At 35.0% G+C, this 72,089-nt stretch overlaps 9 protein-coding genes across 9 annotated transcripts; 6 read left to right on the top strand and 3 right to left on the bottom strand.

Annotated features, from left to right (window-relative positions):
* Positions 1 to 19,574: 19,574 nt before the first annotated feature.
* On the bottom strand, positions 19,575 to 20,115 carry BDCG_17149 (uncharacterized protein; the record flags this gene model as incomplete). Its single annotated transcript, XM_045426299.1, has 2 exons — positions 19,575 to 19,913; positions 20,110 to 20,115. 2 exons carry the CDS (start codon positions 20,113 to 20,115, stop codon positions 19,575 to 19,577), a joined length of 345 nt encoding a protein of 114 aa, XP_045281316.1.
* Positions 20,116 to 26,913: 6,798 nt separating this feature from the next.
* On the top strand, positions 26,914 to 27,114 carry BDCG_17150 (uncharacterized protein; the record flags this gene model as incomplete). The annotated part of the gene is made up of 1 exon (XM_045426300.1): positions 26,914 to 27,114. One exon carries the CDS (start codon positions 26,914 to 26,916, stop codon positions 27,112 to 27,114), a length of 201 nt encoding a protein of 66 aa, XP_045281317.1.
* A 38-nt stretch (positions 27,115 to 27,152) lies between these two features.
* BDCG_17151 (uncharacterized protein) lies at positions 27,153 to 27,803 on the top strand (the record flags this gene model as incomplete). The annotated part of the gene is made up of 3 exons (XM_045426301.1): positions 27,153 to 27,296; positions 27,352 to 27,425; positions 27,533 to 27,803. 3 exons carry the CDS (start codon positions 27,153 to 27,155, stop codon positions 27,801 to 27,803), a joined length of 489 nt encoding a protein of 162 aa, XP_045281318.1.
* Positions 27,804 to 28,945: 1,142 nt separating this feature from the next.
* On the bottom strand, positions 28,946 to 31,953 carry BDCG_05600 (uncharacterized protein; the record flags this gene model as incomplete). Its single annotated transcript, XM_045421289.1, has 2 exons — positions 28,946 to 31,695; positions 31,821 to 31,953. The coding sequence occupies 2 exons, from the start codon at positions 31,951 to 31,953 to the stop codon at positions 29,981 to 29,983; spliced, it is 1,848 nt and encodes a 615-aa protein (XP_045277207.1). The 3' UTR covers positions 28,946 to 29,980.
* A 2,273-nt stretch (positions 31,954 to 34,226) lies between these two features.
* On the top strand, positions 34,227 to 37,181 carry BDCG_05601 (uncharacterized protein; the record flags this gene model as incomplete). The annotated part of the gene is made up of 6 exons (XM_045421290.1): positions 34,227 to 34,329; positions 35,088 to 35,182; positions 35,239 to 35,426; positions 35,596 to 35,767; positions 35,898 to 36,030; positions 36,084 to 37,181. The coding sequence occupies 6 exons, from the start codon at positions 34,227 to 34,229 to the stop codon at positions 36,290 to 36,292; spliced, it is 900 nt and encodes a 299-aa protein (XP_045277208.1). The 3' UTR covers positions 36,293 to 37,181.
* Positions 37,182 to 37,595: 414 nt separating this feature from the next.
* Positions 37,596 to 38,116, top strand: BDCG_05602 (F-type H+-transporting ATPase subunit epsilon; the record flags this gene model as incomplete). Its single annotated transcript, XM_045421291.1, has 3 exons — positions 37,596 to 37,627; positions 37,768 to 37,882; positions 38,030 to 38,116. The coding sequence occupies 3 exons, from the start codon at positions 37,596 to 37,598 to the stop codon at positions 38,114 to 38,116; spliced, it is 234 nt and encodes a 77-aa protein (XP_045277209.1).
* A 729-nt stretch (positions 38,117 to 38,845) lies between these two features.
* On the top strand, positions 38,846 to 42,298 carry BDCG_05603 (amino-acid N-acetyltransferase subunit Mak10; the record flags this gene model as incomplete). The annotated part of the gene is made up of 8 exons (XM_045421292.1): positions 38,846 to 38,945; positions 39,058 to 39,125; positions 39,337 to 39,465; positions 39,605 to 39,901; positions 40,020 to 40,490; positions 40,622 to 40,879; positions 40,971 to 41,069; positions 41,141 to 42,298. 8 exons carry the CDS (start codon positions 38,846 to 38,848, stop codon positions 42,296 to 42,298), a joined length of 2,580 nt encoding a protein of 859 aa, XP_045277210.1.
* A 19,150-nt stretch (positions 42,299 to 61,448) lies between these two features.
* Positions 61,449 to 61,749, bottom strand: BDCG_17152 (uncharacterized protein; the record flags this gene model as incomplete). The annotated part of the gene is made up of 1 exon (XM_045426302.1): positions 61,449 to 61,749. The coding sequence occupies one exon, from the start codon at positions 61,747 to 61,749 to the stop codon at positions 61,549 to 61,551; it is 201 nt and encodes a 66-aa protein (XP_045281319.1). The 3' UTR covers positions 61,449 to 61,548.
* A 1,006-nt stretch (positions 61,750 to 62,755) lies between these two features.
* BDCG_17153 (uncharacterized protein) lies at positions 62,756 to 64,643 on the top strand (the record flags this gene model as incomplete). The annotated part of the gene is made up of 3 exons (XM_045426303.1): positions 62,756 to 62,909; positions 63,287 to 63,346; positions 64,072 to 64,643. The coding sequence occupies 3 exons, from the start codon at positions 62,756 to 62,758 to the stop codon at positions 64,641 to 64,643; spliced, it is 786 nt and encodes a 261-aa protein (XP_045281320.1).
* Between the last annotated feature and the right edge of the window lie 7,446 nt (positions 64,644 to 72,089).

A 72,089-nucleotide genomic window follows, 5' to 3' on the forward strand; every position in this document is an offset into this window, starting at 1 on the left:
TATATGAACAGATGAGGTGTGAGAAAAGAAATGAGAGTAGTGAACCAGATTCAAAGAAGTCTGCTCTCTATTCAAAAGAAGAATAAAAGAGAGAGTGATCATCATTGAAGTCATATGATGATAACAGAATAATATAGCAATATAACAATACAGTGATATAACAATAGACATTGTACAATTAATGAAAAATCACTGAAATGAATATCTTTTCTAACTGATACAAACAACATCCTTCTCTGCTATTTGAACTGAAAGATATGCAGAATCTTTCAGAGAGTTTACTCAAAGCAGTAAGAAAAGCAGCTGAAACTGCTGAACTGAAATTGAAGCTTTATATATATACAAGAATTCTAAATGAGATCAAGGCCTTGTGTATACAGTGACAGACTGAGACAGAAGTTAAACAATAATTGACATTCACTGTGAATCAAGTATTTACTATGAAGAGCTTTGCTGATGCAATCATCATCATCAATAAGAATAGAGAAAACCAGATCTTAGACCTGCAGCAGAAGATTGAATATTTATACAGATAGACAACTATACTGAATCTGAAGATCTCATTATAATCATTTACAATCTCTTCAGAAGTGTACACATCATCAGAGATCACTGCACAGAATGAGAATCTGAGCATGAGATATATCAAGTCAGAAGATCTGCTGAAGTTATTAAGCTTTAATAACAACTGAAAAAATAATGCTGCAATCAGCTGACTAAGTCAGATGTAATTATATTATCAGATTAAATGCAAACTCATAGACAGACAGTTAATAAAATTTTAATAAGTCTTAAGATCTGCTGTGTTTCTATATGAAAAAGTGAAGTCATTATAAATAACTGATGAAAAGATGAATCTTACAGACTCAGAGTAATATTCATTCTTATAAACATGAAATGAGTTTTTCAAATAAATCTTACACAACTTTGAGAAAGTGAATATGTGAGATAAGTGTTATAAATACTTTACTAAGTATAGATAAGTGAGTAATCTTATATTATACTTCATACACTTCAGCTTACACTATCTTATATTAAATAAAGAGCTTTTAACATCTTTCTGTTTACAGATCTTCATTTATGATCTTATATCTGAGTTAAGAGTGAAATGAAAATGCTTAATCTCACAGTCAGACACAGTGAAGAAAGCATATAATATTCTCATTGTATAGAAATAAGTGAGTCAATTGCAACAGAAAATACTGCAATTGAGTATATCTCAGTGAAGAATGAGTAATCAGACTTCTATAACACAAGTCACACACTCAGATGTGATGAATCTAGATCTGAATATCATTGCTAAAGTACTAAATTCTCTGAAAAAGAGATTCTCTGAGTGAAAATCTTGATATTATAAGTATTGAGCTTGCTTCAACTGTGAATGCTAAAATCATGATGTAAAAGATTGCATTCAGTGTGCACAGTCAAGAGAAGTAAGAAAGTTAAAAAACTAGCAGAATCAGTGAGCTTGAAGACACTCACTGATATTCTATGAAAAGTCTTCAAAGTGAAAGAGATATCTGTGTTAGATGATTCTCTGAATTCTGTGAATATAAAGAGAAAGCAGGCTTCTGACTGAGATATGAGTGAGGAAGTAAATACTCATCTCAATGCCTTGAGACCTGAAATGTTAATGTATAAGAGGCACTTGAATAAGAATTGAGAGATGACTGTAAAAGTGTTAGTGAACATAGAAGCTTCAATACAATATATTGATAATTATATAATTTAAAGATTGAAAGAGATCTACTGAGTGAAGAATTCTTGATACATAAGATTATCTGATAACTGATATTTGATATCACCTGTAAAAGTAAGAGTTCTCTTGCACTTTGAAGAATGATCTTGCTATATTTGAGTGTGAGAGCTGTAGAATGTGAAATACAATCTTATTCTCAGACTTAATTGATTTCAAAGGTTCAATCTGCAGATTCAATGACATACATATCATATACAGTTGACTGATAGGAAGAAAATGATTCATACAATTCTATTAACTGATATGAGAAGAACATTTCATGTCTCTGATATAGAAGAGTTAAATCTGCTTATACATTAACAAGTAAAGAGAATGATTCACAAGACCTCATCTGAAAGCATTCTGTATGTTATACAGAATCTGAAAGCAGAGGAAATCAAGATAAAGAATATATGAAAGAACAAGTATATGAAGAAGCTTCTGAAGAAGTATGAAAAGATCTTCTGAACAGATCTTTCACTGAAATTGTCACTGAAATGAGAATTCATATATGAGATTGACATGAGAGATGCAAAACCAGTCAATCAGAATATGTATTCTCTGTCACAAATGCATCTCAAAGAACAGAAGTATCAGATCACAGATCTTCTAGAACATGATCTTATATAACTCTCATCAAGTGTGTGAGGCTTTTCAGTTCTATTTATAAAAAAGATAAGTGAAGAGTGATGAATGTATATTGATTATTAAGCACTTAATAAGCTTATAATCAAGAATGAATATTCACTGTCATGAATTCAATAACAGTTGAATACAGTCAGAAACATCTGATATCTATCAAAGATTGATCTTCTCTCAGAATACTAGCAGATCTGTGTAGACAAACTGTCAGTTCTGTGAACTATATTTAATACACAATGAGAGAAGTTCAAATTTCTGACAATGTCATTCAGTCTGATAAATGCACCCATCATCTTTCAAATGATGATGAATATAATTCTTTATAAACAGAATAAAACCTCATATCTTGTATATCTTGATAACATTCTAGTCTTTTCAAACTCATATGATGAATATCTGAAGCATCTTAATGAAGTGCTTATAACTCTGACAGAGTATAAGCTCTACATCAAATTAATCAAGTATGTGTTTGAAATGAAAGAGTTGAAGTTTGTAGAACATGTAGTGAGTGATGACTGTATATACCTTATTTCAGAGAAATTGAATGTCATAGTGAATTGACTGCAGCTGAGAAACATACATTATATATAACAGTTTCTTGAGTTAATCTTATACTACTGCAGATTTATCAAGGATTTTACATGAATATCTACATCACTCTCAGATCTCTTAAGAGAAATGAATACAAATCTATGAAAGAAGAAGTTTTGTTCAATCATCTGAAATACTGTGTGTGAAGAGGCTTTTCTCACACTGAGAAAATGTATAATAATATTCTCAGTGCTTATTCAATCAGATTATGATAAACCTTTCTACATTGAGACAGATGCATCTGAATAAGCTATTGAAGACACTCTTCTACAGATGAGTAAGAACAGTAAGCTGCACTCAGTGATATACAATGATAGAAAACTATCAGATACTGAGCTTAATTACTCAGTGCATGAAAAGGAATTGCTAGTGATTAAGCATATACTGGTGTTATAAAATAGATATATTAACAACAGACATACAACAATGATGATCATGAATCATGAAAGTCTTATCTATCTATAATTAATAACAAAACCTTTCAAATGCTTAGTATATTGAATCTCAGAGTTTCAAGTGTACAATCTTCATATCAAATACTGAAAGAAATTGAATACTATGATATCTGATACAATCAGTTGCAGATCTGATTTTATAAGTGAGAGTTCTATGAATCAGACACAAGGAATGTTTGTGTTAAATACACTGAGAGAATGCAAGGAATCAGAATGAGCAAACATCATGATCTCTTACTTAGAGAATGACAAGATGTTGAATAATAAGTGTCTTATGAAAGTAGTAGAAGAGATGCTTCTGAACTTCAAGCTGAGAAAATTGAAAAATAATGTTGTGTTTTACTGCAATCTAGAATATGCAGAAGCTCTCTATCTAGAATCTTCATTTTAATATGACTTAATGACTCACATGTACAAAGAATTCAGTCACTTAGAAAGCTCTGAACTCATGAGTGTACTTGAATCAAGAGTATACTGATTAAGCATGGCTGAGAACATCCAGGCATATACTCACAAGTGCTTGAATTGTCAGGTTATGAAAGAATCTAAGAAAGAGTTAGAATGTAAGAAAGTGTAATATCAGATGAAGTGTATAATACAACTGTTTAAATAATGAGAGATAAATCTCATCAGCATATTACTGTGAATGCTAAATGAAAATCAATGAATAATCACTGCTATTGATTATACTACTGACTGACTAGTTGCAAAAGCAGTTTCAGAGATGACAGAGAAGATGATAATGAAGTTTCTATATAATAAGATCTATGTCAACTATGAAATGCTGCACAAGATTCTAACTGATAACAGTGCAAATCTTGTAGAAGAAGCAGTGAGGCATTTCATAAGTCAGTTACAGACAAGATATTGTAGAACAACACTATATCATCTACAGACAAACAGAAAGATGAAACACTTGAATGAAATCTTAGACAATATGCTAATGAAATATCTAGTGAGTAAGTCTATGAGATTATAAAATGAATATCTCAGTCAGATGCTATTAGTCACATGAATTCAGCAGTATGCAGTCTTCAAGTATTCACCATTCTATCTGTTGTATGAATTGCATCCGCGCATCTCAGAGAATGCTTTAGAAAAGGTGAGAAAGAGAGCAGTTACAGATACAGCAGAAATAGCAGTTACAGATACAACAGTCACAGACACAGAACTAAGATTGAAAGAGATCAGTCACATATATATAAAAGCTAATAAGTTACTTCTGAACTGAGCAATTCAATTAAAAAGAATATAAGACTCACTAGTTAAGAAATTGAGTCTCAAGATAAGAATATAAGTTTTTATATATAATGAGAATTCTGAGAAGTTTCAATCTAGATAATTTAAGTTATATAAAATACTTAAATCACATTCTCTGAGAATGTATGCATTGAAAGAATCAGAGGAACAGATCTTATACAACTTAATCAATAATTCATAACTTATAAAAGCAAAGATGCAAGATCTGAGTGAATTATAGTCATTCACAGCACTATCATCAGCATTGAAAAAGAAGAGACTTATAATTAAAAAGTCTCACAAAGTAAGAGAAATCATAGACACTTATGAATCAGATAATCTCACTTATTTCAATCTTTTCACAATTATAAGAAAAGAATGAGAAGAAATAAAGAAATCAGACAAACATCACACTTCAATAAGTGATGAGACTGTAGCTGATTGTATGATAATACACTGCAGACAGCAGGTGTAACATGACAAAGAATAGTCTCAAAGCAGCAGACTTGTACATGAGTCAGATCACAGAAGAAAAAGAAATTCAGAGTTGAATTCAACTATTTACACCAGTTCAATCACAGAGATCACAGAGGATGAACTATCTGAAATATTCACAGATATGTGAAATCAAGTCATCTCAATCTCTGAAAATGCTCAGAGATCAGATGAGATTAGTTTCAATAAACTGTTTACTATAGTGATCTGAGCAGGTGAAGAGAGATAGTATAATATATGAGACAGAATTATAAAAGATGAAAGCTGCTGAATCTAGTCACTGAACACTGTATTATATAGAGATTGTGTAAGAATAGTGACTAGCAGATAAAGAAAAAGTGTAAGAAAAGAGATGATGAATTGATCATCAACTGTAAGAATCAGCTGTAAAAGACAAATATTATTATACATATCTCATTCATTTTCATATGCTACATGTTAATCTATTTTCAACATCACATCATCTGAAAAATGTCAAAAAAACAAAGAAAATCTCAAAACTTGAGATCTGTAAGAGATTTAAGAGCTGCAAGCTGCTCTTATAATAACACTGTGTATATCTCTGATTTCTCTATCACTCTGCATATGACATTAATGTCATTTATCACAAGATTGACTGGAATGCCAATATAGAAATGCATACATGTATATGTAGAGAAATTGAAGAAGAGTATGAGACCTGCAGAATCAGAAGTTAGAGCAGAAGAAGCAGAGATGAAAGAAACAGAAGAAAAAGAAGACACAGAACTGAATGAATGACAGTGAGAGTTATCTGAGACTGAACACTTACAACTCAGTGTGTACACAACCTTCTCTGCAGAGAAGGAAGAGAAAGTGACAGAAGAAGCTTGAGAGTGAAAGAGAGTAGTCTCAGCAGTATTATCATCTTTGATTAAAATGGCCTCTGGCATCAGAGCAACTAAGAACTATTGTTAGCATACAAAACTGTAAAAGCAGAGATAATAATTACTGAATGAACACTCACTGATCTTAGAATTGTATGTGTAATTACAACATGCATGAGACTTCTCAGAAAGAGAGAGAGAGATATGAGAAAATGCAGAAAGCAGAACACAGCATGTGAACAGCTCATTCTCATAATAACATCTCAGATAAGATGTATGAGCCTCACATCTGCAGATGTAAAAGAGTACAATATTCATATTCTCATTTCTGAAAACATGAATATCTTTCACCTGCATCATGAAGTTAGATAATAGATGCTAGAGAATAGACTGATACAGATCTATCATTCTGAAGAAATTCATTAGAGTAGATATCTCTGTAATATTAAACTTTACAGTTGTGAAAAGCTTCTTAATATCTATGAATATTACAACTTCATACACAGTAAAACTCATAACAATTTTTTCTAAGAATAGAAAAATCAGTATTAGAAGAAAAAGATGAAAAAGAAAAAGACTTACAATCTCAATACTGTTAAGAGAGAGAGTGATTCTCTGATATAAATAAATAATTATCTTATCATGAATATTTAAAATAAATGTAATAATCAGCATCTATAACTGAGCTTCAGATAATCATGTTATACACAGTCTTTATATAATAAATTATTCTAGAAGTTGATAAGAAAAGCAGAAGTGTATATACTGAGAGAGATGATTTATTAAGTCTATATAACATCTTCTTGAAATGAGGAGAGCTGATAATGAAAGCAGAGATAGTAAAACCAGAAGTAGCAGAAGTGAGAATCACAGAAACAGAGATAGTGAAAGAGAAATCAGACACAGAGACAGATGTAGAAGATTAAGAGAGAGCAGCAGAGAAAGAAATAGAGAAGACAGAGAGAAACACAGAAGATCTGATTACATATGATATAAGTAATTTCTTTATTATTACATTCTTCAAGTTCTTAATCAATAATTTAATACTGAGTTCACTATCATCAGCAGATACAGATCTGTCAACACATGAAGATTCTATATAAATAAAAATAAATATATCAGCATCTGCATTCATGTAAAATTATATCAGAAAACATGATCAGAAACCTGCTGAGAAGAAAATGATTAAGAGTGTATAAGAAGATGAAGAAGATGTGTTATCATTTATAATAATATATTGTTCTGATAATTATTAGAAGATAAACAAGTTCTGATTACATTTCATAACATATTATACTTACTGCTAATGAACTGCTCAGTATAAGCACTACAATGACACTTGTTATGAAAATGAGAGATCATTGTCAGAAATGTATATAATGTGATAGATGAACAGATAGAAAGAGTTGAACAGAAGAAGAGATAAAAATCTTGAATGATAATAGTATTCAATGATGATGAAATGAAAAAGATGATTGAAAAATGAGAAAAGTTAGTGAATGAGTAATGTAATATAGTGAAAGTTTCTTTGTAAGAGCATATGCAGAATGCTAGTCAAATCAGAAATAGGTCACATAATTGTGAAATGCTAGTGACAAGCTAATTCACATGAAGCTAGGGTGTACAACATGATCATGTGAGTGTGACTGAATCTGGTGAGAGAGAATGTGATTCAGAAGAATGTACAACTGTTGAATAATAACACAGCCGCTTCTGAACTACTAGCATACACATACAAGTGTAAAGAGGCCATAGCGGCCGCTAATTAAATTAGCGTACGATATTACAATATATAAGGAGCCGGCGTACGCCTGTAATCATACACTGGCTCAAGCAACCTTTGAATCACAGTACTACATGATTGAACACTTCATTAAGTGAATATAGTGATAATATATCTTCATAAGCATCTTACTAAGAAGGTCTATATAAAATAATTCACTGAATTTAAAACAGATTCACTGAAAACACTTATCTATATAATTGAGAATAGTTTATACAGTCTGAACTCTGTGATGAAGATCTAATATAATTACTTAACAGCTCTGTTAAGTAATCTTGAATTTACAGTTAGTATCTATAATTCAGTACTCTGATATTATACATTCAGATGTTATCTCTATATAATAATCTATATTAATGATCTTAACATTATATCTGAAGTTTCTGAGAATGCTGATTAACTAGTGAGTATACTTAGTGAGAAATTGAAAGTCAAGAATCTATATCAGTCAATTAAGTATTTAAGTATGAAGATTAATTATTCAGACAAGGAAATTGATTTGATATATTATTAATATATTAAATATCTTATTAAAGATTTCTATCTTGATAATACAGCTATTATCAGAATATCAATGAAGAATGAATTCTATATTAATAATTTCTCTATATCTGAAAAAGAGACTGATTTCACAATTCAGTGATATTAATATGATGTGAGTTATTTAGAATATCTTACAGTTAAAACACATTCTGATATCACTCACACTGTCTTACTACTCACTCAATAAAACATTGATTTAACATCTTAATGTTGAAAGACTCTATTATATGTTATACATTATTTGAAAGAAATCATGAATCTGAGCATTTTCTACAGATGCAGTCTGTATAAGAGATTCATTTCTATCAATCTTTTCATTATTTCTGATTTCTGTGATTCAAAGGTTGCTTAAGCCAGCGTACGATTACAGGCGTACGCCGGCTTCTTATATTGTAATCTCATACACTAAATTAATTAGCGTACGCTATGGCCCCTTTACACTCATACATGTACACTAGTAGTTCGGAAGTGACTACATACACTAGTAGTTCGGAAGTGGCCGCATACACTAGTAGTTCAGAAGCGGCCGCGTTATTATCTGACAGTTGTACATTCTTCTGAACCACATTCTCTCTCACCAGATTCAGTCACACTCACATGATCATGTCATACACTCTAGCTTCATGTGGATTAGCTCATCACTAGTGTTTTGCAATTATATAATCTATTCCTGATTCAGCTAGCATTCTGTGTACATTCTCACAAAGAAACTTTCACTATATTATATCACTCATTCACTAACTTTTCTCATTCTTCAATCATCATCTTCATCATTGTCATCATCAAATGTTATCATTTTATTCAAGATTTCTATCTCTTCTTCTGTTCAACTCTTTTCATCTGTTCATCTATTATATTATACATGTTTCTGACAATGACTCTCTGTTTTCATAACAAGCATTATCATAGTACTCATATCAGGCAGTTCATTAGCAGTAAGTGTAACACATTGTGAAATGTGATCAGAACTTGTTTATCTTCTAATAATTATCAGAATAATATATTATTATGAATGATAACATATCTTCTTTATCTTCTTATACATTCTTAATTATTTCTCTTCTCAGCAGGTTTCTGATCATGTTTTCTGACATGATTTTGCATAAATGCAGATGCTGATATGTTGTTTTTATTCATATAGAATCTTCACATGTTGACAGATTCACATTCACTGATGATAGTGAACTCAGTATTAAATCATTGATTAAGAACTTGAAGAATGTGATAATAAAGAAATTATCTGTGTTATATATGACTAAGTCTTCTGCATCTCTCTTTACTCTCTCTATTTCTTTCTCTACTGCTTCTCTTCAATCTTCTACATCTGTCTCTATACCTGGTTTCTCTCTCACTATCTCTGTTTCTGCAATTCTCACTTCTGCTACTTCTGGTTTTACTGTCTCTGCTTTTATTATCAACTCTCCCTGTTTCAAGAAGATATTGTATAGACTTAATGAATCATCTCTCTTAGTATGTACACTTTCACTCTTCTTATCAACTCTTAGAATAATTTATTGTATAAAGACAGTGTACAATATGACTATCTGAAGCTCAGTCACAGATATCAATTATTACATTTATTTTAAATATTCATGATGAGAGAATTATTTATTTATATCAGAGAATCATCTCTCTTCTTAACAGTATTAAAATCATAAGTTTTTTTCTTTTCATCTTTTCTTTCTGACACTGATTTTTCTGTTCTTAGAGAAAATTATTATGAGTTTTACTATGCATAAAGTCATAGTATTTACAGATATCAAGAAACTTTTCATAACTGTTAAATTCAATATTACAGGTATATTCACTCTGATAAATATCTTCAGAATAATTGACTCATATCAGCCTATTCTCTGATATTTGTCATCTGACTTTGTGATGCAGGTGAAGAATATCTATATTTTCAGAAACAGAAACATGAATGTCATACTCTTTTACACTCATGAGTGTGAGACTTGTATATCTTGTCTGAGATGTTGTTGTGAGAATGAGCTGTTTGCATGCTGTGTTCTACTTTCTGCATTCTTTTATATTCTTCTCTCTCTTTCTGAGAAGCCTCATGTGTGTTGTAATTGCATGTACAATTCTAAGATCAGTAGGTGTTTATTCAGTAATTGTTATCTCTGCTTTTACAATTTTTATACACTAATAATAATTCTTAGTTACTTCAGTGTCAGAGATCATTCTGATTGAAGATGATAACACTGCTGAGACTATTCTCTTCTGCTCTTAAGCTTCTTTCATCACTTTCTCTCTCTCTTCCTTCTCTGCAGAGAAGGTTGTGTGCATATCAGATTGTAAGTATTCAGCTCTGAGTGACTCTCACTATCATTCATTCAGTTCTGTGCCTTCTTCTTCTTCTGTTTCTTTCACCTCTGTCTTCTCTGCTCTGACTTCTGATTCTATGAGTTTCATACTCTTCTTCAATTTCTCTATACATACATATATGCATTCCTATATTAGTATTCCAGTCAATCTTGTGATAAATGACATTAATATCATACACAGAGTGATAGAGAAATCAGAGATATGCACAGCATTGTTGTAAGAGCAGCTTGCAGCTCTTAAATTTCTTATGAATCTTGAGTTTTGAGATTTCCTTTGTTTTTGATGTTTTTCAGATGATGTGGTGTTGAAAATAGATTAAACATATAACATATGAAAATGAATGAGATGTATATGATAATATTTGTCTTTTATAGCTGACTCTTACAGTTGATGATCAATTCATTATTTCTTTTCTTACATTTTTTCTTTATCTGCTAGTCACTACTCTTACATGATCTCTATATAATACAGTGTTCAGTGACTAGATTCAGCAGCTTTTATCTTTTGTAATTCTGTCTTACACATTATACTGTCTCTCTTCACTCACTCAGATCACTACAGTAAACAGCTCATTAAAACTAACCTCACTCAATCTCTGAGTGTTCTTAGAGATTGAGATGACTTAGTCTCACATATTCACAGATGTTTCAGATAGTTTATCCTCTGTGATCTTCATAATTGAACTGATGTAAACAGTTGAATTCAACTCTGAATTTCTTTTTCTTCTATAATCTGACTCATGTGCAAGTCTGCTGCTTTGAGATCACTCTTTACTGCATTGCATCTGCTGTCTGCAGCATGTTATTGTATGATCAGCTACAGTCTCATCACTTATTAAAGTGTGATATTCATCTGATTTCTTCATTTCTTCTCATTCTTTTCTTATAATTATGAAAAGATCAGAATAAGTGAGATCATCTGATTTGTAAGTGTCTATGATTTCTCTTACTTTGTGAGACTTTTCAATTATAAGTCTCTTCTTTTTCAACACTGATAATAGTGCTGTAGATAATTATAATTCACTTGAGTCTTATATCTTTGCTTTTATAAGTTATGAATTATTGATTAAGTTATATAAGATCTGTCTCTCTGATTCTTTCAATGCATATGTTTTCAGAGAGTATGATTTGAGTATTTTATATGACTCAAATCATCTAGATTGAAACTTCTCAGAACTCTTGTTATATATAAGAACTCATATTCTCATCTTGAGACTTGATTTCTTAACAAGTGAGTCTTATATTCTTTTCAATTGAATTGCTCAGTTCAGGAGTAACTTGTTAGCTTTTGCATATGTGTGGCTGATCTCTTTCAATCTTGATTCTGTGTCTGCAACTGTTGCATCTGTGACTGCTGTATTTATAACTGCTATTTTCTTCCTCATCTTTTTCAAAGCATTCTTCAGGATGTGCAGATGCAATTCATACAACAGGTAGAATGATGAATGCTTAGTGACTGCATGCTGTCAGATTTGTGTGACTAATAGCACCTGTCTGAGATATTCATCTCATAATCTTGTAGGCTTGCTCACTAGATATTTTATCAGTATGTTATTCAAGATTTCATTCAAGTGTTTCATCTTCTCATTTGTCTGTGAGTGATATGATGTTGTTCTACAATGTCTTATCTGTAACTGGCTTATAAAATGCCTCACTGCTCCTTCTATGAGATTCACACTGTTATTAGTTAGAATCTCATGCAGCATTTCATAGTTGACATAGATCTCATTATGTAGAAACTTTATTATCATCTTCTTCATCATCTCTGAAACTGCTTTCATGACTGATCAGTCAGTAGTGTAATTAATAGCAGTGATTATTCATTGATTTTCATTTGATATTCATGGTAATATGTCTATGAGATTCATCTCTCATTGTTTGAACAGTTGTATTATACACTTCATCTGATATTGTACTTTCTCATGTTCTAACTCTTTCTTAGATTCTTTCATGACCTGATAATTCAAGTACTCATGAGCATACATCTGAATGTTCTCAGCTATGCTTGGCCAGTATGCTCTTGATTTGAGTACACTTATGAGTTCAGAGCTTTCTAAGTGACTGAATTCCTTGTACATATAAGTCATCAAGTCGCGTCTAAATAAAGATTCTAGATAGAGAGCTTCTGTGTATTCTAGATTATGATAAAGTATAACATCATTTTTCAATTTCCTCAGCTTGAAGTTCAGAAGCATCTCTTCTACTACTTTTACAAGATACTTGTTATCTGACATCTTGTCATTCTTTAAGCAAGAGATCATGGCATTCACTTATTCTGATTTCTTGTATTTTCTCAGTATGTTTAACATGAACATCTCTTATATTTAGTTCACAGAATTCTCACTTATGAAATTGAGTCTGTGACTGATTGTGTCAGGCATCACAGTGTTCAATCTCTTTTGATATTTAATATGAAGATTATACACTTGAAACTCTGAGATTCAATGTACTAAGTGTTTGAAAGGTTTTATTATCAATTGTAGATAGATGAGACTTTCATGATTCATAATCACTGTTATTATATGTCTGTTGTTAATATATCTATTTTATAATACCAGTGTGTGCTTGATTGCTAGTAATTTCTTTTCATATACTGAGTAATTGAGCTCAGCATCTGATAGTTTTCTATCATTGTATATCACTAAGTGCAGCTTGCTATTCTTACTCATCTGTAGAAGAGTATATTCAATAGCTTATTTAAATACATCTATCTTAATGTAGAAAGGTTTATCATAATCTGATTGAATAAGTACTGAGAATGTTGTTATATATTCTCTCAGTGTGAGAAAAGCCTCTTTATACACAGTATTTCAGATAATTGAACAAAACTTCTTCTTTCACAGATTCACATTCATTTCTCTTAAGAGATCTAAGAGTGATGCAGATATTCATGTGAAATTCTTGATAAACCTGCAGTAGTATGAGATTAACTTAAGAAACTGTTGTACATAATGTATATTTCTCAGTCACAGTCATTTCACTATAACATTCAATTTCTCTGAGATAAAGTGTATACAGTCATCACTTACTACATATTCTATGAACTTCAACTCTTTTATTTCAAACACACACTTGATTGATTTGATGTAGAGCTTATACTCTGTCAGAGTTATAAACACTTCATTGAGATACTTCAGATATTTGTTGTATAAGTTTGAAAAGACTAGAATGTCATTGAGATATATGAGACATGAGGTTTCATTCTGTTTATAAAGAATTATATTCATCATCATTTGAAAGATGACAGGCATATTTATCAGATTAAATGATATTGTCAGGAATTTGAACTTCTTTCATTGCATATTAAACACAGTTCATAAGACTGACAGTTCATCTACATAGATCTGTCAGTATTCTGAGAGAAGATCAATCTTCAATAGATATCAGGCATTTTCAACTGTATTCAACTGTTGTTGAATCTGTGACAGTGAATATTCATTCTTGATCATAAGCTTATTGAGTGTTTGATAATCAATACACATTCATCACTTCTCACCTGTCTTTTTCATAAATAGAACTGAAAAGCCTCATGCACTTGATAAGAGTTGTATAAGATCACATTCTAGAAGGTCAGTGATCTGATGCTTCTGTTCTTCAAGATATATTTGTAACAGAGAATACACATTCTGATTGACTGGTTTTGCATTCTCTATGTCAATCTCATGTATGAATCCTCATTTCAGTGACAATTCTGATGAAAGATCTGTTCAGAAGATCTTCTCATACTTCTTCAGAAGCTTCTTCATACACTTGTTCTTCTGTATATTCTTTATCTTGATTTTCTCTGCTTCTGAGTTTCATATGACATACAGAATGCTTTCAGATGAGGTCTTGTGAATTGTTCTCTTTGCTTGTTGATGTATAAGCAGATTTAATTCTTCTATATCAGAGACATGAAATGTCCTTCTCATATCAGTTGATAGAATTGTATGAATCATTTTCTTTCTATTGATTAACTGTATATAGCATGTACATCATTGAATCTGTGAATTAAACCTTTGAAATCAATTAAGTCTGAGAATAAGATCATATTCTATGTTCTGCAGCTCTTGTGCTTAAATATAGCAAGATCATTCTCTGAAGTGCAAGAGAACTCTTACTTTTACAGGTAATATTAAATATCAGTTATCAGATAATCTTATATATCAGAGATTCTTCACTCAGCAGACTTCTTTCAATCTTCAAATCATATAATTATCAATATATTGTGTAGAAGCTTCTGTGTTCACTAACACTTTTACAGTTATCTCTCAATTCTTATTCAAGTATCTCTTATACATTAACATTTCAGGTCTTAAGACATTGAGATGAGTGTTCACTTTCTCATCTGTATCTCAGTCAGAAGCCTGCTTTCTCTTAATATTCACAGAATTCAGAGAGTCATCTAACATGAGCATCTCTTTCACTTTGAAGACTTTTCATAGAATATCAGTAAGTGTCTTCAAGCTCACTGATTCTGCTAGTTTTTTAACTCTCTTACTTCTCTTGACTGTGCACACTGAGTGTAATCTTTTACATTATGATTTTAGCATCTGCAGTTGAAGCAAGCTTAATGCTCATGATATCAAGATTTTCACTCAGAGAATTTCTTTTTCAGAGAATTCAGTACTTTAATAATGACATTCAGATCTAGATTCATTGCATTCAGATATATAACTTGTATTATAGAAGTCTGATTATCTGTTCTTCACTGAGATATACTCAATTATAGTATTTTCTGTCACAATTGACTCACTTGTTTCTGTACAATGAGAATATTATATACTTTCTTCACTGTGCCTGACTGTGAGATTAAGCATTTTCATTCTGCTCTTAACTCAGATGTAAGATCATGAATGAAGATCTGTAAACAGAAAGATATTGAAAGCTCTTTATTTAATACAAGATAGTGTAAGCTGAAGTGTGTGAAGTATAATATAAGATCACTCACTTATCTACACTCAGTGAAGTGTTCATAATACTTATCTCATATATTCACTTTCTCAAAGTTGTGCAAGATTCACTTGAAAAACTTATTTTATATTTGTGAAAATGAATATCACTTCAGATCTGTGAGATTCATCTTTTCATCAGTTATTTATAATAACTTTGCTTTTTCATGTAGAAACACAGCAGATCTTAAGACTTGTTGAAATTTCATTGACTGTCTGTCTGTGAATTCATATTCAATTCAATAATATGATTATATCTGACTTAGTCAGCTGATTGCAGCATCATTTTTTCAGTCACTATTAAAGCTTAATAACTTCAGCAGATCTTTCAGCTTAATGTATTTCATACTTGAATTCTCATTCTGTACAGTGATCTCTGATAATATGTATACTTCTGAAGAGATTGTGAATAATTATAGTAAGATCTTCAGATTCAGTGTAGTTATCTATCTGTGTAAATGTTCAATCTTCTACTGCAGGTCTAAGATCTGATTTTCTCTATTCTTATTAATAATAATAATTATATTGATGAAGCTCTTCATAGTGAATGCTTAATTCACAGTGAATGTTAATTATTGTTTAACTTCTGTCTTGATCTGTCACTGTTTACACAAGGCCTCAATTTCATTTAGAATCCTTGTACATATACAAAGCTTCAATTCTGATTCAGTAATCTCAGCTGTTTTTCTTACTGCTTTGAGTAAATTCTCTGAAAGGTTCTATATATCTTTCAGTTCAGATAGTAGAGAAGAATGTTATTTGTATTAGCTAGAAGAGGTATTCATTTCAGTGATTTCTTATTAATTGTACAATGTCTATTGTTATATCACTGTGTTATTATATTAATATATCATTCTATCACTATATCATTATATTGCTATATTGTTATATGATTTCTGTTATTATTATATAACTTCAGTAGTGATCACCTCTCTCTTTTTATTCTTCTTTTAAGTAGGGAGCAGACTTCTTTGAATCTGGTTCACTGCTCTTATTCTCTTTCTCACATCTCATCTGTTCATGTCTCATATATGGCATTCATCTGAGTGTGAAGTTTTTCCTTAATAAGTGAAGTAGTATCAATCAGATGCTCTTCTACTCATCACTCTTTATACACTATCTTTTGAGGCATTTCTAGGATCACACTGACATGATAACTACAAATTGCTTTATAGGCAGAATTATCATGCTCTGAAGAAGCCTGTGCTTCTTACTGATTTTTTTAGACATGCTATCAGATATGATTCAAAGGTTGCTTAAGTCAGTGTATGATTACAGGTGTACACTGGCTTCTTATATTGTAATCTCATACACTAAATTAATTAGCGTATGCTATGGCCTCTTTACACTCATACACATACGCTAGTAGTTCGGAAGCGGCTGTGTACACTAGTAGTTCGGAAGCGGCCGCGTACGCTAGTAGTTCGGAAGCAGCCGCGTTATTATCCGACAGTCATACGTTCTTCCGAACTACATTTCTCTGATGATTTCTATCTATTCTTCAGTTACTCAGATTCTGATTGAGCTAATCTCTTGAATAATAATAGAAAATTAACATTCAGCTATGTTTTTAAACTTGTAGATAGTCTGATTTCATAACATTCAGTGAAGTAATCTTATATATCTCTAAGTTTCAATGAGACTGAATATATAACTCTTAGTGAGACAGTTCATGAAGTAATATGAATTCAGAATTTCATAATTGAGCTTGACTTTATTACTACATCTTCAATACAGATTCTCACTGATAATAAGAGTGTTATAGATCTTATAAAGATGATAGTCATTACAGTCTGAAGTAAGCATATTAACACACATTTTCATTTTTTATATTAATAGTTGAATTAGAGAGTTATTAATTTAAAATACATTCTCATTACTCAGATAATAGCAGATGAACTCACTAAATCTCTAGACACTGTGATATTTATACAATTCATGATTTTACTAGATCTTACAAATGTAAAAGTTGAAAATGTTTAATTTTACATTTGTATTTAGTTTTGACAGACTATCTTAATAATTTGAGTGTTTTTGTATATAATTCTTATTATCTTAAGAGAAGATGTTAACTCTTACAGCTATTGCAGTTAGTAATCTCACTAGATTATATAACTCATCATTATATTATGTTCTTGTAAATAGATCTATTAATATAATCTTCAACTATTCTACAGCTTCTTCAGATATTCATTACTGTTTTAATACTGAATTGATAATTATGTCATGAGCTAATTTTAAATAGTAAAATCAGGTCATGTAAGTATTGAAGGTCTTATAGTTGATCGGCTCTTCTACTAGCAGTGTACTGATGATGATTGAGCTCTTTTACCTCAGTAGTCTATAGTAAGTGATGATATTTTACAAAGTATCTGAGAAGAAACAGTTTCTGATTATTAGTTATTATTATTATTATTATTATTCTTCCATTATACTCATATGCAAGCGGAGCTTATGATGAGTCCTTGTGTGATGTTAAATACAGGTCAAGTGTTGGTTATACAGGAGGAAATACAGGTGTTGAGACCATGCCAAGATAACAAGAACATAGGAAATACAAAGAAGTGACAATTAGATACATGCGATAATAACTTCCCAGCCCAGGAACATAGAGCGATTCATTGAAGCGATTTGTACACCTCTGTATTTATTAGGAACCTGAGGTGCTTGAGTTCCGGATTTAATGTATCCCCTGCGGGTTTCGAACCCACGCGTCTTGGTTTCCCATGCCAAGGTGCTACCAGGTGGCTGCATTAACCATTCAGCCACCGGGGCTCTGATTATTAGTAACATAGAAATAATTTACTCAGTACTCTACTACTCTGAGTATAAAAGAGAATTTCAACTCAACTTCATAGATTCATTATTTCTATATTATCTTAAAATCTTAGAATAATAATATTCTCACAATGTATCTGATTTTTATATTCATATCTCAAGTTTTTAGAATAGAAGTATTGTAACGTGGCGGGACCGAAGCGGTGGCTAGTTGGCGGTGTCACATAGGGGTAGTTGTTTGAGAAGCTGTATGAGTGAGCTTGACTATCTTGCTTGAATAGTGAGCTTGTAGGCTACAGGGTTATTGCAAGAATATCACAGATATGATACTTAGTATACTAAGAAGATTGTATGAGGCACACAGTAACTCTTGTATATATTATTCCTCTAGAAGAAAAGAAATGAATCACTGACTTCTTTGATGAGGAGTCAGCATCTAGCTATTCTATATAGACAATGAGTGAATACTCTTCTTTCATTTCATAGATGAGAATAGCCAGAGTAATACCTCAGCAGCATCTCATTGTCAAGAAAGAGTAATCTGCTGATCTTGTATAGAAGCAGGGTTCTCATATTCATCAATTGAATCTTTCTATAATATATTCAAATGATGTCATAGAGTGGTTGGAAACCAGTTCAGATGACCTGTGAAATGGATGAAATTATTCACATGAAAGCAATGAACCATGTGAAACTGCAACAGGGCCTTGGCATGACTGGGAGTGTAACAATGCCCTCCTCTTTAAGAGCATAGTTTCTATGCTCTCAAGATTACTGGATTAGAAATTATCTTTGTTGTATAGCAACAGTTATCAACTGATTGACAGCATATGTACTGTGTGTGATACAAAGGAATAGATGAGTTTTTCTGCTGACTGTGTAGATCTTTCTTTTCCCATCATCATTCAAACCAAACATGTGGTAAGTGAGTTCCTTATATATTGATTTGAAATGTGAAAAACATAGTTAACAAGTGACTTACAGATCTCTCAATATATTTCATTCTATATATGAAATTCTCTACAAAAGTGATATGTTTTAGAGACAAAGCTAACAGTAGTAGCAGGATTTTTCAAAAAGATTCTCTCTCTCATGAAACATTTTTCTTTTCCTCTCTCTCAATTGCAACAGTGAGTGCATGAGAGTATCATTCTTGAAGAACAATCAAGGACTTATTCTGATGTTTTCTAGTGAGTAACAAACATCTTCATGGTGCAGCGGCAGCCTTCATGGCCGCCAAGAAAGCCAGGTTGGAGGTGGAGACAGCAGTGTCAATGAGCTGTGAAAGCATCACTCTCATTGTCACATCTCCTTCTTCTCCTGCTTCTTTTACAGCTGCAGTGATAGTCACCATGCCTTGCAGTGAGATGTCATCCCTTCTGCTGATTAGTTCATCCATATCCAGTCTGTTCTCTGCCCCCCTCACCACTATTGCAACACTGCCTCCCCCCCCGGCCAATACAGTAGCATATGACCCTGTGTGGTCATTCAGAGAGGAGCCTGAGAAGAGCTTGGTTTCAGAGACAGTGACTTCAAGAAGCTCAATCTGTAGTTCCCCTTCTACAGCACACCTGAGCCCTGCTCAGAATGCTGCTGAGTTGAGTTCACAGAGTTCTGCAGTTTCTTCATCTTCTCTCTGTGAGAAGGCTTTAGTGCAGTCTCTGATCAGCACTGCTACTTGTCTGCACTGCATTAAGCAGCTGAAGAAGAGGAGGATTTTATACACTCATCTCTTCTCTCACTTTCATTGTTTCTGTTGTGTCTGTAATAACAACTCCTGTCTTCCTGTAAGTATCACTTCACAGAAAGACATTATGTCAGTTCTGACAAGAAGTCTAGATACTCAAGCAGTACAGAGTGAGAATCTCAGAGCTTTAAGTGTTGATAGATTCTGTCAAGGCTGAGAAGGTCTCTCTTGCTCATCTGCAAAAGGAGACAAAAGCATGAATCTTCAAGATGAAAAAACACCTCAGAATGACTGATCTCAAGAAGAGGTCAGCCAGCATTACTGTTGAAAGTGCCACAGAGATCAATCACTGATTGAAGAGAATCTTGCTTCAGTTGAAGCAGATGACTGAGATGCTTTGTAAGTTAATAAGTTAATACTTTCAGCATCTCTCATGCTCTTCTGCAGTATGCTTCTCTGCAGCACTGCAGTGCTAACTTCTCAGCAGACAAAGATATCAGTGCCAGAGACTTTAACAGTGAAGAATGAGTTTGATGAGAATGTGATTATTGATGAGTAGACTCTGATCCCTCTTTTTACTTTTTCAGCAGACTGTAGCTCTATTAGAATAGCAGCAGTCTGCAGATCAATAATATTAATCTTTTTATTAGTTTTCAATATTCCTTTTCTCTAACTGCTTCAGGAATTTTACACTTGTGTAGTCTCATTAAACTTCTAAAAACTCTTTGAGAGAAAATAGAAGAAGAGTGCTACAGAGTCTACAAGACATCAGCTCACCATCATAAGATTATCTCTAAAAAAACCCTTTGAGAAAAATGAGAAGTCTCAAGTAGCATTTCTTATTCAACATCTCTGATGTGTAACAGAGCAGTCTCTACTAGTCATCTCATAGATTGCAATCTCTTTCTCAGCATTTTTCAAATGCTCAAGCAGTTTTCATGAATTCTCTGATAATGAATATTCTTCTCATTTGATAAGATATTGAAGCTTGCTGTAATATATTCACTTATTCAATATTTTCTCTACAAGATATTCAGTATCATTCTTGATCTCAATGTTATTCAGCTGAGGCAGCTCTGCTCTGAAGTGTTACTTATAGAGCTTCAAATAGAAAATGTGAAAAACAGAATGAATTGATTTCAATTCTGTGAGTAATTTCAACTTATATGTCTGCTTACTCACTACTCTTGTTATCAGAAAAGATTCTAGTCACTGCTCACTGAGCTTCTTACACAGTCTCATTATCTTGATATTCTTTGCTGAAAGTAGCACTTGATCCTCTATTAAGAACTTCATTGAAAGATGTTTTCAATTATAGTATTTCATCTGCTGCTTCTGAGTGCAGTGAATACTTTTCACCACCTTCTCATGAATTTTATTCAAAAGCTTCAATCTCACTTTTACTTCTGACACTGAGAGATACTTCATTCTCTGTACCTGTCTGACATTCTGACTGTCTATTTCTTTCTTTGAAATATTGTCTGCAACATCACTGAGTAACAAAGAATTATATTTATAACAAGCATAGAAAGGAGATATCTTTAAGATTGCATTCTTTACATTGTTATATATGAATTCAGTGATCAGAAGATGTTTGAGTCAATTATTCTGATAATATAAACAGAACACTTGAAGATGCTGTTCTAGTGTCTGATTCTGATATTCAGTCTGGTCATCAGTCTGCAGATGAAATACAGTACTAAGAAGATACCTTATTATAAGATAATAGTAAAAAGCTGATCAGTATTTACTGATGAAGAGAGATTCTCAATCTGTTATCAATGATTTCAGAGCACTGTGATCACAAATAATGATATCTAAAAACAGGTCAGTCAATTCAGAGGCTTTAATCTTTTTGTGAGTAGAAATATATCTGGTCATCTTCATGAAGCAGTCAATAATGATCAAAATTGAGTCATATTCTTTGACTCTTGTCAACTTCAGCAGGTCAACTATGAAATTCATTGATAGATTCTGTCATAAGCTCTTTGAAACAGGCAGTGATGTCAACTCACTGTATTGCTTATATCACAGAATCTTTATTCTTTGACAGACATTGCAAGTTTCAACATACTCTTTGACATCTGCTCAGAGCTTGTCTCAAGTATATTTACATTTTAGAAGCTTCTCAGTCTTCTCTAACCTGAAGTGTCCTGCATGAGAATCATTATGATGAATTCTTAATAACTTCTGACACACTGTCCTGCTATAAGAGACAAAGACTGAATCATTCAGCAGTAGAAGTTCACATTCTTCTAGTTATCAGTGACTTGATTTCTTAGCAGCATCACCCTGCCCAGGGCCTGTCTCTTTCAAGTTCAAACTGAATCCTTTCTTCTTCAACTTTTAAATTTGAGCTGCAGTAGAGGCATTCCTCTTCTGTAACTTATCAATGAATTTCAAAAGTAGTCAGATTGAAAGGTTGTAGATCATTTCATTCTTTATCAATTTAATGATTGTAAGATATGACACAAGAAGCTCATGATCTTCAGTGTCAGTCTTCTGCAGAGACTCAGGTTCTCTTTCATCTTCTATACTGAGTTGCACAGCTGTCTCTTCAGCGCTGTTCCCAAGCTTTAGAGAACTTCAACCCCCTGCAGCCAGCTTCTTCTACAGTGATGACAGAGGTCCTTTTGTAGAATTCTTCTTCATATCAATGATATTATAATCAGACTGTCTAGACAGTGTGTCAGCAAGGTTAAGCTGACCTGAACAGTATCAGATATAGAAATCATACTCTGAAAGCAGCTTCACTCACCTGACTTGATATTCTGTCAAGCTCTTTGTTATCAAGAAGTAATGCAGATTTGCATGATCAGTGAGAACTTGCACTGAGTACTTACTACTCTGAAGATAATGTCATCAGATCTTAAAGGATTCAACAATTACTAACATCTTCTGATCATGAGTATCATATCTTTTCTGCATGAGTGATAACTTCTTGAAGAAGAAGGTCACTGATCTTCATTCACAGCATCTTATAGACTCTGTGAAAAAGTCTTCTCTCACAGACAATTCATTGCCTGTTTTCTCAGAGATGATTATTCCCTGATCCTTTCAACATTGAAAGGCCTTCAGTGTCAACTGTGAAAAGATTTCACAGATCTCATTCTCAGATGCATCAGTCTCACACTGACTGAGTAAGTTGGGATTAAAATGATTCAGTATCATGACATCTGCAAAAGCTTGTTTCAATTCTGTAAACACCTGCACAGTGCCTTGAGTGAGAATAAACAGTCCTGTTTTCCTGCCTTTCACACTTCCCTTCAACAGATCCATAAGGGGGGCAGTAATTCATGAATATGCATAGATGAATCATCTGTAGAAATTCACAAATTCTAGAAACACCTGCATCTCACAGTACATCTGCGGTGCTGATCAGTTCTCAATGACAGAGACCTGGCTCCTGTTCATTGAAATGCCATTCACCTCAACAATATAACCTAAGAAATCAATCTTCTGCATGTAGAATGAGCATTTTTCAGTGTTTGCATAGAGTTGATACTGTCTCAAGTGACTCAACACTTCTCAAACATGGATATCATGTTCTTTCTCTGATTTCAAGAAGATTAAAATGTCATCCAGGTATACTATGCAGGAGATGTCAACAAGGCCTCACAGCACCTCATTTATATAGATCTGGAAGATGGCTGAAGTGTTACAAAGATTAAAAGATAAAACAAGATATTCAAAATTGCTGTACTTGGTATGAAAAGCTATTTTTCAAATGTTATCTTCATTAACTCTGATTCTATAATAGACATTCTGTATATCAATCTTTGAGAACATCTTTGCTTCAGATAATTGATCAATCATCTCATCAATTAACAGTAATGAATAGCAATTCTTAACTGTCATCTTATTGAGACCTCTGTAGTCTATGCATAGACATAGTCTATCATCCTTCTTGGACACAAAGAGTATAGACGCCCCTGCTGAACTCTTTGATGAATATATTCAGTTCTTTGATTGCACTTCTTCAAGATATTTGCACAGAACATTCAACTCCTTTACAGACAAGTTGTAAAGAGGCCTGTATGATACTGTTGCATTATCTTCAAGATGAATCTTATATCACATCTTGATATCAGGAAACTTCACTGCTTCCTTTTCTGAAAAGACATTCTTAAAATCTGTAAAGAGACATTGTGTATATTCACCTTCAATGACAGATACTGCTGCTAATCTTGCAGTGAGAGTGATGACTTCTTCACCTGTTCTCAAGTCTCAATCACCTGCTATGCAGTATATCAACTCAATCTTTTTCTCAAGATTCTTTCAATGGAACTCTTCAGATTCCTCTATTACTGCCTCTTCATCAGTGAGGCAGTACTGCCATGCCTGAGTGACTCAGTCAATGAGAGAATTGTTTTCTCTCAATCACAGAAGACCTAGAATGACATTCTCATCTATGATATTGACTGTGTGAAGAAGCAGACTGCTCTTCTTGAAGATTTCTTCTGAGTCTGTGATCACACACTTTGCTTGAATTATGTTAAAACAGTGACATTTTGTTCCATCTGTAAATTTTGCATGATCTGACAGACCTATCTTCTTTCAATTCTTCATCAAAGAAAAGAAATAGAATATGAAGTTAGCATTTATCTCAGAGTCAAGTAGACATCTCACTGATATCTTCTCATTCAGAGTATGCATTGTGATTATAACATGAACTCAAAGATGTGAGAATTATCAATCCTTTTCTTTCTCTTCTTTATCTTCTGTGAATATGTTTGCTAGAAGAGAAGTTGACTTTGAGAAGATGTCTTCTCAGTTTCTTTCCTTCTTCAGCTTCTTACAATCACTGATATAGTAATCATCAGCTTCACAGTTGAAACAGAGATCTTTATCAAATCTTTTTTAGTGTTTCTTCACAGTGAGTGAAGAATCAGAATACTTGAAATTCTTCTTTACTTTCTCTGCACTGAAGTTATCATGACACTGTTTAGATTTCATCATTGATTGCTTAGAAGAGATCTTATTGACCTTTTTCTCAGAGAATTAATTATTCAAATAGATTCAGAAAGTCAGGTTGACAAGCTCAGTGTGATTGATTGATGAACTCTGATACTGTAATATCATTGTCTGCACTTTGTGAGTCAGCTTCACAAGATAAAGCTGTGTTTTTAATTGATTCAAATCATCAGTCAATTTCTCTCAATATTCTTCAAATCTTGCATTGAAATTGAAAGGATTTTCATCATCTTGTTGATATAATAAGTTAAACTGCTGCACTGCTGTGAAGCTGCAGTTACAGTAATCTTCAATTTGATTCAGTAGAAAGTTCTTGAATTCTTCTCAAGTTATGACAGCATTGATATGCTCAAGCTCTCTCTTCTTGATAACTCAAGTAGTCACAGAGATGCCTTCAAGAAGGTTGACAGTGTATATTACTTGTATCTCATGAGTATTATACTGGCTCAGATTAAGGCAGAATTTCTGTTCAAGAGTACAGATAAAGCTGTGAAATTCAGACAAGATGTTTCTCTTATATCTTGATGAATCTCTGATCTTAATCTCTCTATCTTCATGATAGATGTAGGTGTGTAGGGGCTGCGGCAGTGACAGGATGATTGAAGAGCTCATGTCAAAATGCACAGCAGGTTCAGAAATCTCAGATTCCTGCTGAGATAGAGGTGTACACACTCTAGAGAATGATGTAGTGTTTCTTCCAGAGAGTGAGGTCAGATCAGTCTCAGCACAGGTGTGTAAGATTATATCAGTCTGTTAGAGCTTGACTGATTCAAACATGTAATCAGATCAAGTGATTTGAATTGTAATGTAATGAGACTGAAGCAGTGACTAGTCAGCAGTGTCATGTAGAAATAGTTGTTTAAGAAGCTGTATAAGTGAGCTTGACTATCTTACTTGAATAGCAAGCTCATAGACTACAGAGTTATTGTGAGAATATCACAGATATGATACTTAGTATACTAAGAAGATTGTATGAGGCATGCAGTAACTCTTATATATATTATTCCTCTAGAAGAAAAGAAATGAATTGCTGGCTCCTTTGATAAGAAGCCAGCATCTAGCTATTCTATATAGACAATGAGCGGATACTCTTCTCTCATTCCACAGGTGAGAATAGCCGGAGTGATACCTCAGCAGCGCCTCATTGCCAAGGAAGAGTAATCTGCTGACCTCATATAGAAGCGGGGTTCTCATATCCATCAATCAGATCTTTCTATGATATATCCGAATGATGTCATAGAGCAGTTGGAAACCGGTTCAGACAGCCTGCAGGATGGATGGAATCATCCGCATGGAAGCGATGGGCCGTGTGAAACCGCAACGGGGCCTTGGCGCGGCCGGGAGCGTGACAAGTATTATCTCAAAGTTAACTAATATATTTTTAAATATAGAAATTTTAATTCAATTTCTTATATAAAAAAAAAAAAAAAAAAAAAAAAAAAACTCTTAGAAATTCTGAGATTAAAAAATATAATTATTTTTAAGAGTATATATCTATCTTAAATATAGATTTTTTTAAAATATTAAAGAAATATTTCTATTCTTCTTCTCTTTAATTATAAGCTAAGATGATTTTCAAATCTCAAAGATATATAAGTATATAGTAATAGAAAGTCAAAGTTGAAGAATCTGAAAAATTCTTATAAAATCTCAGAAATCTTCATTGAAGATGAAACTGTTTCTTCTCAGACTCTCTGACAAGGATTGCTCTGAGCACATGACTTGTATCAAAAGTAGGTTAGTGTCATGCCAGATTAATAATGCTGCAACCCGCTCAAACCGAGCCAGAGGGTCTGAGCCCGCTGAGATAACAACTTTCCAAATTTATCTCCTACAGTTGCCAAATACTCGCCTAGATAGAACTGTCTCGAGGAGCGTGCCGGTGATGGCGACAACGGCAACAGCGCCCCAATACCTCGAAGGTGATACTTCGGCCGACTTTGGCGACTTCGTCAGCACCCAGGATGAGGAGCTTGACTTCGGGGAGGTTATGGAGCCCTGGAAGAAATACGATGAAAAGGACACTGCACATGTCTTATATCCCATTTGCCTCGGACAAGAACTCAATGAGAGAGATACTTGGTAGAGCATAAAATAGGCTCTGGGGGTTTCTCCACCGTATGGATGGCCCGCGACCTCCAGAACAAGCGGGATGTAGCCCTCAAAGTCATGTCTTCGGGGGACGGTGGTGAAAATGAAACCCGCATTCAGGACGAGATCCTTCAGAATGGAAAGGATGTCTCTCGCCTCATGACATATTTCGGTGATGTTTCTCCTCCCTAGAAACAAGTGTCGTCACAAGGTTTTCGTTTTTCCTATGAAGGGGCCATGCCTTCACCCTGCAATCTTGAGAAATCTGTCCATAATCACTCGCAGGTCCGCTGCTAGGCAATTGCTGTATGTCTTGAGAAACCTACACAAAGCTGGAATTGTTCACCGTGGTGAGTGAATTTTGCCTTCCACTCTCTGTTCGGTTGATGTGAAATCTAATGGATATCCTACAGATCTGAATGGAAGGAACTGTATGTGGGGCATTGGTTCCTCTCCACAGCTTTAGCAGGAAGGCTAAATACAAAGGCACTTGGTCAGCCGCTAAAGCAAATCATACCGTTTGTCGAACTCTGGAAGCAGGGAGAGCTTGTCCATCCCATTGAGATTCCTGTGAATCTCCACACAGAGAAAATTTACCTTGGCGACATTGGTCTGGCAATGAAACTAAGCGATTCTGTGACTCAGCATGGCTACTCATCTATGCAACTCTGCTCTCCAGATTGACTTCATAGGAAATGTCCAGGTTTTGCCTGTGACATGTGGAGTTGCATGGTCATCTTTGCAGAGCTATACCTTGGCCAACCACCTTTCCCTATCCTTCTCAAAGGGGGAATAATATCCGGTATTGTCAGGTGTTGGGGTCCACTGCCTGATGGGTGGAAGGGCCTTTATGCTCACCCCGGAGGTTAGATTCTTGGTATGACCAGCATACAATCCCCCATCCAGAACATGACCTTGCTTAAACAATCGCATACTTTCGTCCTGAGGCCGATCTAGATGAGCGAAAACATGTGCTCTCCATTCTATCTAGAGTATTTACCTACTGCCCGGATAAACGTCTAACTACTACACAGCTACTAAGGTACCCTTCATTCAGAGCTATCATGGACAGATATGGTTGTTGATATCAAGTCACTCGACATAAGAATAAGCCAAAATAGTGGTAGTGAAGTCTTACATAGTAGTAGGGTAGTCCTGGTCCTCCTCCCAAGACCGGATTTTGTCTTTAGCACCTTTTATCCGGTTCTTATCGCGATGTTCCTGCGGAATAAAAGCCGCCTGATTATTGTAACTTGACGTGGACTAAAATCTCGCGATTGCCGGAATCAAAGAAACCAGGACCGAAACATCGTAGGGTAGGGTCCGACCGACGTGTATGTAGTAGTCTGACAACTTAGAACCAGGGGTTACCGTGGGAGTATAGATTCTCTGAAGAACGCTCCATCTTCTCAATCTTTGTGTGTCCATACAGTATATCACGAGTAACTCAAGTAAAAGGTGATTGAAAAGCGTTCAGTGTCCTCTGTGGAGGCGATCTGTGCACGGCATTAGTTAATTATAACTAGTTAGTGGACCTCACCGCTGAGAAGCAACGACGACTGGCCGCCAAGATCCTTTATTAGTCCCTCAGAGATCCCGAAACCGTTAGCAGCCCAACAGTATAACTATACCTGCAGCAAGGATTTATGGAAAGGGGAGATCGAAGGTGAACGAGAAACATGTTCTAAATTAGGTGCTATCCCAGAACAGAGGTACTACGATCCTTTGTAAAACATACAGCAAGTCCTTCTGTACGACAATATAAAATCAGCAGGCCGGATGTGGATCATCTTCTACTCCGTAACACCTGGAGTGATGCCCGTCAACCCTCAATTTCTATCCGTCCTATTTCCTATTTCCCATTTCCGTCACCCATTGATTCATTCATTTACGGGTCTACCGAGTTTGAAAATATATACCCTTGGGAATAATTGCCCGCTCCAGCATGTATCAATCCACAGGATGGAAGCTCGTCTCCGTCCAGCTTCCATTGAACGGACTGGAGAAGAAGCAGAACAGAAACTCCATGTGAGCTATTTCACAAGGATAATTGGAGCAAAAGCAGCGACTGGTCATTTATTATCATTTGGTATGTCTTGAAAATGGCAAATATAGCTGTCAATGGTAATGGAAAGAAATAGGAAGAGAAATGAGGGAAAGGGACATCAATATGACGACATGCCAGAGCCAGTGTATCCGTTCAACAGATGCTTCATCTGATAGAACTGTACAGGTTCAGGCTTCTCATCAGTGTCTGAAAGCGCGGCGCGTCGGGTTATTTAAGCAAATTTCCTTCCCCCATGTCCAAAGATCGTCATGTAGGCGTTGTTCCCTATTGCAAGCTGCAAAACAAGTGAAAAACAAAACATATCGTCAAACCTAAGAAGAAAAGAGATAGTTACCACAGGGTATTTTCTCGCCATAGTGTTCCAAAAGACGGGGTCAAGCAGTGTAAAACGGAGTCCGTTCAGTTCAGGGGGATATAACCAGCACGTATCGTTTCACCGTTATTCCTTTACCTGCTCTCCGTGCGATCTGGGCTCAAACAGAAAAAAAAAAAGGAAAATGGGGATCTTTTAAAGAATGGTTTAAAGCCAATAAAAAGAAAGGAAGCAAGAAATGAATAACAAGCGTTAAAGATGATGACCAAACTCGTGTCCTTAACTGAGGCGGGCCGAACGAAATTCACATTTCCCATTCCAGCTATTTCGACGAATAGACGCCTTTTTTCTTGACCGTACGTGGAACACGCCTGCGTTTGGCAACCCATTGGCCATCCGACTCCACGTATATAATCTACTTCAGGCATTCTCTAATCAACCGAACGCCTCCCCTCCGCCGCCATGCCAGCCTATGCTCCATTAAAACACCCCTTCTATCCCATACCCATAGTCACCAAAAAGGTCTTCAACATGACCCCCATCCACGTGAACGAATTCAGCGTCGAAATTAGTCAGTTGTGGCAAATCGTCCAATTCATCCATCATGGCGGCTTGGTCTTCTAGCGCTGCTGCCTCTAGCATCTGGCCCTGCTCATCCGGTTGCTGTTCCTTTTGCTGGACGGGTATCTGTGCATGCTCCATCAATGTAGTTGGCGCGGCCGGGGGCTTTTCCATCTCGTTTCTTCCTCCGACAGTCCTGGCTCCGGTGTCAGTGCTGTGGTGGTATGGAAGGGCTGTTGGGGGTATTGTGGGTGTGTGCGAATCGCGATTGTAGTTGTGATTGTGGTTGTGTGTGGTATGATGCGGCCTTTGGTCATCTGTGATATTGGTGCGATATGCGTGTGGGATGTTTGCGTACGGGTTATTGTTACGACCATAATGCCACATTCCGTTAGCGGAGTAGCCCCCTTGTACGGGGATGGGGGCAGGGATGGCCGGATTGTTCGATGGCAGTGAGTGAGGTGGTGGCATGCCGCCATTTGGGAACGTATGTGTATTGTCCTGGTATGGTGAAGCGGCGCCGTGCAGCCTTCCTACCCCGTTCGGGTTCATGCCGAAAGAACTACCTCCTTCTTGGAACCCAGCGCGGGCCATGTGATTGTTACGACTGTGATTGGGATACTCGACGTGGTGGCCGAGCTGCCGCAACATTTCCGCAGGGGGTATATGGGGAGACCCTCCATCGGATCCAGGACAGCCATACGGGGACTGGCCGTGGTGGTAGTGCTGCTGGTGAGGTTGCCCAACTGTCACAGTGCCGTATATCCTTCCTTCCCTATTCCTCACCACGTCCATTGCTACGCCCCACGTACTTTCAGGACTGCCATGCGCGGTATCGCTTGATGTGGATTCCATATTTACACTCGGCAGGCGGCGTCTGAGAGCGTTGACGTTGCCATTGCCATTGCCATTGGTACCAATACCATTGTTTTCCACAGCACGATTACCATCACAGTTCGCACTACCTCTTGGGGCTATACGGAGCCTGACAAGTTTCCGATGCGGCGAGCTTCCGCTCGATGATGAAGCGATTTTGTTACTCTGCGCGCTAGCTCTGCATTTGGGTTTGCCTTTAGCATTACCCTTGGGTTGGAATTGGGCGTTAACGTTGTGATCGTGCTTGTAGCTTGACGACAGCGGCGGAGAGCGATCGTTGGGGAACTGGAGAAAACTGGCACCCACAGCAACGTATTCCGTGCTGCTTTCGCTGCGGCTGTCTTTGTCAATATCGACGTTCTCGTTCTCCTGGGCGTTATTGGTTTTGTTTTGGTGCGTGTTTCTCAAACACGTAGCAACTGCCATTCTCTCATCGTTTGAATCTTCCGAATCGTCCGAATCATCATCGTCGTCGCTGAATTCATCGCTTTTCACCTGGTCATTAGCCATCATAGACCTCTTTGGTCTATCAATAACTTTCGCCCCCTCACCAGCAGATGTTCCGGCACGTTTTAAAGGCGGCGGAACATGTTCCCCTTCTTTTTCGAGCTTCGCACGAAGCTTCGTGAGATGCTGTGTAATTGCTCCATCCGAGATACTCCCTCCCATCAACTCAGCGACTGCTTCCCATGGCAATTTAATACCCTTGGCGCTGCAGGCACTCTGGATACAGAGGAGGAGTCTGTTGTTTAGGATGTCTATTTTTGCTTTTGCAGTTAGTTTATCCCCTGGTTTGCAGACGTGACAGAAGATTTAGCAGGAGATAGCCTATTTTATGCACGCAAGGTTTAAATGAATGGCGGGAAACGAAACCACAACTCACCATTCCAACGAACGATGTTCCGCCTCTTTGGGCGGTTTAGTGGTGGTTTTCTCGAATTCTGCCCGTTGTTTTTGCCGATTGCACTGCTGTCCTTGCGCTGTTTCGTGGACTTCGTTGTGCGGGCTGAGGTCATTGTTGTTGCTTTTGCTTTTGCTTTTTGCTGATTCCAAGGTGAAGGGGTGTTTTTACGTTTATGTTTTATTTTTCGTCCCCTGTTGCCAGGTGGATTGAGACGTGTCTGGATGAGAGATTAGAGAGATTGCAAACGCGTCGTTTCCCGCTCGTTGCTTCTATCAACGAACACAACACACGAGTATGGTGTTCGTATCCTCTGTCTTTGTCGTCGTTCCTTTCTTCTCTATTTATTCTTTCTCCTTTATGAAATGCTTCCTCAGCCCACTGATAGACTGGCTCTTTTACAAGTCCTGCAGCTTTTGGAAGAAGCCAGAGTGGGACTAGGACAGCTGACAAGGGCCAGCTTCGACAAGCTGCGTTTTTGCAATTCCTCTCCTGACCGAGTGAGAGGTGAGTGAGAGAGAGGTTCTTTTTCTCTCTGACAGGCCTTCTCCTCTATGGTAAAGAGTCTGGCTATAAAGGAGCCAAAGGCTTATATATGATGCTCTCGTGTCGACAGCCTCAGGCGCCTGTGATGGAAGTGGTTAAGAGATGAACCAGGTATATCTTCGACAGGCAGAGTTGTAATGGAGAAGGTGAAGAAAAGAATGAAGCTGGCTGATTGCAAAAGGGATAAGAGGGTTTTGGACGAGACTCGAGTGTTGTGGAGGGAGAAGTGGATTGTTGAGCGTTGGGGGCGAGCAGGCTTGGTTATTGAGGCGGCAGCTCTTAAGTGAGTAGTTAGGTACGTGAGCCAGCATGGAAGGAGGCTCTCTAGGCTAGGGGAATGGGGTTATTTTTGCTTTTCTTCTCTTTTCTTGAACCACGAGGCATATTATGATACGACAGGATACGATTTGCTTCTCTCTTTCTCGCTTTACAGCTTCAGGAACTGACTATTTAGCTACAGCGGTCTCTGGAATCTACTTCAGCCCTGCTAGGGGATTCTTGATATATTGACATCAATATATAGACAGGGATGGGGACTTTCGAGGCGAAATGGCAGCAATGGAAGGGAATAGGACACTAGAGAACATGCACCCATGCACAACTCGAAACCGCAAGGGGACACATAGAAAACTCCAGAAGAGGAGAGGTTGTCATCTAGCGCGGGCATTGTGAACATATGAGAAGAACAGAACAGAAGAAGAAGTCGTCCGGCCCTCCTCTACTGCAACCCGATTTCAAGTTCCCACAGCCTTCTGCAAGCAAGCACATCCATGCTCCCACCCATGCCAATCCCCTGCGTCCGACTTTTGGCGGCATCGAGTTCGAGCAACAACAAGTCACCATGAAAGTCCATTTGGAGTGTTGCCTAGAGTGGCTTTTTCCTTTTCTTTCCTGGTTTCTTTCTCCCATACTGTCGGGACACGGCAACGGTAGAACCACACCGGAGGGTTAATTCCATTTTTCCTTTTCCGAATACACAGAACAATACCAAATCCAGCCGGGATTCATTCATGTGTCCATTCATGGACTCATTCATTCAGTCAATGCTATGCTTTGCGTTGCATGCCTGGGAACAAGTGAGACGGAAAATGGGGAACTCGGGGACTGTCCCGGGAAGGACACCCAGTTCAGTTGTTTTAGCCGCATTTTTTGGGAAGGGCCTTCTCACCGCCACCCCTCCATCCCCTCCACCCCCCTCCATCGTTTTATGTCTAGCAGTTTATAGTTTGCATAAGTGGTTGGCACCTTGCATGTAAATAGAAGCATGGTGTTTCTGCGAGGGGTAATGTGGGAAAATGAAATGAATAATGAATGGACAGATGGGTTCTTATGGATTGGTACGGCAAGAGGGGGGCAAGCGAACCGGGGCCATGGCACCGGGATTGACCCAGGGTAGCGGGACCGGACCGTACCGGACGCTACGGTACGGTAGGGTAGGTACATTTCTCAGGCTAGAGTTTTGACTGATATTTGGGAAAATGGAGGGCGAGTTGAATTGTTGTTTCTATGGCGAGTTAGTGTGGTGTGGTCAGAATATGGAACAACTCAGAACAATTAGTTACCATTTTATTAGTCCATCGCATAAATAGTTCATAGTGAGGTAGACACATTAACTTAAATAAGTTCTGCCAACAGATCCAGCTACTTGCCGTTAAAGCTCGCCTAAATAAATCAGTTCGGGGAACCGCTCGAGGTAGATGTATGTACTGTACATGTACTATAGTAATAATCATGCAGCGGGTTCGTGGCAGCCGGTGATATTCCTGCTCGGCCTGCAGTCTGCAGCCTGCATAGTTGTTAGTACCTGTACTGTACGGAGTACATATTTTCCCCTTCCCGGCAATGTGGATTCTGGAAGCGCTCTTCCAAATTCCAGCGGGGACAAAGCTATCCAGCTCAGAGGCTTGGCTGCAGCGGGAAAATATTTTAGCGCAAGGCTGCGGTGGTAGGGTAGTTAATAATAATGAGTATTATTATTATTATTATTATTCTTCCATTATACTCATATGCAAGCGGAGCTTATGATGAGTCCTTGCGTGATGTTAAATACAGGCCAAGTGTTGGTTATACAGGAGGAAATAATAATAATGAGTAGTTACTGAGAGTTACTGAGTAGTTAACTTATTAACTAGTAACTAAATAATGTATGTCACCAGTTGCGCGTAACTAGCTTATAGATATAGTTAGTTGAGAATGATGGATTCACCTCACAAGCTCTCATTTGTAACTAACTAGCTAAATAGTATGCAGGCACACAACATTTATTCGGACTCATTAGAAGCAACACAAACTCCAATGAAAAATGTTAATAGAAGTAATGGGATATTCATTCTTCAACACATCACTGTACTGTACTGTGCTCCCTGATAGGTGCGGTGTCCTCGCACTCTCTTGGGATCAAACGCTGGCGGCAAGGGAAACTCCCTTGCATGGAATGCTCCTCTTTTTTTTGGCCTTTTGGAGTCTCGTTGCTTGATATATGAATTTTTTATCACCGACGCTGGAGATGCTGGCGAGATTAAGGCCAGCGACATTTCAACCCCTTTACCTCCAGGCTCGGTCGCTACTCTTTTCTATGTATCTTGCACCAGTTCCCACCACCCAAGCCATTTTTTGCAGTCTTTCCTTCGTTAAACACTAATCCACGATGAGCGAAGTGGCCGCGAATCTGCCGTGACCTAGACGAGAGTTTTTCTCCTATAGTTGTGGCCGCTACCTCTACAACGAGAAACTTCGACTCGCTGAATGATATGTCGAGTTCAAATATTGAGGCCCTTAAGAAGGTCACTGCTCAAAGTGTACACCGGGAAAGAGTTGTCCATATGAAGAAACTTGCTGACGATGGCTTCAACAGGGTGCTGCTTCTTACCATGGATTGGTGGCCTTGAGGTCATCGTCAAGATCCCATACTCTATCGCAGTTCCAAAAAGACTCGCGACGGAGAGTGAAGTTGCACTGTGGGATGGACTTTTTACGCTCAAAGGGGATACCCGTTCCACGAGTTTATGCCTTGGTCCTCCCACGTAGAAAACGAAGTGGGAAGTGAATATATCGTTATGGAGAAGCCTGCTGGGAATCCTTTGGGGGAACGCTAGTTCGGTGTTACGGCCAAAGAACAAGCCTGTTTGGTTACCAGCTAGTTACGTGGAGATTGAGTGCAAGCTGTTTTCATTCCCTTTCGGTTCCTACGAGAGTATTTACTACAAGACAGCCTTCCCCAGAATCTCCAGACGGATCTCTACGCAGCTGGAGTCGAAGATAAGGATGGAAACGCTCGCCGATTTTGCATTGGCCCCACCGCTGAATATATGTTTTGGCGTGGAAAGCGTGCACAACTTGAGTTAAATAGGGGCCCTTGTGAGCCTCTTCTTTGTTCGGATGCGGTATTAACATATGTACTAGCCAATGATTTTGTACAGGGAGAAATCATCGCGATTATCTCTATTCCATCGGTTGGAAGGAGAGGGAATGGACTAGCAATATGGAAAACCTCAGACCAACGATTTTCCCCAGAATACTATGCTCGAAGGAGAAGTCGCACCTGCGATATACGTGGATTTGCTAGACAAGTATCTTTCTATTTGTCCATACCTCTTGCCGGGGGACCATGCGCATTCCATGAATCAGCCCACGATGCGCCATCCAGGTGAGTGCGATTCAACACTTCTTTCTGCGCATCCAGGCTAACCGACAAACTAGATCTCAACCCGACAAATATCTATGTCTCTGACTCGTGCGAAGTGTCATGTATAATCGATTGGCAACACACTACCATCCTCCCTTTGTTGCTAGCCGCAGGGAATCCGCCACTATTCGAAACCCAGACTCAGAACCTCCCAAAGATTACACTAAACCCACCCTGCCGGAGGATTATGGATCATTGGGCCGGAGGAGAAATCTCAAGCTGACGAGCTGTACCGACGGCAAATGCTGTTCTACTTGTATATGATTTTCAATGCAAAGGACAACAAACCTCATTTTAACGCTCTGAGCTATCCAATGCTCATGCTCACCCAACATCTTCTGGATAGGCCTGGCCGACCTTGGAGCGGTAACGTCGTTACCCTCAAAGGTGCCTTGCTCAGGGTGATCAATACCTGGGATACTCTCATGTCGACTAGGCTACAGAAAGCTCCCTGCCCTGTCCGCTTTGACCCGGATGATGAGAAGGATTTTTATCAACTCGAAGAGAACTGGTTCAAGTCTAATCTCCTCGTGGAGCACTGGCGTTCGCTTTTGGACGACGTTGGCCAAGATGGATGGGTAAGAAATGAGTCGTTTGAGAGAGTTGTGGAGGTCAATAAACAGTTGAAGAAACATTGGATCGACAAGGGTGAGGATGAAGAGGATGTCCTGTGTGTTGAACATTTCTGGCCATTCCAGGACTAATAAAGTACGGTTTGGCACGGCATTGGGGCTGTCTTCAATCTTTTTCTCCTGTACTCTTTCTATCATCCCTTTTTCTTTTCTCTCTTCCCTCACTATAAACTATATTTCCCTACTTGATTGATAGATTTCCAGCAAAGTCTTTAAGTTCATGGGCAATTATTCTCCCCACTAGATTGATGGTTGGAGAGTATCACCTATCCTACACCCTATTAGTTAGTCGAAGTGTTAAATATTATAGACATCTCAGTGTCCCATCTTAAATCTCTACGCACACAAGGCATATATACGTGCGGACATACATCTAATTATTGAATTTGAATTTTGAACCCCGAATTGCTGTAATGATCTATTGCATTCTGCGAACAAGAGAGCAGCTTATAAACAGTGACATGATCCATAGTGGTCGGGAGTGTGGCGAGGCATATGGCACTAGGACTTGCGGGAGGAGAGGTTTCCGCCTGCAAGCCTAAGTCCTTCAGTAGCCTGCGACCTTGCCAGCGGAAGAAACATATCTAGAGGCGCATGGATAAATTTTCACATTGCCGTTGCCGGATACCGGAGAAGTGGTTGGTTTGCGGAAGTTGAATTTCTTAAGTTGGTTCAAACCAGGGCCAATCACACTAACCGAAAAAGGATTAGATTCTGCCCTTCCTGCATTTCCATCCTCATCGGCGTCAAAGAGAAAGAAAGAAGTCTTGAACAGTTCAATTGAAATCCAATTCAACCCGCGACATCTCAGCCAACGCTACCTACCTCCTCCCCCCCCCCTTCCTTTCTCCCCAATCCCACCGAAAAAAAAACCATCCACAACCAAAAAAAGCCATGGCTTTTGCGTGGAAGGCCGCCGGGCTCACGTACGTTTTGACTCTCACTCAATCTACCTGTTTCCGTTCCATCCCGCAAATCAAAATCATTTATGCCCCAACATGTTTCTACCACCCGCAGCATGGGGAAATATGCTAACAGCATATCCAATTGATTAACCAACACACAGCTACAACCGCTACCTCGCTGTTGCCGCCCGTGCCGTCCGTCGATCTCTCAAGGAAGAGCCCCGCCTCCAGGCCGAGCGACGTGGTCAGATGGATTTGAAGTTTGCGAAGTGGGAGGTGAGTGTTTGCTGTCTATATTGGGGGGGGGGGGGGGGGGGTTTCGGGATGGGGTGCTTGGGGAACGGTTGAAGAAAGAGAGAATTGAGATATGATAGTGGCTTGGGTGAACGGATGATGGATTTGCTAATTGTTTATCTGTTTTAGGATGGCAAACAAGGCGAAGTGAAGAATCTTGCCGCAGCGCAGGTAGAGACTGCGGCTGCTGCGGCTGCGGCTGCGGCGTCGAAATAGACTGTTCTTATTCCTCCTTGGTGATGGATGGATCGATCGATGGACATGGGATGGGGTATATCATGGGGTTAAATACGACGATGAGGTGATGACGGTGGAGGTTGATAGAATTGCTACCGTGTGGGATTGATGCAAACAAGATCACATCTTTCCCTCCCCAAATCTTTTTTTTCTTGTACATGTATAGTACACTGGTCGATATGTCAATTGATTTATATCTCATTTGGTCAATTCGAGGACTGGTGCTTGCGATTGGCAAGTGGAGTCTCTTCTATCTCTACGTATATATGTGGTGAAACTGGCTAGGTAAATATTTATTTTACCCACGCCTTCGGAGAGTACACCGTAACTGCCATTCTGTAAGAGAATACATGGCTTTATAGCTAGATTAGCCTATCAATTGGGTATGGAACCTCCTATCCATTTATTTTCCCGGGCATAATAACAACTAGGGCCGGTTGAATCCCCCGTAACCGTATGCCTGCTGCTCGTCGTGTCCCGATTGCTTCTCGGCGGTTTCCCCGCCCGTAGCTTTCAACCCAATGTCAACGTCCTGTACTCCTCCCAACGCTCTCACCACCAGCCATTTATTCATCACATCATCTGTACAATATCACATCTATCATCGTCTGCTATTGATTTCCTATTTATCGCTGCCTCTGTACATAATCATGGCTTAATCGGGCTCCCCCATCTTCGTCACTCTTTACGCCACGACCACCCACCACCATGCGCCCAAACACCACCACTTCGACTTCCCCGCGTATAGTCTCCGACAGCAGGATGTCCGTGAAAGATATAACCGCCGCCTTCACAAAGGCCAGTTCAGGTGTGTAACCAAGAATGAATACTCTATCCCCTAATTGCCTGCCCTTCTCCGCTTTCGTCCACGATGATGAGCATTTGCGGCTAACTCAATTTCCTCTCCATGCGGTTTGTAGTCCTGAACACCGGCCAGCTCGTCAAGGATGAATTCTTCACGCTGTTTGAGGCAGTGGGGGCGCTGGAGGTGCGTCTTTTGTATACGTTGCTGTTTATACGGATTCAGATTACCCTCTGCTGCAAATACCCGGGCACCGATTTTTGTCCCCCGCCGTACCCTCTATGAGAGAAATCGGCCACCACCCCCCCCCCCTTTTTTTTTTCTCCGCACCTGGATGACCCATGCGCGTTATAGTAGTATTACCTATCTATCTAACTATGAATATATATATGAAAAGATCATGGATGAGAAAATGGACAGCGGATACCTGGCGCCCGGCGAAACACTAGATGACGACTACGACGTCCGGCGGCAGCTACTCCCAGCGGAAGTCTTGGGGATTATGGACCAACTCTTGAGCCATGAGGTGCGTTTAATACCTATCGGATATATTTTCAGTGTTCGAACTAGAAGGACGGATTCTAATTGGGATATGGATATGGATATGGGATATGGAAACAGGATTTTGGGCTGGGGTTTGTTAATGTTTTGGATCATATGTTTAGGTTGCCTGGCATTCCGGCCATCCCCTCCCACAGACGCTGTTTACTTCTATATACCTCGATCGGATGCTGTGGCCCGTTCCCAAGTCATTGGAGGAGGCGAGGTTTGACCGTTCGGCTAGTAAGCAGCAGGCGAACTCGGATCATAGGAGTGAAGAGGAAAGGCAGGGGAAAGCGGAGGGCTGTTCTGAGGGCCAATGGGATGAACTCGTCAATCTTGTGTTGAGGGCGTATTGCTTGGCCCTCATTAAGGCGTGTGACCGTGTAAACTACAAAGTCAGCTCGGAGTATTTTCATGAGGTGAGTTTTAAAAGCCGGACGTCTTTTCGGGAAAGGGAGGGGAGGGGACCGCGTAGGGTTTGAGGGGTTGGACATGGTTAACTTTTTATTCCGTAAAATGGAAAAATGGGTACAATAGGAAGAGGATTTCGTCACACAGCTCTATAACCGCAGTTTGCTCGCCGATGTCGAATCAGCGAGTATCCAGGCCATTCTCGACGATGCCCTGTTCTGGCTGGAAACGCAGAGGCAGGAACAAAGGGACACCATTGACAACGCTCTCTTCGAAGCTCTCGTCCACCGTCTTCTATTCCGCCGAGAGCTCCTCTCTGGTCTAGATATGGATACGGTGCCTGCCAAACAGCGGTCCACGCAGCCCTTCCTGGCCGCTCTTCGTCAACTTGGTAGAATCGAGAAGTCGATGCACCTGGGCAAACCGGTGCCAGAGGCGTTTAGCTTGAAGATCCAGCGCCGGTTGGCAAGTACCGTGCCACCTAGGCCGATGGTTCATGTTAGTGCCGCAGATGCTATTGCGCACATGAAGCGGTTTTGTCAGGATGCGGTGGATGTGCAGCAGATTTTGGAATATCGGGGGCCTTATAATTTACAGGTATGTTTACCTATTTATTTAATCCCCCTTTCTACTTATTCCTATCCATCGTTGGATAAGGGGCCATCTGTATTACATTTGTTTTTCACTAACAAATCACATTTATCTTCCCCCTTCTTCCTTTGGAATAGACATTGGTTTGGACGTTGCAATCTCGCAAACCGCAGCCATGCGTCTATATCCGATCTCTTGTTCAGTCGCTTCTCGTACATGATATGGAGATCTTAGGCTCGGTGGCTGTGAAAGATTTCTTCTTTGATAGTCTTGCTGAACTTGTCTTGCCCTATAACCAGCTGCTGGACCGCAAGAATGAGGAAGTGGAGGCACCGTCGGATTCCCGGTTTCAGATCGCAAAGCATATGAATAATTTCGTTAAAAAGGCTGCTCAGGTAAGGGGACCTGATCATAATTCGACTATGGTTTTATCAATGTTTATTTTGTGCCTTTTTGGTATTGATTTTCTAATGGTACATTATATAGCCGTTTGTCGATACCTATCGGACTGCGTGCTTGAATCGGTGTCGAGTTCGCCGCACGCTCTGCCACTCCATTATTGATTGGGATGCGCTACAGGCAGAGGTATGTTAATTCTCGTTAGATCTACCTCAACCACGATCGTGACATCCTTCTCACCCGCTCGAACCCCTCAGGCCGAAGATTTCGATGTCCATCTGCGCACTTTAACTTTGGAGCCACACATTATCCTCCATGGCAGCGAACCCACCTACGCCTACCCGCTAAGTAGCTGGGCATATCATGAAAAGCTCCGCCAGCTCCGTCTCATCCTCCAACTGGGCTTCGAACTTTCGATATACTCCCCCGAAGAAATGCCAGGGATGTACTGGTACCTTTCGCACCTCTGCTCAACACATCTCGCTCACCTCGATCGCATCCGTTCTTGTGTACTAGCTGCAAATAAGAGAACCGCACCGTCCCCATCACAAACACAAATGCAACAAAACCCTAAATCGAATTCCAACGCGACCGCTGCAGAGCAGCACCGACAGGACTTCCAGAAAACAATCTCCCTGCTCGACAGACTCACAACCGAACTCATCGCCATCGACGCCTTCGCCATCGCCTTGCACGCCCTTTACGTCCTCCTAGCCCGCCACCAGCTACTCCCATCGATATACCTCCCCTCCTCCACTCTCTCCGCACATAAACAGACGCAGACCCAAAGACAGCACCCCACCTACTCCTCCGACCGTCTCCGCTACGAACTACGCATGAAACCCTTCCTTGCCATCCCGCTACCGGAGCTTGTCCCCTTCGACACCTTCGAGCAGGAGGCGGGGTTAGTCGGGGATAGCGACGCCGTCGTTCTGGAGAGGGCGTTGCGGGCCGTTGCGGAGGCGAAAAGGGGGATCGAGAAGTGTTTGGCGGCCGGCGCGTTTTTGGAAGTTGGGGTCGATCGCGCTGGCGAGCAGGATGGTGATGCTGGTGACAACGACGACGATGACGACGACGACGTTGGTGAGAAAGCGAGTAAGAGCAAACCGAACAAGCTGGACGGAAAGGATAAGTGTGCCAATCCAGAAACTGAACCTGAACCCGCACCCCGACTGCTCCAGGATGACTGGATAGGTGATATGAAAGATTCGCTGCGCGCGTGTATTGGGGCGAGCATTGCCATTGGCACGGTGAAGAAGGCTATTTCTGCTTCGAGCGATGAAAATGGTGATCAACGGCCGAAACTGAATCTATCCGTTGACGTCCCACCTGTTGGCTCGAAGGGGCGCTGGCATGATTGGTGGGCTGTGCCGCGTGTTTCAGAGGTATTGCCGGTGCGAAGCTTTGGGGGGTAGAGGGGTGTGCATTGAAATGAGCAAATGTATGGGTTAGTTAGATGAGGGATGTTCCTTCTGGGAGAGTGGACATGAGTTGTTTCTCCTTTTTTTCTCCCTTCCACAATCAGGGTATCGTTGGAGTGGGAATTGGGGATTAATTTGGCGACCGACTTTAGGGCTTAATCTGTGATTTTCATCTATTTTATTTCCATTTGACTCTACTTGTAATCGCCTTTTCGGCTACATCGGATATAACAGAAGTTTTAAGTCATAATCTGATGTATTGACAACATTAACTAGTTAGTTCCATATTGAAATATACTGTACAATGCGCCAGCAGTGATGGAGCATGGCGATAATCGGTACTATCCAGGCAGGCAATCAATTATATTACTGAGATTCCGCATGTTTATTTTGCCAGAGCAGAAGGGTAGCAACGCATGTCGCCGATCTCCTCATTACAATATCTCCCCCAAAACTTTGCCTAGTGATCCTGCTCTTGCTGAGACACACGCTGCATGCTCGGTTATTAGTTAACTACCTCACAAGATGCAAATCCACACAGGTCACCGCCTGCCGTGCTTCATTATCGCACGTCAATCCCCCGCTCGTCGAATCTACGCCCTTCACAGTACAGTACACCACTGACCTGTATACCTATACCGGGTAGATTGGGTAGTCATTCAGTCATGGTGCGCCCCCAAAGGCGGCCATCTGGCCACGCGCGAGGTTCGATATATACCGATGCCGAGCCGATCGGTGCGCACTAAATATCTATATAACTAAGTTATATTGTGGCGGACGAATTGCTTGCGAAAACAGAATTTTCCCAGCACCCTGAAAATTAGTAGCAAAACAACTACAAAAGAATCAAAAAATCAACATTTCTCTAGAATCATTCAATTATCATTCAATATGTGTCTTTTTCAATCAAATATCATTCAAATACGCGTCTTTCTTACCTTTATCATCAAATTCACATATATCAATCAACTCTCTTTTCAATATGCCTCGCAACTTCTTCTGTTCTGCTGCTTCACAAACTTATACAAGGCTCCTACTCTGCACTGTCTTCTCAAACTACCTATTTCAGAAGTTCCGGATAATGGAGAGGATCTGGTCAATGATGAGATAGAGAAGGTGAATAAGAATATAGAAACTCAGTCTGAGAATTCTTGATATTTATAAATCTCTACCTCTGAGCCTCACATTTCAATGATTCTATACAGATTGTATGAACTGATGATTATCAATGAGATAAAAAACAAGAGAAATGATAAAATGATTAATAAGTAAAAAGAAGAAGAAGAATTAGAAAAATGAATTTACAGCTTTTATAATCAATTCTTCTATATAAATCTTTCAAATATAAGTGATTATATACTTTTCTTTCACTTCAGTAGCTTCAACTTTTTCAAATATAATATTCTCAAGTGAAATAATCAATGTGATAATGATGATAAAATATATAATAAAAGAAATACAAGAACTAAATTCATAATTTTATTATTATTTATATTCAGATCAGCTGTTAAATCTTCTACTAAATTTAATATTAAATTCTTTATTAAATTACTATTAAATTCTTTATTGATTTTACTATTAAATCTTTCACTGAATCTGTTATTAAATTCTTTATTAAATCTGTTATTAACTTTATTAAATTCATCTTTAATTCAAAGTAGTTTAATATTTTAATTTAATAATAAGCAGATTTATTCTTTGATAAATATTTTAATTAATTAATAATCTGAAAATTTAATAAAGCTTCTTATAACATGGCAGAACTGAAGTAGTAGCTAGTTAGCAGTGTTATGTAGAGATAGTTATTTAAGAAGTTATATAAGTAAGCTTAACTATCTTGCTTAAATAGCAAGCTCATAAGCTACAGAGTTATTATGAGAATATCACAGATATAATACTTAGTATACTAAGAAAATTGTATAAGAAATACAGTAACTCTTATATATATTTCAATAGAAGAAAAATAAATCACTGACTTCTTTAATAAGAAGTCAGTATCTAGTTATTCTATATAGATAATGAGCTAATACTCTTCTCTTATTTTATAAGTGAGAATAATTGAAGTAATATCTCAGCAGTATCTTACTATTAAGAAAGAGTAATCTGCTGATCTTATATAGAAGTAAGATTCTCTTATTCATTAATCAGATTTTTCTATAATATATCTGAATAATATCATAGAGTGATTAAAAATCAGTTTAAATAATCTATAAGATGAATGAAATTATCTGTATAAAAGTAATAAGCTGTGTAAAACTGCAGTGAGATCTTGATATAGTCAGAGATGTGATAATACTCTTCTCTTTAAGAGTATAGTCTTAATACTTTTAAGATTATCAGATTAGAAATTATCTTTATTGTATAGTAATAGTTATTCACTGATTTAACAGTACATGTGCTATACATAATATAAAGAAATAGATAAGTTTTTCTGCTGACTGTGTAGATTTTTCTTTTCTCATCTTTATTCAAATTAAACACATAATAAGTGAGTTTCTTATATATTGATTTAAAATGTGAAAAATGTAGTTAATAAGTGACTTACAGATCTCTTATCATATTTCATTCTTTATATAAAATTCTCTGCAAAAGTGATGTGCTTTAGAGACAAAGTTAACAGTAGTGACAGAATTTTTTAAAAAGATTCTCTTCTCTGTGAAACATTTTTCTTCTCTCTCTCTTCATTTGTAATAGTGAGTGCATGAAAGCATTGTTCTTGAGAGATAATAAAGAACTTATTCTGACATTTTTTAGTGAGTAATAAATATCTTTATAATGTAACTGCAGTCTCTGTAACTAGACTGACTGTGTAACTGTGTCTGAGATCAGAATCAGATTTTTTAATAGTTTCATTATCAATTCAACTGATCTCATTACACAGTTTTAACATTAGATAGTAGTTTTATACTGTTTCAGTGAGACTTACTGTCTACTCTTATCACATTTTTCAAATGAGATTATGATTTTCACTTCTTAATTTAAATTATTTTTATTGCTTTAAATGACTTTAAAATCTCATTTAAGTGTTATCAAAAAGTATTACTTTTTAAAAAATTAAAAATAGTCTAAAAAAACCTTAAAATGTCTAAAAATAGTAACTTTATACTAAGAATGAAACTAAATGAGATTAAATGAGATCACTTTCTTATTTTTTTCAAGTCATGATTTCATTTTAAGATCTCATATATAGTCACTTTATATGTTTTTTTAATAACTAGTCTCAGCAGGATTCATATCAAGAAATGTATGAGATCAGATCAAATGAAATCAAATGTGAAATTCATAGTTTCAGCGGTCAGTCTATCTGTAACTGTCAAGAAAGCCAGGTTGAAGACAGAGACAGTAATGTCAATGAGCTGCAGAAGCACTGCTTTTATTATCATATTTTCTTCTTCTTCTGCATTTCTTGCAGCTGTGGTAATAGTAGCTGTATCTTGCAGTGAGATGTTATTTCTTCTGCTGATTAGTTCATCTGCATTCAGTTTATTTTCTATCTTCTCTTACTGCTGTTGTGACATCACTCTCTCTCTTAATTAACACAGTAATGTATAACTCTGTGTGATTATTCAGAGAGAATTCTGAGAAGAGCTTCATTTCAGAGATAGTGACTTTAAGAAGCTCAATCTGTAGTTTCTCTTTTATAATATACTTAAGCTCTGCTCAGAATACTGCTGAGTTGAGTTTACAGAGTTCTGCAGTTTCTTTATCTTCTCTCTATGAGAAGACTTTAATACAGTCTCTAACTGACACTGTCACTTATCTGCACTGCACTAAACAGCTGAAGAAGAGAAGAATCTTATATACTTATTTCTTCTCTCACTTCTGTTATTTTTATTATATCTGTAATAATAACTTCTATCTCTCTGTAAGTATTTATGTATTCTATAAGAAGATATTATATCAGCTCTGACAAGAAGCTCAGATGCTTAAGCAGTACAGAGTGAGAGTTTTAAAGCTTCAAGTATTGATGAATTCTGTTAAGACTGAAGAGATCTCTCTTACTCATCTATAAAAGAAGATAAAAGTGTAAGTCTCTGAGATGAAAAAACATCTCAGAATGACTGATCTTAAGAAGAGATCAGTCAGTATCACTATTAAAAGTATCACAGAGATTAATTACTGATTGAAGAGAATCTCACTTCAATTAAAGCAGATAACTGAGATACTTTGTAAGTTGATAAATTAATATTTCATACATTTCTCATACTCTTCTACAGTGCTAACTTCTCAGCAGATAAAAATATCAGTGTCAGAGACTTCAATAATGAAGAATAAGTTTAATGAGAATATAATTATTGATGAGTAGACTCTGATCTCTCTTTTTACTTTTTCAGCAGACTGTAGTTCTATTAGAATAGCAGTAGTCTGTAGATTGATAATATTAATCTTTATTAATTTCAAATATTTCTTTCTTTTCTTATTAACTGCTTCAGGAATTTTATACTTGTATAGTTTCATTAAACTTCTAAAAATTCTTTAAGAGAAAATAGAAGAAGAGTGCTACAGAGTTCATAAAATATCAGCTTATTATTACAAGATTATCTTTAAAAAACTCTTTGAGAAAAATGAGAAGTCTTAAGTGATATTTCTTACTCAATATCTCTGATGTGTAACAGAGTAGTCTCTACTAGCTGTCTTATAACTTACAATCTCTTTCTCAGCATTTTTCAAATGCTCAAGCAGTTCTTATAAATTCTCTGATAAGAAATAATCTTCTTATTTTATAAGATATTGAAGCTTACTGTAATATATTCACTTATTTAATATTTTCTTTATAAGATATTCAGTATCACTCTCAATTTCAATGTTATTCAGCTAAGACAGCTCTGTCTCAGAGCATTGCTTATAGAGCTTCAAATAGAAAATGTGAAAAACAGAATGAATTGATTTCAATTCTTACAGTAATTTCAACTTATATATCTATTTACTTATCACTCTTATTACTGACAAAGATTCTAGTCATCACTTACTGAGCTTCTTACACAGTCTTATTATCTTAATATTCTTTACTGAAAGTAGTACTTAATTCTCTATCAAGAACTTCATTGAAAGATGTTTTTAATTATAGTATTCTGTCTATCACTTCTAGACATAGTGAATTCTTTTCATCATCTTCTTATGAATTTTATTCAAAAGTTTTAATCTCACTTTTACTTCTGATACTGAGAGATACTCTGTTCTCTGTATCTATTTAACATTCTGACTGTCTATTCTCTTCTTTGAAATGTTATTCATGACATCACTGAATAATGAAGAATTATATTTATAATAAGTATAGAAAGAAGATATCTTTAAGATTATATTCTTTGTATTATTATATATGAATTCAGTGATCAGAAGATGTTTAAGTCAATCATTCTGATAATATAAATAGAATACTTAAAGATACTGTTCTAGTATCTGATTCTGATATTCAGTCTGATCATCTATCTGCAGATAAAATACAGTACTGAGAAGATATCTTATTACAAAATAATAGTAAAAAGTCAATCAGTATTTACTGATGAAGAGAGATTCTTAATCTGTTATCAATGATTTCAGAGTATTATAATTATAAATGATGATATCTAAAAATAGATCAGTCAATTCAGAGGCTTTAATCTTTTTATAAGTAGAAATATATTTAATTATCTTCATAAAGTAGTTAATAATAATTAAAATTGAGTCATATTCTTTGACTCTTGTCAACTTCAGCAGATCAACTATGAAATTCATTAATAGATTCTGTCATAAGCTCTTTGAAACAGGCAGTAATATCAACTCACTATATTACTTATACTATGAAATCTTTATTCTTTAATAGATATTATAAGTCTTAACATACTCTTTAATATCTGCTCAGAGCTTGTTTTAAATATGTTTATATTTTAGAAGCTTTTCAGTCTTCTCTAATCTGAAGTACTCTGTATGAGAATTATTATAATATATTCTCAATAACTTCTGACACATCACTCTGCTATAAGAGATGAAGACTGAATTATTTAACAGTAGAAGTTTATATTCTTCTAATTATCAGTGACTTGATTTCTTAGTAGTATCATTCTGCTCAGAGTCTGTCTCTTCTAAGTTTAAACTGAATTCTTTTTTCTTCAACTTCTGAATTTAAGTTGCAGTAGAAATGTTATTATTATTATTCTTCAATTATAGATGTATGCAGTCAGAGACTATAACATCTACCTGAGAACTAAAAGTTCTCAGGGTTTTTCCTATGTCTGTAAAGTTAACTATTATACATTCATCAATTTCAGATATGCAAAATCAGAAAATTCCAGCTCAGAATATAAAAACTGTTTACAAATTGCAGTGTTTTAACATCTTTTAATACTTTGAAATCATTTGAAAATATCATGACAAAGGAAAAGAGAAAAAGAACACAGTCTCAAAGATAGACACATTAAATAGATAGATAGAAAGAAATTGAAAGAAAAAGATAAAGAAAAAGATAAAGTAAAGAGAGACTATAACAAAACAAATTATTAAAAGAGAGTGTATAGCTGTTTTAACAGACTATATCTGATTGATTTCCTTCTCTTCATATTCAGATAATTCTGAATTTAGTCATTTTCTTATAGCTGCTTGAGTTTCTGATAGAAAGTCTATTAAGTATTTAATTTCTGTCTCAGTTGAGAATAGAAATCTCATATTTAATTGATTTAGATCATACTTCTCTTTCAATCTGACTCTGAGACTATTGTATAATGCACAGTGTATTACAATATGCTCAGAATTCTTATTTATATTGCAGAATGAGCATTCTATTGAGTCAAATCTATCATCAAATCTTTGTATATAAGATTTGAAATAGTCATGTCCTAGTTTCAGCTGTATTATAGATAAGAATATTTTCTTTTTACATTTAATTGAACAAGATTTTCACTTGAGCTTTGTTTCAAATCTTGAATAATGTATACTCTTCTTTTGTTTCTGCCAGCTTTCATTTCACTTGTCTAAACAAGATTCTTTTATTTTTCTTTTTATAAAAGACCAGGACACAATTTTTTGAATAGATCTGCTTAATTCTGCACTCTTTTTTACAGCTGAATCAGCCAATTCATTGTCATGAATATTCATATGAGCAGGAACTCAGTGTAGATGAATTATCAGCTTTGATGTTCTTCTCTTTTGAATTTTCAAAACAGAGTTTAAGATCAGTTCAAGATTCATTTGATCATTATGAATCTGACTATTTCTAAGTCTTTTTAAAGCAGCTTGACTATCAGAGAATATTCATACCTCTTTCAAATAATTTCCTCTTCTATGAGATTTTATTTCAATGAGTTTGAAAGCTTTCACTATTACAAATAGTTCAGCATCAAAGACTTCACATTCAGAGCCTAGATTTCAGAAATCTGAGATAAAATTGATATTATCTTCAGTATAAGCAATGCCTGCGCCTAATCTATTCAAGTTCTCATTTTTTGAGCCATCTGAATAAATCAGAATAGAGTCTTTTATATTGATTGTAGAAATCCTCTTTGAATGCTGTTCATATTCTTTCTCTTTTGATAGTTCACTTATTTATAAATCTATAAGAGATTCAAGCTTTTCTCTCCAGAGAGATAACTTCTCATGATCAACTTTTTCAATATTTAAAGAAGAAAATTGATTTTTAATCAGAGAGTATAGTCTGTACAGTTGAGAAGGCATTTTCTTTGAAGAATTATTTTCATTTTAATCAAGAAATCTATTTCAATCCAGTTCATTTCCAGAGTTAATTGATAGAAATGAAGAAGAGACTCTTTCTCTGATTATATAATTTGAGCTCATCTTTACAACTCTCAGAGCATAGTTCATACAGGTCTTTTCAAATCTAATAGCAGAAGAAGGAATTGAAGCTTCAATTTTCATTGCTTTAATAGAAGATGATTTGAATGCTCTCAGAATTCTTCTCAAGACTCTGTTTTGAAGACTTTGAAAGAGTTCAGTGAAATTCTCTTAATTATTTCATCAAACTTGAACTTCATAATCAGCTACTGATGTAATACAGGCTATATATAACTGTCTCATAGCCTGGAAGGATAGACCTCTCTCTGTATTTAATAGTTTGATTATGTTGTTCAATAGTCTTTCTGCCTTGACAGTTCTTTGTTGAATGTGATATTTAAAATTCAACTTGGAGTTTAATCATACTTCTAATCATTTGACATTTACACTGAGTTTAATCTCTCTATTTAAAAGAGTTAGAGATAGTTCTTTCTCATTGAATCTAGAAAAGAAATGAATTAACTCAGTTTTATTCATATTAAATTGAATTTGATTGATATCTACTCTAACAAAGATTTTCTTTGCAGCTTCTTCAATTACTTTCAAATTCTCTTTGATAGTTTTTGACCTGTAGACTAGATCAATATCATTCACATAACTCAGAGATCACACTATTCTCATATTTCTATTTTTGAATAGATATGCAGTTTATATTGTAAATAAAATGAGTGAGATTGAAGATCTCTGTGATACTTCTATTTTTATCTCAGTCTTATCTTATTTCATTTCATCAAAGAAGAGTTGTATAATTCTTTTAGATATAAAACAGTTAACTCATTTTATTAGAGAAAGTGACAGTTTTAATATCTTCAATGTCTGAATTAACTTTGACTTTGAAACATGATCAAATGCTTCTTTTATATCAATAAAAACTGCAGTTGAGACCAGATTCTCATGCTTTGCTATTTAAATATCATGAACAACTGAGAGAACAGTATCAATTGCAGAACACTGTTTTCTATCTTTCATTTATTCACTGAATAAAAGAGAATCATCTATAGAGCTTATAAAAGATAGTTGAGTAGCTATTATCTTTTCTAAAACCTTTTCTAGGCAGTTCAATAGAGATATTACTCTATATGACTTAGAAATTGAAGTTTTTCTATTAGATTTTATAAGAATCACTTCAGTGACTTCTCTTCAGCATTCAGAATGATATTCATTTTTCAAGAGATTGAAAAAGAGCTCAAAATATTCATTCTTTAAGTAGAAATATGTATTTTGAATAATCAAGTGATTAATTGAATCAGGATCTGCAGCAGTTTTAACAGAGCTTGAGAAGATAGCTGACTCTAATTCATCTTGTGTAAGATCAGATCATTCTCAGTCATTTTCATCAATGTAGTTGAGAAGTGATATATTCTCTTTCTCTTTCTCTGAATCTGAATCTGATGAGTTTTGAAAGAGAGTTCTTATAAAAGCTTGATATTTTTTCTCAACAGAGTTTGCTGTATATAATTCATTCTGAAACTCATATTCTAAGGCTGGAAGTTTTGCTACACTTCTTGTTTTAGTATAGTTAAAAGCTTTAAAAACTTTCTTCTCTTATGCTTCTTCAAGAAATTTATTCCAGCAGTCTGTTTTAACTCTTTTAATATCTGAAAAATATTCATTTCTAACAGCTTTGAACTCTTCATCAGATATTACATCATTCTTTCAATCTCTTCTAGTAGTTGCTAATTCTTTTCTTTTAGATGAGATATTCTCATTTTATCAAGATTTTGAATACACAGAAGATTTTCTTTTTAAAATATTATCTCTAACACTTGTTAGAATAATAGATGTAATAAGCTTCACTCTATTCTTAAGCATTTCATTTGAGATATCTTGACCAGAATTTCAATATAGCTCATTCTGTCTTTCAGATTTTAACAGTTTTATGCTTTCTTCAACTGCTTTTCAATCAGCTTTTTCAAAGTTATACTGATTAGAGAGAAGAGGATTTTCACTCATTTATTTTTCACTCAGTTCAATATTAAATTGAATAATCTCATGATCTGATTCTAATGTCTCATTTAAATTAATAAACCAGTTTACAAGTCTTCTTTTCATTAGATTTTATGATATGAAGGTTAGATCTATAATAGACTTCTGTTTCATGTCTTTTCTAAAGAATGTTTGTTGATCAGACTTATTAATCAAATCTATTAAATACTCAAAGATTCATTCAATCAGATTATCAGCTCTCACTGCTCTCTTGCAGTCTGAATTTTATCAGAGATGATATGCATTGAAATCTCCTGCAATTATAGAGTTTCTTGATGAAGTTATATTCAGAAATCCTCTATCAATTGTTCAGATATTGTTATATTTCTTCAATGACTTTTCATTATAGATATTTATGAGCTGTATAGTATCAAACTCATTTTCTTTATCTATAATATCACTCATCAGAATATCAGAGTCAGACATGATATCAAATCTTAGATTAAATTAATATCTTGATCTCTTTCTTTTATAGATTACTACTCTTGACTTTATCTCAGACCTTTGAGATAGAAAGCAGTAGTAGCTTGAATGAGAAATGATGTAATTTTGCTCAGCATCAAAATTCAGTTTCTGAAGTAGTATAAAATCAACTTTTTATTCAAATGTAATTTGAAGATAAGAATAAATACAATTTGAGTTTCTATTCACATTATTTTGAATAAATGTGATTTTTGAAGAGTTTTTAAACTTTTTTTGTTATTTTTGTTGTATATTCATACTAAAAGAGAGTAGAGATAGAGTAGAATCTAGTCACTATCATCAGATAGTAGATTATAACTATTTTGAAAAGTTGAGATCTCAACTGCTTGTATTATATCTAGTTTATCATCAGAGTCATTTCTCAATTCTCTAATCTTAACAGGAGTTTGAGGATTCAAATTCTGTTTACATTTAGCTGAAGAATTGAAGTTTGAAGATTTAGATAGTTGAGAGTTTCTTCTTTTTAAGCTTGCAGTTATATGTCTACTGACTTGACTCTTCTCTTCAGTTCTAGATTGACTTTGAGCTTCATCTTTTCTCCAGTTCTTTTGAGTTCTAGAAGTAAACATACATTCTTTTGAGCTAGATGCATGTTTTTCTTTGCAATTAGAGCACTTAAGCAGAGTGTGTTGATATATTTTATCTCTTTTTAAGCATGTTTCACATTTATGCTCACTAGTTTTGTGATCTCTGGCACAGAATGTATATTTTGAGTCTTTAAAACATGAGATTGCAAAGTGTTCATATCTTTGACAGTTTGAACACTGTGTTTGAGCTTTGAGATTTATTCTTGAGTCTTTGTATTCATGAACTCTCATTTTCAAATCTGCTACTCTTACTTCAGAGATCTTTGACTGTTCAAGTGTTTTTATATATACTAGAACAGAGGCATTTCTCCTGCTTTGTCTGAACTCAATTGAATTTAGTAATACAGGCTTCTTTCTCAGTTGAATAGAGTTGTATTCTTTCAATTCATTTTTGAGAAGTAGCATTTCTTCTTCACAGTCAAAAATTTCAACTGAAATATCATGAAGAATGAATTTGTCCCACTTTTCATCTCTTTCAGATAGAATTATTGTGTTTAGCAAAGATTCTACTGCTGACTTTCAGAGATTCTCATTCTTATTATTATTATTATTATTCTTCAATTATAAATGTATACAGTCAGAGACTATGACATCTACCTGAGAACTAAAAGTTCTCAGGGTTTTTCCTATATCTGTAAAGTTAACTATTATACATTCATCAATTTCAGATATGCAAAATCAGAAAATTCCAGCTCAGAATACAAAAACTGTTTACAAATTGCAGTGTTTTAACATCATCTCATACTTTGAAACCATTTGACAATATCATGACAAAGGAAAAGACAACACAGTCTTAAAGATAGACACATTAAATAGATAGACAGAAAGAAATTGAAAGAAAAAGATAAAATAAAGAAAGACTGTAATAAAACAAATTATTAAAAGATAGTATATAGCTGTTTTAACAGACTATATCTGATTGATTTCCTCCTCTTCATATTCAGATAATTCTGAATTTAGTCATTTTCTTGTAGCTGCTTGAGTTTCTGATAGAAAGTCTATTAAGTATTTAATTCCTGTCTCAGTTGAGAATAAGAATCTCATATTTAATTGATTTAGATCATACTTCTCTTTCAATCTGGCTCTGAGACTATTGTATAATGCACAGTGCATTACAATATGCTCAGAATTCTCATTTGTATTACAGAATGAGCATTCTATTGAGTTAAATCTATCATCAAATCTTTATATATAAGATTTGAAATAGCCATGTTCTAGTTTCAGCTGTATTATAGATGAGAATATTTTCTTTTTACATTTAATTGAACAAGATTTTCACTTGAGCTTTGTTTCAAATCTTGAATAATGTATACTCTTCTTTTGTTTCTGTCAGCTTTCATTTCACTTGTCTAAACAAGATTCTTTTATTTTTCTCTTTATAAAAGATCAGGACATAATTTTTTGAATAGATCTGCTTAATTCTGCACTCTTTTTTACAGCTGAATCAGCCAATTCATTGTCATGAATATTCATATAAGTAGAAACTCAGTGCAGATGAATAATCAGCTTTGATGTTCTTCTCTTTTGAATTTTCAAAACAGAGTTTAAGATCAGTTCAAGATTCATTTGATCATTATGAATCTGACTATTTCTAAGTCTTTTTAAAGCAGCTTGACTATCAAAGAATATTCATACCTCTTTCAAATAATTTCCTCTTCTATGAGATTTTATTTCAATGAGTTTGAAAGCTTTCACTATTACAAATAGTTCAGCATCAAAGACTTCACATTCAGAGTCTAGATTTCAGAAATCTGAGATAAAATTAATATTATCTTCAGTATAAGCAATGCCTGCGCCTAATCTATTCAAGATCTCATTTTTTGAGTCATCTGAATAAATCAGAATAGAGTCTTTTATATTGATTGTAGAAATTCTCTTTGAATGCTGTTCATATTCTTTCTCTTTTGATAGTTCACTTATTTGTAAATCTATAAGAGATTCAAGCTTTTCTCTCCAGAGAGATAACTTCTCATGATCAACTTTTTCAACATTTAAAGAAGAAAATTGATTTTTAATCAGAGAGCATAGTCTGTACAGTTGAGAAGATATTTTCTTTGAAGAATTATTTTCATTTCAATCAAGAAATCTATTTCAATCCAGTTCATTTCCAGAGTTAATTGATAGAAATGAAGAAGAGACTCTTTCTCTGATTATATAATTTGAGCTCATCTTTACAACTCTCAGAGCATAGTTCATACAGGCCTTTTCAAATCTAATAGCAGAAGAAGGAATTGAAGCTTCAATTTTCATTGCTTTAATAGAAGATGATTTGAATGCTCTCAGAATTCTTCTCAAGACTCTGTTTTGCAGACTTTGAAAGAGTTCAGTGAAATTCTCTTAATTATTTCATCAAACTTGAACTTCATAATCAGCTACTGATGTAATACAGGCTATATATAACTGTCTCATAGCCTGGAAGAATAGACCTCTCTCTGTATTTAATAGTCTGATTATGTTGTTCAATAGTCTTTCTGCCTTGACAGTTCTTTGTTGAATGTGATATTTAAAATTCAACTTGAAGTTTAACCATACTTCTAATCATTTGACATTTACACTGGGTTTAATCTCTCTATTTAAAAGAGTTAGAGATAGTTCTTTCTCATTGAATCTAGAAAAGAAATGAATTAACTCAGTTTTATTCATATTAAATTAAATTTGATTGATATCTGCTCTAACAAAGATTTTCTTTGCAGCTTCTTCAATTACTTTCAAATTCTCTTTGATAGTTTTTGAGCTGTAGACTAGATCAATATCATTCACATAACTCAGAGATCACACTATTCTCATATTTCTATTTTTAAATAGATATACAGTGTATATTGTAAATAAAATGAGTGAGATTAAAGATCTCTGTGATACTTCTATTTTTATCTCAGTCTTGTCTTATTTCATTTCATCAAAGAAGAGTTGTATACTTCTTTTAGATATAAAACAGTTAACTCATTTTATTAGAGAAAGTAGCAGTTTTAATATCTTCAATATCTGAATTAACTTTGACTTTGAAACATGATCAAATGCTTCTTTTATATCAATAAAAACTGCAGTTGAGACCAGACTCTCATGCTTTGCTATTTGAATATCATGAACAACTGAGAGAACAGTGTCAATTACAGAACACTGTTTTCTACCTCTCATTTGTTCACTGAATAAAAGAGAATTATCTATAGAGCTTATAAAAGATAGTTGAGTAGCTATTATCTTTTCTAAAACCTTTTCTAGACAGTTCAATAGAGATATTACTCTATATGACTTAGAAATTGAAGTTTTTCTATTAGGTTTTGCAAGAATCACTTCAGTGGCTTCTCTCCAGCATTCAGAATGATATCCATTTTTCAAGAGATTGAAAAAGAGCTCAAAATATTCATTCTTTAAGTAGGAATATGTATTCTGAATAATTAAGTGATTAATTGAATCAGAATCTGCAGCAGTTTTAACAGAACTTGAGAAGATAGCTGACTCTAATTCATCTTGTGTAAGATCAGGCCATTCTCAGTCATTTTCATCAATGTAGTTGAGAAGTGATATATTCTCTTTCTCTGAATCTGAATCTGAATCTGAATCTGAATCTGATGAGTTCTGAAAGAGAATTCTCATGAAAGCTTGACATTTTTTCTCAAAAGAGTTTGCTGTATATGATTCATTCTGAAACTCATATTTCAAGGCTGGAAGTTTTGCTACACTTCTTATTTTAGTATAGTTAAAAGCTTTAAAAACTTTCTTCTCTTGTGCTTCTTCAAGAAATTTATTCTAGCAGTCTGTTTTAGCTCTTTTAATATCTGAAAAATATTCATTTCTGACAGCTTTGAACTCTTTATCAGATATTACATTATTCTTTCAATCTCTTCTAGCAGTAGCTAATTCTTTTCTTTTAGATGAGATATTCTCATTTCATCAAGGTTTTGAATACTTAGAAGATTTTCTCTTTGAAATATTATCTCTAACACTTGTTAGAATAATAGATGTAATAAGCTTCACTCTATTTTTAAGCATTTCATTTGAGATACCTTGATCAGAATTTCAATATAGCTCATTCTGTCTCTCAGATTTTAACAGTTTTATGCTTTCTTCAACTGCTTTTCAATCAGCTTTTTCAAAGTTATACTGATTAGAGAGAAGAGGATTTTCACTCATTTATTTTTCACTCAGTTCAATATCAAATTGAATAATCTCATGATCTGATTCTGATGTCTTATTTGAATTAATAAACCAGTTTACAAGTCTTCTTTTCATTAGATTTTGTGACATGAAGATTAGATCTATAATAGACTTCTGTTTCATGTCTTTTCTAAAGAATGTTTGTTGATCAGACTTATTAACCAAATCTATTAAATGCTCAAAGATTCATTTAATCAGATTATCAGCTCTCACTGCTCTCTTGCATTCTGAATTTCATCAGAGATGATATGCATTGAAGTCTTCTGCAATTATAGAGTTTCTTAATGAAGTTATGTTCAGAAATCCTCTATCAATTGTTCAGATATTGTTATATTCCTTCAATGACTTTTCATTATAGATATTTATGAGCTGTATAGTATCAAACTTATTTTCTTTATCTATAATATTACTCACCAGAATATCAGGGTCAGACATGATATTAAATCTTAGATTAAATTGATATCTTGATCTCTTTCTTTCATAGATCACTACTCTTGACTTTATCTCAGACTTTTGAGGTAAAAAGAAGTAGTAGCTTGAGTGAGAAATGACATATTTTTACTCAGCATTAAAATTCAGCTTCTGAAGTAGTATAAAATCAACTTTTTATTCAAATGCAATTTGAAGATAAGAATAAATACAATTTGAGTTTCTATTCACATTATTTTGAATAAATGTGATTTTTGAAGAGTTTTTAAACTTTTTTTGTTGTTTTTGTTGTATATTCATACTAAAAGAGAGTAGAGTAGAATCTAATCACTATTATCAGATAGTAGATTATAACTGTTCTGAAAAGTAGAAATCTCAACTACTTGCATTATATCTAGTTTATCATCAGAGTCATTTCTCAATTCTCTAATCTTAACAGAAGTTTAAGGATTCAAATTCTGTTTACATTTCACTGAAGAATTGAAGTTTGAAGACTTAGATAATTGAGAGTTTCTTCTTTTTAAGCTTACAGTTGTGAGTTTACTGACTTAACTATTCTCTTCAGTTCTAGATTTACTCTGAGCTTTATCTTTTCTTCAGTTCTTTTGAGTTCTTGAAGTAAATATACATTCTTTTGAGCTAGATGCATGTTTTTCTTTGCAATCAGAGCATTTAAGCAGAGTGTGTTGACATATTTCATCTCTTTTTGAGCATGTTTCATATTTATGCTCACTAGTTTTGTAATCTCTGGTACAGAATGCACATTTTGAGTCTCTGAAATAGAAGATTGCAAAGTGTTCATATCTTTGACAGTTTGAACACTGTGTTTGAGCTTTGAGATTAATTCTTGAGTCTTTGTATTCATGAACTCTCATTTTCAAACTGGCTACTCTTACTTCAGAGATCTTCAACTGTTTCATTGTCTTTGTATATACTAGAACAGAGACATTTCTTCTGCTTTGTCTGAACTCAATTGAATTTAGCTATACAGACTTCTTTCTCAGTTGAATAGAGTTATATTCTTCTAATTCATTTTTGAGAAGTAGCATTCCTTCTTCACAGTCAAAAATTTCAACTGAAATATTATGAAGAATAAATTTATCTCACTTTTCATCTCTCTTAGATAGAATTGTTATGTTTAACAAAGATTCTACTACTGATTTTCAGAGATTCTCATTCTGAATAAGAAATTCAGCACTGAATTCAGGCATTGTAGTCAGAATAATGAAGTTTTCAAAGAAGAATAACTAGACTGGCCGCCGGGACCATGAATTTCACGTTTGATCTCATTTGATCTGGTCCCATACATTTCTTGGCGTGAATCCGCTGGGACTGGCTATCAAAAAAACAGGTAAAGTGACTATATATCAGATCTTAAAATGGAACCATGACTTGAAAAAAATGAGAAAGTGGTTCCATTTGGTCCCATTTAGTCCCATTCTTGGCATAAAGTTACTATTTTTAGACATTTTAAGGTTTTTTTTAGACAATTTTTAATTTTTTAAAAAGTAACGCTTTTTGATAACACTCAAATGAGATTTAAAGTCATTTAAAGCAATAAAAATAATTTAAATTGAGAAGTGGAAATCATGGTCTCATTTGAAAAATGTGACAAGAGTAGACAGTAAGTCCCACTGAGACAGTATGAGACTACTATCTAATGTTAAAACCGTGTAATGGGATCAGTCGAATTGGTAATGGGACTATCAAAAAATCTGGTCCTGGTCCCAGACACGGTCACACGGTCAGTCTAAGAATAACTCAATTGAAGCTATAACTGGTTTTTGAACTTCAATATCAGTCATTAACTGAGAAAAGAACTGCTGATTGATTTCATTTCTAATTCTGAAAATGAGGTTTGAGTTTAGCTTATTTCTCTGTAATATGTTCTGATTTGAGACTTTGAGAATAAGTCTTCTATCTCTGAAGATTTGAAGATTTTTCTCTTTTTGCATTTTTTTCTCCACTCTTCTATCACTAGAAGTATGAGCAGTATTCTTCTCAGTTTTCTCAGAATTTTGAGCAGATTTTGAGATAGCAGATTTAGAGACAGCAGATTTAGAAATAGCAGATTCAGCTGCTTAAGCATATGTTTTCTTCTGATTTAAAGAAGAAGAAGAAGAAGAAGTAGAAAAGAAAGAAGAGCAAACTGAAGAGTCAGTGATTATATTAGAAATTTTCAAAGTTTTTTGAACTGTGTTTGAAATTCTAAGTTTGAACTTGATCATTTTCTGTAGTTGTCTAGTCTGAGCATGAAGAATTAACAGAACTTCTTCATTCATCTCACTCAGACACTGCTTTTCAAGAATTTTACTTGCTTTTTCAAGTTTCTGTATTTCAAGAACTTATTATTTCTCTATTTCTTCTTTCTTTGTTCTCTTCAGAATTTCAATCTCAGAAATAGCATTTGAGAAAGCATCTTTTTTCACATCAACTGAGTGTACTTTTGAACTCATTGTTCTTACTCAATGAAAAGTTGATCAGACTAATTCAATTGAGATATTTATTAAACTCTTTTGAATTGAAAAGTTGATCAGACTGTTTCAATTAAGAGGTTTCTAAGTCTGTTTTCAATTGAAAAGTTGATCAGACTATTTCAAAAGAAGAATAGCAGACTTTTGTGTATAAAGCATCTGATTTTTTTCACACTAGTTCAGTAACTAGATTAGATTTTTGAAGAGAATCTAATAAACCAAAATTGATTTTTAAGATAAATTAATAAAATCTTTACAATCTCTTTCTTGAGATACAGTGAGAAAAAGTATGATATCAATTGATAGTAAATCAGATGATATGACAGTTTTTAAGAGAAAAACTGATAAAAAATAAATCAATTTTTTGCAGAGAAATTGATTAAAACTATTCAATTTTATTCTAAATTATTCAATTCTTCTCACACAACAAGTGTGCAACTCAAATCAGTTAATAAAGAGTGTAAAAAAGAATTAAGTATTAATGAAAGCTCTTCAGTCACTGAAAAAGTAATTCTTACTTAAAAGAATATGAAATTATGACAGAAAATAACTCTGTTTTTAATTCTTTGTAAGAATATTGTGTAAAACCCAGAGAAAAACACCTTACTTTTTCAAGAGAAGTAAAAAACTATTTCTAAGATTTTTTTTTTTTTGCATTAACTGCTGCAGAAGAATGAGATAGAAACTGCTAAGATATACACTACTATATACTCTCTATCAAGACTTTCTCTCTTCAGAGTCTTGATATTATAGAGAATATAAGTCTGTTTCTATATAATAATGTAAATATTGTCAGCAGGATGTAGAGGAACTGGTTATTTATATCTCAAAATAGAAGACTTTATCAATGATTATATCAATATAGAGTTAATTCTCAAATTCAATAGAAACCTAGTATTACTGTTCTCAATTCCTTGCAGAATCTATTGAATATTGAGATATTAAAACTAGATTTAATATATCTCACTGTGCAGGGATCAAAGGCTCAGTCAGACCTTGAGATATACTGATTTTATAGTTGTTGATGTGCTGTTGACTCATTGTCTGTTGATTATGTGCTTGATATTATCACTGAGGTATCTTTTTGTATTTTTCTGCCGGGGATGGGCCAGATTGGGAAGGGCGGTACGAGGGTGGGACTTGGCGTTGATGTTTTGGAACATCAAAGATGGACAGGGTTTTCGCGAAGGTCACTCCTCAGATATCTCCACAACTACAGATCGGGGATCTTCCAAAATCGAGAAGATTGGTGCATACGGCTAGGTCTCTTCACCTTACAATTTGTATGGCGATTTGGCCCGGGGTTGTGGTGTGGTAGGGGAGAATGGGGGATAATCCCACGCAGGAGTTCCGAACGACATCTGGTTCACGTTTGGCTGGATAACTCCACCACCACACAGGGTATGCGGTCGGCGATGGGGTCAAAATGCTCGTATGATCGAGGGCTTTTCGATGGATCTATCGGCGGGTTCTTATTCGAAAATTCGAGCGAGTTCGTGGTGGAGCGGTTGTTCACAGTACAGAGATTCTCATTCTGAATAAGAAATTCAGCACTGAATTCAGGCATTGTAGTCAGAATGATGAAGTTTCTAAAGAATAATGACTCAATTGAAGCTATAACTGATTTTTGAACTTCAATATCAGTCATTAACTGAGAAAAGAACTGCTGATTAATTTGATTTCTGATTCTGAAAATGAAATTTGAGTTTAACTTGTTTCTTTGCAGAATGTTCTGATTTGAGACTTTGAGAATAAGTCTTCTATTTCTGAAGATTTGAAAGTTTTTCTCTTTTTACATTTTCTTTTTCATTTTTCTATGAATAGAGGCATAAGCAGTATTCTTCTCAGTTTTCTCAGGATTTTGAGCAGGTTTTGAGACAGCAGGTTTAGAGACAGCAGATTCAGCTGCTTGAGCATATATTTTCTTCTGATTCAAAGAAGAAGAAGAAGTAGAAAAAAAGAAGAAAGAAGAGCAAGATAAAGAGTCAGTGATTATACTAGAAATTTTTAATGTTTTTTAAACTGTGTTTGAGATTTCAAGTTTAAACTTGATCATCTTCTGTAGTTGTCTAGTCTGAGTATGAAGAATTAACAGAACTTCTTCATTTATCTCACTCAGACACTGCTTTTCAAGAATCTTGCTTGCTTTTTCAAGTTTCTGTATTTCAAGAACTTGTTATTTCTCTATTTCTTCTTTCTTTCTTCTCTTCAGAATTTCAATCTCAGAAATAGCATTTGAGAAAGCATCTTTTTTCATATCAACTGAGTGTACTTTTGAACTCATTGTTTTCACTCAATGAAAAGTTGATCAGTGTAAGAGGCCTACGCCGAATAGATCGGTATAATAGATAGGTCTTATATAACAAAGATAAAAACGCTAGAGAAGGAAGGAAAGAGAAAGTGCGAGAATCAGCGATCGAGGTGGATATTTATACACATATGTGGTGGCGTACGCGGTGGAGCTTCGGGGCGGAAGAATATACACACGTTCGTAGCGGCCGAGGATCGGCGATCGAGAATGGCCGAGGATCGGAGCGTACGTAGAATCTGTGGAGTGTAACGGAATAGTCTATATGATTGATCGGGGTGACGGCCGAGGATCGGCAATCGAGAATGGCCGAGGGTCGGCAATCGAGAATGGCCGAGGATCTGCAATCGAGAATGGCCGAGGATCGGCAATCGAGAATGGCCGAGAATCTGCAATCGAGAATGGCCGAGGATCTGAGCGTACGTGAAATCTGTGGAGTGTAATGGAATAGTCTATATAATTGATCGGGCGCAGCCCGCCACAATCAGACTGTTTCAATTGAGATATTTCTAAGTCTGTTTTCAATTGAAAAGTTGATCAGACTGTTTCAAAAGAAGAATAAAAGACTTTTGTATATAAAACATCTGATTTTTTTTCACACTAGTTCAGTAACTAGGTTAGATTTTTGAAGAGAATCTAATAAACTAAAATTAATTTTTGAGATAAATCAATAAAATCTTTACAATCTCTTTCTTGAGATACAGTGAGAAAAAGTATGATATCAATTGATAATAAATCAGATAATATGACAGTTTTTGAGAGAAAAACTGACAAAAAATAAATCAATTTTTTACAGAGAAATTGATTAAAACTATTCAATTTTATTCTAAATCATTCAATTCTTCTCACACAATAAGTGTGCAACTCAAATCAGTTAATAAAGAGTGTAAAAAGAAATTAAGTATTAATGAAAGCTCTTCAGTCACTGAAAAAGTAATTCTTATTTAAAAGAATATGAAATTATGACAGAAAACAACTCTGTTTTTAATTCTTTGTAAGAATATTGTGTAAAATTCAGAGAAAAATATCTTACTTTTTCAAGAGAAGTAAAAAACTGTTTCTAAGATCTTTTTTTTTGCATTAACTGCTGCAGAAGAATGAGATAGAAACTGCTAAGATATATACTACTGTATACTCTCTATCAAGACTTTTCCTCTTCAGAGTCTTGATATTATAGAGAATATAAGTCTATTTCTATATAATAATATAAATATTGTCAGTGAGATGTAGAGGAACTAGTTATTTATATCTCAAAATAGAAGACTTTATCAATGATTATATCAATATAGAGTTAATTCTTAAATTCAATAGAAACCTAGTATTGCTGTTCTCAATCTCTTGCAGAATCTATTGAATATTGAGATATTAAAACTAGATTTAATATATCTCACTGTGCAGGGATCAAAGACTCAGTCAGACCTTGAGATATACTGATTTTATAGTTGTTGATGTGCTGTTGACTTGTTATTCACTGATTATGTATTGAATGCTGTTGCTGAGGTATCTTTTTGTATCATTCTATCAGAGATAGGCCAGATTGAGAGGGGTAGTACAAGGGTGAGACTTGGTGTTGAAGTCTAGATACACTGGTGACAGACCATGGAGGTTGCACTTCAGAAGAGTCTGTTGATTATGTGCTTGATATTATCGCTGAGGTATCTTTTTGTATTTTTCTGCCGGGGATGGGCCAGATTGGGAAGGGCGGTACGAGGGCGAGACTTGGCGTTGGTGTTTTGGAACATCAAAGATGGACAGGGTTTTCGCGGAGGTCGCTCCTCGGATATCTCCACAACTACAGGTCGGGGATCTTCCAAAATCGAGAAGATTGGTGCATATGGCTAGGTCACTTCACCTTACAATTTGTATGGCACTCTGGCCCGGGGTTGTGGTGTGGTAGGGGAGAACGGGGGATAATCCCACACAGGAGTTTCGAACAACGTCCGGTTCACGTTTGGCTGGATAACTCCACCACCACACAGGGTATGCGGTCGGTGATGGGGTCAGAATGCTCGTATGATCGAGGGCTTTTCGATGGATCTATCGGCGGGTTCTTATTCGAAAAATCGAGCGAGTTCGTGGTGAAGCGGTTGAACTGTCTCGCAGTAGAAATATCTCTCTTCTGTAACTTATCAATAAATTTCAAAAGTAGTTAGATTAAAAGGTTGTAGACTGTTTCATTCTTTATCAATTCAATGATAGTAAGATATAATATAAGAAGCTTATAATCTTCAGTGTCAGTTCTCTGTAAAGATCTGAGTTTTCTTTCATCTTCTATACTGAGTCACACAGCTGTCTTATCAGTGCTGTTTTCAAGCTTCAGAGAATCTCAATTCTCTGCAGCTAGCTTCAGAGAATCTCAATTCTCTGCAGCTAGCTTCTTCTGTAGTGATGACAGAGATTCTTTTATAGAATTCTTCTCTGTATTAATGATATTATAATCAGACTGTCTAGACAGTGTTATCAGCAGAGTTAAGTTAATCTGAATAGTATCAGATATAGAAATTATACTCTAAAAGTAGCTTCACTCACTTGACTTAATATTCTATCAAGCTCTTTGTTATCAAGAAGTAATATAGATTTGTATAATTAGTAAGAACTTGCACTGAGTACTTACTACTCTGAAGATAATATTATCAGATCTTAAAGAATTCAATAATTACTAATATCTTTTAATTATAAATATTATATCTTCTCTGTATAAGTGATAACTTCTTGAAGAAGAAGATCACTGATCTTTATTCATAGTATTTTATAGACTCTATAAAAAAGCCTTCTCTTACAGACATTTCATTATCTGTATTCTCAGAGATGATTATTCTCTGATTCTTTCAATATTGAAAGATCTTCAGTATCAACTATAAAAAGATTTCATAGATTTTATTTCTAAATGTATCAGTCTCACACTGACTGAGTAAGTTGAGATTAAAGTGATTCAGTATTGTAATATCTGTAAAAGTCTGTTTCAATTCTACAAACATCTGTACAGTGTCTTGAGTAAGAGTAAACAGTCTTATTTTTCTATCTTTCACACTTTTCTTTAACATATCTGTAAGAGAGACAGTAATCTGACTCAGTGACGTAGTGATTAACTACGCTACTATGAAGTCTCAATTAACGGCCTTCTCCCCCGGGGAATGAATGTTAAGAGAGGGCAGGTTTGAACTCTGTGAGAGTCATCTTAATCACAGCTTTCACTGTTAAGTTATAAAACAGTATCAGAGACCTCTGAATACACTATAGTAAATCATTATCAAGCTTAAAATATTCATTTCAGAGATTCTCAGATACTAATTCTCACTGATCTTAGAATTAACAGTCTTCTGAGTACTTTAAGTTAGATCAGTACTAGAGTGATTGAGATCTAAAGTGTCTATAGAATAGTGAATTATTATCAAGCTTAACTGATTAGACTTCATTTTTCTCACTCTAGACACTCACTTTCAGAAAATAAGATTTAAAAACTATTTAATTAAAATACTCTGAGTCTAGTAAGAATCTAGATGAGATAAGATCTAGATATTCTTAATAGATAATTAATATAATCAAGACTGTGACAGTTAATTAATAGGCTGAAATGCTAAGATTGACAGTCAGAAGATTAGAGACTTAACTAGAATTAAGTAACTCTGATATTATTCTTAATAAGAATCTCACTTATGAATAAGCTAGTTACAGAAGATAGCTGAGTAGTGACTCTTTAAAGAAAATGATAATTTCTGAAGTGAGCTTGAGAGAACAGAGATAGCAGTCAGTTATATAGAGTGTTAAAATATGTATATAGCTTAAGATGTAAACTGTAGAGATCTTATTCTGTAACTCTCTTTACTATACTTATTTCTTTCTGTTCTTTTCTATCTATCTATTTAATGTGTCTATCTTTAAGACTATATTCTCTTTTCCTTTGTCATGATATTTTCAAATGATTTCAAAGTATTAAAAGATGTTGAAATACTATAATTTATAAACAGTTTTTATATTCTGAGCTGGAATTTTCTGATTTTGCATATCTGAAATTGATAAGTATATAATAGTTGACTCTATAGATATAGAAAAAACCCTGAGAACTAAAGATTCTCAGATAGATGTCATAGTCTCTGACTGTATACATCTATAATTGAAGAATAATTATAATAATAAGAGACAGTAATCTGTGAATATATATAGATGAATTAACTGTAGAAGTTTATAAATCTCAGAAACATCTGCATCTTACAGTACATCTGCAGTGTCAGTCAGTTCTCAATGATAAAGACTCAGCTTCTGTTCATTGAAATACTGTTTATCTCAATAATATAATCTAAGAAATTAATCTCCTGCATGTAGAATAAGCATTTTTCAGTGTTTATATAGAGTTAATACTGTCTCAAGTAACTCAACACTTCTTGAATATGAGTATCATATTCTTTCTCTGTTTTTAAGAAGATTAGAATGTCATTCAAGTATACTATGTAGAAGATGTTAATAAGGCCTTACAGTATCTCATTTATATAGATCTGAAAGATAGCTGAAGTGTTACAAAGATTAAAAGATAAAACAAGATATTTAAAATTGCTGTACTTGATATGAAAAGTCATTTTTCAAACATCATCTTCATTAACTCTGATTCTATGATAGACATCTTATATATCAATCTTTGAAAACATCTTTGCTTCAGATAATCAATCAATTATCTTATTAATTAACAGTAATGAATAGTGATTCTTAATCATTATCTTATTAAGATCTCTGTAGTCTATACATAGATATAATCTACTGTTCTTCTTGAGTACAAAGAGTATAGATGCTTCTGCTGAACTCTTTGATAAGTATATTCAGTTCTTTGATTGCACTTTCTCAAGATATTTATACAGAACATTCAATTTCTTTACAGATAAGTTATAAAGAGACCTGTATAATACTGTTACACTGTCTTTAAGATAAATCTTATATTATATCATGATATCAGGAAACTTCACTACTTCTTTTTCTGAAAAGATATTCTTATAATCTGTAAAGAGATATCATATTCATTCATATTTAATAACAGATACTGCTGCTAATCTTGTAGTAAGAGTGATAACTTCTTCATTTATTCTCAAGTCTCAGTTATCTACTACACAGTATATCAACTCTATCTTTTTCTCAAGATTCTTCTGATGAAACTCTTCAGATTTATCTATCACTGTCTCTTTATTAATAAGATAGTACTGTCACATCTAAGTGACTCAGTTAATGAGAGAATTGTTTTCTCTGAATTACAGAAGATCTAGAATAATATTCTCATCTATGATATTAACTGTATAAAGAAGCAGACTGCTCTTTTTGAAGATTTCTTCTAAGTCTGTGATTACATACTTCACTTGAATTATGTCAAAACAGTGACACTTCATTTCATCAGTAAATTGCATATGATCTGACAGGCCTATCTTCTTTCAACTCTTTATTAAAGAAAAGAAATAGAATATGAAGTTAATATTCATCTCAGAGTTAAGTAGACATCTCACTGATATCTTCTTATTCAGAGTATTTATTGCAATCATAATATGAACTTAAAGATATAAGAATTATCAATTCTTCATTTCTTTCTCTTCTTTATCTTTCACAGATACATTTATCAGAAGAGAAGTTAACTTTAAGAAGATATCTTCTCAGTTTCTTCTCTTATTCAGCTTCTTATAATTACTAGTATAGTAATTATCAGCTCTGCAGTTAAAATAGAGATTCTTATCAAATCTTTTTTAATATTTCTTCACAGTGAGTGAAGAATCAGAATACTTGAAATTCTTCTTTACTTTCTTCACACTGAAGTCATCACAGTGCTGTTTAGATTCTGTTATTAATTACTTAGAAGAGATCTTATTAGTCTTTTTCTCAGAGTATTAATTATTCAAATAGATTCAGAAAGTTAAGTTAATAAGCTCAGTATAATTGATTAATAAACTCTGATACTGTGATATTATTATTCATATCTTATAAGTCAGCTTTACAAGATAAAGCTGTGTTTTTAATTAATTTAAATTATCAGTTAATTTCTCTCAATATTCTTTAAATCTTATATTGAAATTAGAAGAATTCTCATTATCTTATTAATATAATAAGTTGAATCACTGTATTATTATGAAGCTGCAGTTGCAGTGATCTTTAATTTAATTCAGTAGAAAGTTCTTGAATTCTTCTCAAGTCATTGTAGTATTAGTACACTTAAGCTTTCTTTTCTTAATAACTTAAGTAGTTGCAGATATACCTTCAAGAAGATTGACAGTGTATATTATTTATATCTTATAAGTATTATACTGGCTCAGATTAAGGCAGAATTTTCATTTAAAAGTATGAATAAAGCTGTGAAATTCAGATAATGTGTTTCTTTTATATCTCAGAGAATTTCTAATCTTAATCTCTCTATCTTCATTGTGGCGGGCTGCGCCCGATCAATCATATAGACTATTCCATTACACTCCATAGGTTCTTTCATTCCCGATCGCTGATCCGCGGCCGCTATGAACGCGCGTAGCGTACGCTCTGATTCTCGGCCATTCTCAATTGCTGATCCGCGGCCGCTATGAACGCGCGTAGTGTACACTCTGATTCTCGGCCATTCCTGATCACTGATCCTCAGCTGCTACGAACGCGTGTATATTCTTCTGCCCTGAAGCTCCACCACATACATCATCACACACATGTATAAATATTCACCTTGATTACTGATTCTCACACTTTCTCTTTCTTTTCTTCTCTAATGTTTTTATCTTTGTTATATAAGACCTATCAATATTATACTGATCTATTCAGTGTAGATCTCTTACATTATAAAAACATTCATTATCTTCTTATTAGAAAACAATTATTCACACATCATCTTCTCATCAGAAACAATTATTCATCAAAAGATATCTGAACATATAATAATATGTAAGAAACAGTCAAACAGTTAAGCAGACACTGAGTTCTCAGATAGAAGCATACTCATCAGTCACTCTGATCTTATAACAAGATTTTATGAAGAGAATAAGATTTTATAAGAGAATATCAGTGAAAGATCTGAGAGTTCTGACACTCAGATATATAAAAATACAATTACACTTCTTCAGATTTCACAGATATTATACATCTGACAATTGATATAATCATGTCTAATAATAATATAAAACTCTCAAATATAAATATAGATACAGTGTCACAGTGACTCTGAGCAATGTTGAAACTATAATAATAATAAATAGCTGATATGCATGCAACTCAACAACACTAATATGAAGAGATTTAACAATTATTATAACAAGAAACTCATGCAATTTCAATATCTACAGAATCAAATATAAAAGCACTGAAAGAACACTTAAGTGCTTTTACATATTTCAATACTTCTAATCTCACTCTCTACTCATCATGAAGAATGAAAATGCTTATAAAACTGAGTGTAGATGAAGATTTCATCAGTTCATTAATCAATCAAGATTGATATATTAATGAACAATTGAAGAATTGCATAAAACAGAAGTTTCATTTATGAATGAAAGTATGTGAATCAGTATTGTAAACATCTGATAATATCATGAAATATCTTGATATTCTGTTTCAAGACACTGTCATATAATAGAAAGTATTAGATTGATTACAGAGTATCTAACAGAGAAACACTTCTCTTATAACATTTATCTCTGACTTCAATATCAAGATTCTAGAAGCAGGTGATCAGTCTTGAGAGAATTAAATGAAGATTAGTATACTCAAGAAGATATTAACTTTTGAACTCTTACAGACTCTTATAAGTGCAGATGAAGACTCAACTTATGAAGACTTCTGCACACAGCTTCAGACAATGAATAATCATCTTATCAAGCTCAAGAATATACAGAACAGTGATAGAAGACATTACATCTCAGCAGCTTATACACCTGTGCTGAGAAATAACAATGATGCAGATGCCATGAATTGAGTAGACTCAAATGTCTATACATAAGCAAGAGTCTCTGCTGTCTGAACAGGCTTTTAAGTCTCTGAGATCACTTCTGAAGAAGTTGCTGATTAACATCAATATAGAGTGTGTATCAACTGTAACTGATCAGAACACATTGTCTTCAACTGCTGATTAATCTTTGTATCTTCTCATTTGAAGAATGAATAAGTGTCTGTCCGCGTCAATCACATTGCATTAGAGGAAGATTCAGAGAATAACTATAAGAATGTCTCAGTGAAACAGAGAAAAGATTAGCTTCTATTCAAATTTATAAACAGAAGCTTGAAGAGATTGAATGATAACAATTTAAAGAGAAGATAACAATGAATGTAATTCTTATATTCACTGTGATTAATAACATGTATAATATGAAGATCATGATAGACAGTGATCTATACTACTATGCAATGATAAAATCTTCAGTCATAAGACATTATAACCTTCAGTGTATTTCTCTATTAAAACCCTGACTTCTCACAGAATTTGATGATTCAAAAGATATTTGTATCTGTTACATGATGAAGCTGACTATAGATGTAGAAGAACATCAATGTGAAGATGCCTACATATATAAAGTTGATAATCTTGATTATAATCTTATGTTAGAACTTGTCTGACTATCTGAACAAGATATCTTATTGAATGCTTGAAACAGAAGCTTGATATTCTCTAATAATGATAGAGTTCACAAAGATGACATTTACAAGATCATGAATCTGACACAGATCTCTGTCAACATGTATGAAATACTCTGAAAAAGAAGTCATCACTAAAATCACTGACAGAGTTGCTGACAGCAAGATCATGTGTCAATCTATTTCACCAGTCTGGCTGATATTAAAAAGGCTCTAGAAAAGTTATCTCATATTATAATAACAGATTCTTGTACAAAACTTTCTTAATAATATCATGAATATCTAGATATCTTCTGACAAGATAATATTATAAATATATCTCTCTTATGAGATTCTGAAGTGAATCACAGTATTAAGTTAGAGAAAAAGAATGATAAGAACTCTGAACTGTCATAAGACTCTCTTTATAACATGTTCTGAGATGAACTTCTTCTTCTTCAAAAGACACTCAATGATCTGTTGAATAAAGAATTTATACATATTAGTAACTCTTTCACTGCAGCCTCTATTCTCTTTGTAAAGAAATCAGATAAAGAACTCTGATTCTGTGTGAACTACTGAGATCTGAACAGATTGACAAAGAAAGATTGATATTTCTTATCTCTCATCAATGAAACTCTAGCATGAATCAGATAAGCTCAATAATTTATAAAACTAGATATTGTTATCACATTTCATAAGATTTGTATCACTGAAGAAGATGAATGACTTACAGTATTCTGAACACATTATGATCTCTTTAAATGAATAGTCACACTCTTTGAACTGACTAATGTTCTCAGTATATTTCAGAAGTATATCAACTGAGTACTCTGAGATTTTCTTAATGAGTTTGCATCTGCTTATCTAGATAATATTCTCATCTTCACTGATGAATTCAGAAGAGAATATCAAGAATATATGCAAAAGATATTACAATAACTATGAGAAGCAGAACTACTGATAGATATTAACAAGTGTGATTTTGAAGTCAAGAGTATCAAGTATCTGAGTTTTATTATAGAAGCTAATAAGGAGATTTGAATGAA

This window comes from Blastomyces dermatitidis (assembly GCF_000003525.1).
Source record: "Blastomyces dermatitidis ER-3 genomic scaffold supercont1.5, whole genome shotgun sequence".
Classification (NCBI taxonomy): domain Eukaryota; kingdom Fungi; phylum Ascomycota; class Eurotiomycetes; order Onygenales; family Ajellomycetaceae; genus Blastomyces; species Blastomyces dermatitidis.